The sequence below is a fragment of the Thermobia domestica genome, chromosome 13 (genome assembly GCF_964235325.1).
Source record: "Thermobia domestica chromosome 13, izTheDome1.hap1.1, whole genome shotgun sequence".
Lineage (NCBI taxonomy): Eukaryota > Metazoa > Arthropoda > Insecta > Zygentoma > Lepismatidae > Thermobia > Thermobia domestica.
This window is the reverse complement of record NC_137466.1, coordinates 98959144-99031232: the sequence shown is the minus strand read 5'-3', so window position 1 is coordinate 99031232 and position 72089 is coordinate 98959144. Positions and strand designations below refer to the sequence as shown.

Sequence of the window (72089 nt, the reverse complement as noted above, 5' to 3'; positions counted from 1 at the left end):
AGGCCGGATTCCGTCCGAATTATAGCATTAATGATCAACTCCTCCGCCTGACCACGTACATCACTGCCCAGTTTAATCAATCTAAGCCTTCCTGTCTTGTCCTTTTCGATTTAGAAAAGGCTTTCGATAAAGTTTGGCATCTTGGCCTTCTCTATAAACTATTTTCTTTTCGACTGCCAATGTGTTATATTCGCTTCATTTACCATTTTCTCTCAAGTCGCCTCACCTACGTTTCCATTAATAATGTTCACTCTCACCCTGTATTTATCCATTCTGGTGTTCCTCAAGGCTCGGCTCTGTCCCCGCTTCTTTACTTACTCTATGTAGCTGACTTCCCTACTCTCCATCCAAATGTCAGCCTTTTTCAATATGCGGATGATACGGCTTTTCTGGCAACGGCAAATACCATTCAACGCATCAACCACATTCTTCAAACTGCCATTGATGCTTTCCTTCAGTGGTGTGATACGTGGCGTCTCAAGCTTAACGCCAATAAAACTCAAGCCATCATCTTTCTACCACCAGGCAAACGCAGTCGGGTCCATCGCAATCCCTCTAACCTCAGCATTGAGATTGCAGGTACACCACTTGCTGCTAGTCCCACAGTCACGTACCTGGGCATCATCTTCGATTCACATCTGAAATGGTCTGCTCATCTGAAAAGTCTTGCTCTAAAAGCGACCAACCGACTAAACTTACTTCGCCGCCTAACTGGGACTACCTGGGGACTGAAACCTAAAATCCTACTTAACACCTACAAGGCATTTTTACGTCCTGTTTTGACTTATGGCTTTACAGCCTGGCTTTCCGCACCCGAGGCATATTACCGCCGACTCCAAATTCTTGAGCGCCACGCCCTACGCCTTGCCTTCCGAATTAAATTACCCAGCCCTACCCGGGACTTATATGACAGAACACCTTTTCCACACATTCTCTATCACCTAGAAGACCTCAGACTCAGGTACATTACGAAGCGATTCCAGACTCACCATCCATTGCTCTTTGATGCTATGCACCACGAAGCCACTCTCCGCAAACCATCCACAATTCTCCGGCATTCTCCACTCTCTCTGCTGTTTACTCTGTTCCACTACGTACTCCCACCAAATAGTCCAGATTTTCAACTTCTTGAAGACTTCCTCATTGCACTCCCCCCACCCTTCATCACTCCATCTCATGTTGCACAGTGACTTCCCCGCACTAACAGGGCTCCCTTCGTCTCCATTACGTCCAGAGCAGCCCCTGGACAGAAGATAACACTCATTCGTCTCTCTAACCCTCTTCTCTGTATTGTGTTGTGATGTCAAGCGCACCTCATTGTTTCATTTTCATTTTCACTGATGCTCTACTCTCTCCACTCTCATATTGAATTGCTCGCCAGTGTACATTTCCTTTTCCAGACCTGATGATTATGGTTAAAGGCCATAATGTCCTCTAATGATAATGAAGTTCAAATATAATAAAGTTAATAAAACCTCCTTTGCCTGACGAAAATAGCCTCACACCTAAAGTTCCTGTCAACTCCGCATCCCAAATAAAGGGCGTAACCCTTTGGGTGGGTGCTAGCTGCGGCTAGCAAAAAAAAAAAAAAAAAAAGTAAACTAAAATTCTGGTCACAAAAAAAAAGTATTGCCTTCTACGGTCCTCCCATCCATTGGATGGGAATAAAACTCTTAATAAATATTAAAAATGAACTACATTAAAGTTTATATTTTGTGTATTTGTTCACATGACAATGCTAGGTTGCAATGTTCACATGCTTCTGCATTTCCACAACCAACGCATATATGTGGTATCTCTCTTTCATGCCAAAATAAAATAATTCATTGTGTGTCTGTATTAACGCATAATATGTACACCTATATCTTAATAAAACAAATCTAGTTAGTATATAATGCAAGTCTGACATTCGTGTGGTATCATCTCGTTCTCATAACATTTTATGTAGTTATAACAAATGTTACAAATGTGTAATTCATCATCTCCTGCCTCTATCGAGTACAGTCATAATTGTGTTTTCCAATTTATACAATAGATGGCTCCACATATTTTCACGCAATCTGTTATTGCTACCGCATTCACCGTAAATAATTATAATATTGTATATGGTAGTTCCTAAATAAATTAAAATCAATTCAAAATTCTCTTGTAACTATACAATAGTATTTAAATAAGTGGCAAAAAAAATGTTCTGTCTACCAAATTTTCGCATATAAGTTCCCATCGCCACTGAGTGACCAGTGACGATTTTTGAGAAAATCCTTCCTTTTCCTGCTCCTGAGCTCTTTCTCTGTCTCTTTCGTGGCGAACCGTCTGTCAGACTGATCTAGCCAAGGACAGCCGGTTCTACAGATCGAGATAGGGGACTTGCTCCCCCTGGACAACTATCCGAACGGGTTGTCCCACCTTTAATCAATACACTTCATTGACACTCTCATTACATCGGTTTGAGGGCAGAACACAGTAGGCTTGTTTCAGCAATTGGCTTTTACGATGACCGACCCAGGCTCAGTCAGTGGATTACCTCTGGAATGCAGGCATGGAGGATTACCCCCAGTCTTCGCTAGCCCATCTGCTCCCTCCACGAAGGTGGAGAAGCGGAAGGACTATGTTGAAAGACAACGACGAGCTTCAGAACGCTCGAATGCCTCCAGTGTGTCAACTGCTTCTAATAGATCTCGATCCAGATCTCCACGGAGCCAAACAAAATACTCTGATAGGGTCAAGAACTCGCCTCCAGCCAAGAAACAACATATAGATAACGCTTCAGCTTCATCAGACATGGAAGCCGATGTTACACCAACTGCACGCCGACCATCCTCATCTCATCCTAGTTCATCACTTCATTGCTTCTTACTGCAAAATTTTGACGCCAAGTTCACAAACGAGAAGTTTATCATTCTGCAACTTCGTAAATACCTTCCCAGTATTCCCATTACCGAAGTCGTCAAGACACGCAATGGCTTCATTTTCAAATCTACTGATGAAAATTTCTTAACTACCGTCCGAAATAAGGCCTCCTTTGAGATATTCGGCAAAAACTCCACACTGGTTTCTCTCAACACCGCTCGCCGTAAGCAACCTCCTCCACCCAAACGTTCTCCGCTGCTCTCTGTGGTATCCGAGGAATCGATCCCTCCTATTCTGATGAAGAAATACTCGAGGAATTGAAGCAGGAAGGGCACACCATAGACAGAGTAATTCGCATACGCAACAATACCGGCCCCACTTATATGGTACGAGTGCTGACTATGTCTCAAGATACGATCGATTTCCTGCTCACTAATGGTGCATTAATTTACAAGAGAAAACATCGAGTTGAGCCTTCTCGCTCTTCTCCGCCTCTACCCCTCCGTTGCGAAAAGTGCCAGACCTATAACAATCATGCAACTATTAATTGCACAAACCCTACAGTTTGTGGGTACTGCTCTGGATCACATCTCACTAGAGTTTGTCCAAACATGCAGCTTCCACCCCAATGCTCCACCTGCGCAGAACGCCATCCTGCCTACAGTTATAAATGTAAACGCAAACCTTCACCGGACGAAACACACCCAGAACTAGTGGTTCCGTTACGAACACAGTCTACTTCCACAAACACGGAGACTACTATCAATGACCCAGTTACCATTGGTAAATTGCTAGAATTTCTCACCCTTGCACTTCAAAACATTCATCCTTTTCATCGTCCGCACATCCTTCAACAGCTCACTCTAGCCGCCAAATCGACTTTTAATGTCGCTCTTTATGCCACATATTCTAACAATTATGTTCACATTCATACTACTCCACTTGAAACATCAGTGTAACCTTCTGCTAATCATGGATTTAGGTTTTCTGTTCTTGAATATCCGTTCTCTTCCGAAAAACAAAGTCCTTTTCCAAGCACTTTTACTAGAAGAACACATCACCGCATTTCTCTTGAACGAAACTTTCCTCACTCCGTCCACACAGTGCAGAATTCCAAATTTCACTTTACTCCGACATGATAACCTTTTACCTACGTTACGGGCAAACGGCGGAGCTGCCATAGGTTTCCAGCATCATCTTCCTTTCAGACAGCATACTAGCCCTGTACTAAACATACCAGAATATGTTATTACTACTCTTTACTTTAAATCCATTGCTATCACTCTTGCTACTATTTATATCCGGCCCGGCGTACCCATCCCATACGATTTCTTCTCTCACATCTCCAACACCTATAAGCATTTCATTATTCTCGCAGATATTAATATGCATAGTCGCACTGATCAGGAACGTACACACTTCAAAGATTTCATACTGACCAACACTACTGGTGTTCTACTTGACTTACCTTCACCAACTCGCCCAGCTTCTAATACCACACCCGATGTAGCAATTACTTCAAATACAATAGTTACGCATTGCATAGTTACAGTCCTGGATTTGCTTGGCAGTGATCACGCCCCAATTAAACTTACTTACCATACTGGTCTTGCTCACTCGCCATCCGCACGATCACCTCGTTTTTCTCCACGCTATGATAAAGCAAACTGGGATAATTATCGCTCTTACCTTTCTTCCGCCATCGAACCATATCATTCACCTACCACTTCCGATGAACTTACTACCCAAGTTGATGCTCTAACCACCGCTATTCAACAGGCCTCCACACTCTACATTCCACAAACTGAGTCCATACCTTTTCGGCCTAAATTACCACCTCAATACCTTGCTATGGTACGTCGTTCACGTCAATGCTATCGGGAATATCTGCAAACTAGAAATCCTGCTACTTTACGTCTTCACCACCAACTCCAACGGACCGTTCGCAACTACATTACTGCCTACAAGCAACGTCAATGGATAAAGACATGCAATCACCTTGCAGACACAGCACATCCCACGTTATACTGGAAACGTTTTAATGCTCTATGTGGCAAATTCACTAAGACACCTTATCCAATTCTTATCAATAATACGCCTGCCCATTCTGATCAAGACAAAGCCAACGCTTTCGCTTCTCACCTTCAATTTATCTTTACTCCACCTGCACCAGATCCTACTACTCGCACTCATCCCGCCAATACAGTTAATACTCAGTCTCCACATCTCCAACCAGCTGATACTCATATACTACCTACCCACGCACTCACCAATCCCATTACAGTGGAGGAGATTACTTCTGTCGTTCGGCGAAAACGTAATACCGCTCCAGGTTTTGATGGTATAACTTATCGCCATGTAAAAGAAAGTCCCCATTCATTCCTCACTCTTCTTTCATTAATCTACACCTTCATACTCCGCACTGGCTTTTACCCATTGGACTGGAAAGTCTCCAAAACTCTTATGTTTCCCAAGCCGAATAAACCGCCATCTGATATTTCATCCTACAGACCAATCCAGTTAACATCCACCTTCAGCAAGATCTTTGAAAGGATTATTGTTAAACGCCTACACCCATACTTAGCCTCTCGAAACATAATCCCCACTCATCAGGCTGGATTCCGACCTTCGTATTCCATAAACGACCAATTACTTCGTCTTACTACACTCATTACCAACCACTATAACTCTGTTCACCCATCTTGTCTCATTCTCTTTGATCTAGAGAAAGCCTTTGATAAAATCTGGCATATAGCTCTCATCTACAAACTTACCAAGCTGAAACTTCCTGTTACATATATCCGTCTCATCTACCATTTTCTCACCTGCCGTCTGTCATATGTAGCAATCAATGATTCACTCTCGCACCCTGTTTTCCTCATGTGTGGTGTACCACAAGGGTCAGCATTATCGCCTCTACTGTATATTCTTTTTGTGGCCGATTTTCCAGACTTGCCTCCGAATATTCACCTGTTTCAGTATGCAGACGATACAGCTTTTCTCGCTCTCTGCCGAACCATCCAACAGATCAATATCTCTCTTCAGGAAGCCATTAATCGCTTCACACGCTGGTGTCGCAAGTGGAATCTCTCAATCAATGCAGGCAAAACTCAAAGCATAATTTTCATCCCGCCTCGACAACGATCCAAAGTTCATCGCAATCCATCTTTGCTTTCATTAACAGTTAACGATATCCCCATTCGGCCTTCTAAAACTGTCACGTACCTTGGAATAGTTTTTGATCATCATCTTACTTGGGCACCTCATCTCAAATCTCTCAAGACCAAAGTCACAAATAGACTCAATCTGCTGAAACGACTAACCGGCACTACCTGGGGACTATCTTCACATCTCGTCCTGAATACTTACAAAGCGTTCCTCCGACCAGTCCTCACCTATGGCTTTCCTGCGTGGATCTCCGCTCCACTCTCCTACTATAAAAAACTGGACATTTTCGAACGACATGCTTTCCGTATGGCTTTTCGCATTTCTCTCCCTAGCCCTACTCGTGATCTGTACACTCTTATCTCCTTCCCGACTCTCAAATTTCACCTTGAATCACTCCGCCTGAAGTTTATTACTGGACGTTATGTTAATCATCAGCCTCTTCTTCTTGAAACTATGCACTACCTCGCACTTCATCCATGCCGCTCTCGTTATTATCACACACCGTTACACCTCCTCTTTACGCTTTATTGTTACACACTTCCCCCTGATCATCCGGACCTTGCGCTGCTCGAGGACTATCATTTGCATGATCATCTTCCGCATCTTTTCCCATCATATAGCGCACAGTAACTACCTTTGTAATTAACAGGGCTCCCCATGTCTTCATCAGCCTAGCGTCGCCCCTAGGCAGAAGATAATCGCATTTGTCATACTAACTTCTCCTAAGTGTTGTGCCGTGCTTTGCACCTCACCTCATCCCTCATGCCCATTATCATTCAGTCTTTCTATTTCTCATTATACTTTCTTAACTCAGAACTTATACTTTCCCATCTCCATGCCTTTTCGTAATCGTTTATCTGCACTATTTAGTATTAGTAATGCTTGTTATAATATATATTATTTAATATCTGCTTTGTATGTTATATATGTTGTACTTTCGTCCCACCTTACAGAATGATTATGATCGCAAAGATCATAATGACCTTATGGAATAATGAATAATAAAGAATAAATAAATACTGAATAACCTAACCTCACTTAGACCATCCATGAATTTTCATTCCTCTCAGTCCTTCACTTCCTTTCCTGGAAGAGGGTGTACCCCTCTAAGAGGTGGCTAGCTTTCAGCTAGCCTTAAAAAAAAAAAAAAAAAAAAAAAAAAAACATGAATTGCATCGCATCCATCGCCAAGTCAAAGAGCACCCACCTCATAGGCTGGATGAAGGTTTATATTCTGTGTAACTTTTCAGATACTAATGGAAAATTGTAATGTACACACGTCTCTGTTTTTCCACAATCAACGCCAATATATGGGGTTTCTCTTTCATGCCTAAAATAAAATAAATCAATCTGTGTCTGTATTAATGCGTAATATGTACCTCTATATCTTAATAAAACATAAATCTAATTACTATATGATGCAAGTCTAACATTCACATGGTATCATGTCATTCTCATAACATTTTATATTGTCGCAAACGCAGATACTACGTAAATCCTTCAGCCCTATTTGTATCAATAGTTGATAACACAATACAATACATATATTCCAAATACTTGTACTACACCACACATATACATAAATTGCCCATTCAAAACTTTCAACAATTTCTAATTGTACAATTATTTTCGTGTAAGTGCGTTGAATAATGAAAATCAACAGTTTTCATAATTTCGTCTACGCAAATATATAATCTGCAAAGTTGTATACTAATCAATGTGTTCCGTATTAGTACATGATCTATACAAATATAAATATACCAATCCAGCACTAAAAGTACAATTCGTCTAAATTTTAAATAACTAGTCAATAACATTAAAATATATATATAATTATGTACATTGTAAAATAATTCAATCGATAATATTCTAATTTCATAAGTTGTATTTATAAATAAGTCCCTAAGTATAAAAAATACTATATTCCAATAATTCAAATCTATTCAAAACTGTTTTAACATAATGGCAGCAACATCCTCTCCGGTAAATGTAAAACAATAACACCAATAAATACAAGTCTTTGCCTATGTCTTATACCTTCAAAATTGTTGACTCATGCTTTCAATAATACACCAATACTAAAAAATGGGTTTCTCTTAAAAATATTACCCGTTGTATTCATTAATATATTATTTCCTAAAATAATAAAACTTTCCCAAACATTCCACATGTCATCTGCCATATGCATCATGCTGGTCTCATTCCATAATAATTTTGTTATCTCCTAAGCTCATTCTAAAATAGCTTAAAACCCTATCTGTAATTTTATACATTAGCAGTTAAAATTGCCTCATACTTTACAAACAAGAAATATTAAATATTTTTACATACATAAAGCAATTTTATACCCATTTCAATAGTTGCAAATACGTCAATTATCTGTCAGATGTATTTGCTGTTGCTTCAAATTAAATCAGTTCCACACCTAAAAATCAATCAGCATATAAAGCTTCCCAACTGTTATCAAATATTATAAGGAATATATATTCTTATAATTCAATACATGGTAAATAAAAACAATATAATTATCTCTGGTACTTGTTAATTCTATAATAAGTTACATATATATATATATATACTTTAGTTCGCAGTAAATACAATATACTTAAATATTATGCTCCATACCGTAATCCAATTTAAAATATTTTCAAGCTATTATTTATCTAATTCTTTCAAATGGCAATCGTAGTGCCAATTAGTATAAAGACAATCTTCAGCATTTCCTCAATATGTGCAATATTCATCAGTGCAAACCAATACTAAACAATTCCCAAGCGACGTATATACTCCGCCCATTCTAAATCCATCATGTGCCGATCCGCACATTCAAATACGCTAACGCAAACCAATACTAAAACTGCACCCGAATATAATCTTAAATACATCTATACAAATAAAATACACATTGTTCTATTTTATAGCAATTCAATATACTTCTACACACCATATTATTAAATAAAAATCCTAAATAAATAATAAACTACCCTACAGAATGCATACGTATCCAGTTAAACCTAATTTAATAACCTCATTACAAACTAATATATTACGCTTAAATGTTGCTTCAATTCAATAAACAATAATAGCTTTCTCTATTTATTTTATTCTGTTCTCTTCCTTGTACATCTAAATCTCATGTAATTCACCTTAAGTCTCCCTTTCATTTTGTATCAGTCTCCCATATAACGTGGCTGTTAAATGGAGTTGTAATTATTGCCAATAGATGGCAGCACAGTTGTACATATCGTAGTACTGTGGGGTTCCGCTTTCTTTATCAAAATGTCTCGTTATCTATTATTATTATTTCAATTTTATAATAATTAAGTACATGCTAAAACAAAAAAATAATATAAATTAATCATATAATGCAATAATATATTAAACTATGCAACTTCCCCTAAACGCGTGCATTCGCATTTCAGACTCCTTCTATGGAGGAACCTCTGTTCAACGACATACTTTCCCAGAGCTTGCTCTGAAGCGCCACTGAGAGAACAGTGACGACTTTTGCAAATAACCTTCCTTTTCCTGATCCTGAGCTTTTTCCTTGTCTCTTTTGCGCGAACCGTCTGTCAGACTGATCAAGCCAAGGGCAGCCGGTTCTACAAATCGAGGCAGGGGACCTGCTCCCCCTGGACAACTATCCGAACGGGTTGTCCCACCTACTCATCAACACATATCATCATCCATCTTCTCGAATAAAGTTCAGCTTTCGTGAGAATAAATCGTTATTTGCGATGGCAGACCCAGGCTCAGGCAGTGGAGCATCTTCAGAAAGTCGACATGGAGGCTTACCACCAGTCTTCGTTAGCCCACCTGCTATCTCCACGAAGGTGGAGAAGCGGAAGGACTATGCCGAGAGACAAAGACGAGCTTCTGAACGCTCAACCGCCTCCACTACATCAGCCTGTTCTAGATCTCGATCTCGATCTCCACGGAGCCAACCCAGTTACTCTGATAGGGTCAAACATTCGCCTCCTGCTAAGAAACACCATATCGATGTTTCAGAATCGTCTGACATGGAAGCCGACGTTTCACCGACAGCACGCCGATCATCAACATCTGTTCATCCTGTTCCTTCTTCACCTCACTGCTTTTTGCTCCAAAACTTCGACGCTAAATTCACCAATGAAAAATTCATCATCCTTCAACTTCGAAAATACCTGCCAAGCATTCCACTCACTGAAGTTGTTAAAACCCGCAATGGCTTTATTTTCAAATCATCTGATGCTAACTTCCTATCTACAGTCCGTAATAAAGCCTCGTTTGAGATTTTCGGAAAAAATGCTACACTTGTCTCCTTGAACGCTACTCGTCGTAAGATACCACCTCCTCCAAAACGTTCTCCGATGTTATCTGTAGTTATCAGGGGAGTCGATCCATCATATTCTGATGATGAAATACACGAGGAATTGCGCAACGAGGGGCATACCATTGATAAAATTATTCGCATTCGTAATAACACTGGACCTACTTACATGGTGCGAGTCCTAACCATATCTCAAGAGACGATCGACCATCTGCTTACTCATGGTGCCTTCATTTACAAGCGCAAACATCGCGTTGAACCCTCTCGATCGTCTGCGCCATTGCCATTACGATGCGAAAAATGTCAAACGTACAACAATCATGCAACAGCGCATTGTACAAACCCCACTGTATGTGGGTATTGCTCTGGCCCCCATTTAACTCGTGTTTGCCCTAATATGAACCTTCCACCTCAATGTTCTGCGTGCGCGGAGCGCCACCCTACCTATAGTTATAAATGTAAACGCAAACCATCCCCAGACCAAACACATCCCGAATTAGTAGTACCATTACGTACTCAGTCTACCTCCACCAACACAGAAGCTTCAGTAAATGATCCAGTCACCGTTGGTAAACTCTTAGAATTTCTCACATTAACACTGCAGAATATTCATCCTTTCCATCGTCCCCACATCCTTCAGCAACTCACTCTTGCCGCTAAAGCCACTTTTCATGTAGCCCTGTATGCAACTTACTCTAACAATTACGTTCATTTCCATACTACACCGCTCGAAACATCTGTTTAATATCTTGGTCGTCATGGATATCAGCTTTCTGTTTCTCAATATTCGATCAATCACCAAGAATAAAACTCTTTTCCAAGCACTCCTACAAGAAGAACACATCACTGCTTTTCTTCTCAATGAAACTTTTTTGACTCAGTCCATGCAGTGCAGATTTCCCAACTACACGTTGCTTCGCCATGATAACATGACACCAGCGTTAAGAGCAAACGGTGGAGTTGCTATGGGCTTTCGTCATAATCTACCATTCAGACAACATAGCTGCCCTGCACTAGCCTTACCGGAGCACATCGTAGCTACTTTGTATTTTAAATCCATCGCTATTACTTTCGCTACCATCTACGTCAGACCCGGCACTCCAATTCCGTTAGATTTTTTCTCTTACATTTCCAATAACTTCAAACATTTTCTCATCCTCGCAGACGTAAATTTTCATAGTCGCTCTGCTCATGAACGCACCCAATTTCAAGATCATATAGCATCTCACACTGCAGGAATTCTTCTCAACCTTCCTTCGCCCACACGTCCAGTTTCCAATACCACACCCGATATTGCAATTACCTCCAATACAATAGTTACACGTTGTACTGTGGCAGTCTTAGACTTACTAGGTAGTGATCACGCTCCCATTAAAATCACATATCATACTGGTCTCGTCCCTTCACAAGCAGCATCATCGCCTCATCTCACACCACGCTATGATAAAGCAGATTGGGTCAATTATCGCACTTACATCTCTTCTACCATCGACCATTCTCATTCACCTACCACTCCTGACGAGCTTTCGACGCAAGTCACCACTATAACCACTGCCATTCAGCAAGCTTCAGCCCTATACATTCCACAAACTGAATCAGTACCTTATCGACCTAAACTACCTCCTCACTACCTCGCTATGATCCGTCGTTCTCGTCAATGTTATCGCGAATATCTGCACACTCGAAACCCTGATATCTTACGCCTTCACCATCAACTCCAGAGAACTGTCCGCAACTATATTACCGCTTATAAGCAACGCCAATGGATCAAAACATGTAATCATCTTGCTGAAACATCGCATCCCACGCTATACTGGAAACGCTTTAATGCACTCTGTGGAAAACTCACTAAGACTCCCTACCCCCTTCTTTTAGATAATACAGCCATTCATTCCGACCAGGATAAAGCGAACGCTTTCGCCAATCATCTTCAAGCTATCTTTACACCATCTCCACCTGATCATATGTTCCACCCTCATCCTGCTGAGGCAGTAAATACCCAATCTAAATCCCTCCAACCTGCTGTGACTCATAGACTTCCTGAACATGTTCTTACTGCTCCGATTACAGTCGAAGAAATTAATTCTGTTGTCCAGCGAAAACGCAATACGGCTCCAGGATTCGATCGTATCACCTATCGCCATATTAAAGAAAGCCCCATCACACTACTCATGCTTCTATCACTGATATACACCTTTATACTTCGCACTGGCTTTTTCCCGATAGATTGGAAGGTATCAAAAACCCTAATGTTTCCAAAACCGAATAAACCACCATCCGAAACTTCATCCTACAGACCGATTCAGTTAACCTCCACTTTCAGCAAGATTTTCGAACGCATTCTCGTCAAACGCTTACATCCATATCTAGCAGATCGAAACATTATTCCCTCTCATCAGGCTGGTTTTCGACCTTCCTATTCAATAAATGACCAATTACTCCGCCTTTCTACACTTATTACCAATCATTATAACTCCGTACAACCGTCATGTCTGGTTCTCTTTGATCTTGAAAAAGCCTTTGATAAAGTTTGGCATTTGGCACTTATCTATAAACTCATTAAACTCAAACTTCCTATCACAATCATCCGCCTCATCTATCATTTTCTCGTCTGCCGTTTGTCTTATGTTGCTATCAATGACGCACTCTCTCATCCTTTTTTTCTACTGTGCGGTGTGCCACAAGGATCTGCTTTATCACCTTTATTGTATGTCCTCTTTGTCGCAGACTTTCCCGAGCTACCTCCCAATGTTCACCTGTTACAATACGCCGATGACACAGCTTTTCTGGCACTCTGCCGAACTATCCAACAAATCAATGCCTGTCTTCAGGAAGCTATTAATCGCTTCATAGCCTGGTGTCGCAAATGGAATTTGACAATAAATGCTGCCAAAACCCAAACTATAGTATTTATTCCGCCACGCAAACGCACCAAAGTTCATCGCAACCCTTCTTTACTTTCTCTTACAGTTAACCAGGTTCCCCTCCGGCCTTCAAAAACAGTAACCTATCTTGGGATAGTTTTTGACCACCGTCTGACTTGGACCCCACATCTCAAATCAGTGACAACCAAAGTACGAAACAGACTTAATTTATTGAAACGTCTCACCGGCACTACCTGGGGCCTATCTCCAAGTATAGTCCTTAATACTTACAAAGTTTTCCTCCGACCAGTCATCACATATGGTTTTCCAGCTTGGATCTCCGCTCCGTTATCCTATTATAAGCAACTTGATATTTTCGAACGGCATGCCTTCCGCCTTGCCTTTCGCATATTTCTACCTAGTCCTACTCGTGACCTGTATTCACTCATCACATTTCCTATTCTCAAATTTCACCTGGAGACACTCCGTCAAAGATTTATCACCACACGTTACACTCAACACCATCCTCTTCTTTTCGCCACTATGCACTATCTTGCACTCCACCCCACCCGACCCCGATATTATTACACACCGTTACACTTACTTTATACTCTTTATTGCTACTCGCTTCTCCCTGATCACCTAGACCTCACACTTCTGGAAGATTATCGTTTGCATGCTCATCTACCTCATGTTTTTCCTTCATATAGTGCACAGTAAATCCTCTTGTAACTAACAGGGCTCCTCCTGTCCTCATTAGCCTAGCGTCGCCCCTAGGCAGAAGATAACTGCATTCGTCTTCCTAACATCTCCCTTGTGTTGTCCTGTGCTTGCACCTCATCCCATCTTTCACGCTCATCCTTTTATCACGATTTAACATAATATCATTGAAGCTTACATACGGTCCTTTCTCTGCCACTATATCAATTCGTCACTCATGATCTATGCCTGCATCTCCATCCCGATATCTTCATATTTTCCATTTTCTATTATTATCTACATGTATATTTGTTCCTATCATTCATTTTTTGTTTTGTAATTTTGTACTATGTAATTTCTGTGTTTGTTAAGTTATATATATATGCGCAGTTTTCCTCCTCACATCCTAATGATTATGATCGCAAAGATCATAATGGCTTACACACTGATATAATAAAGTTAATAAAGTAAATAAATAAATAAATTCCCTTCACTTAGACCAGCCATCCTTAACTAAATCCTACTTTTCCATCAAATCTTCTCCTGAAAGAGGGTGTAGCCCTCTCAGAGGTTGCTAGCCTCGTGCTAGCATTAAAAAAAAAAAAAAAAAAAAAAAAAAAACTCTGTTCAACAATCACGCAACGCCGCCATATTGGAAAAACAAATCCGTCCATCAAAAACCACAATTGGCAAAGCTCAATTCTTCATACGTAAGTATATACATATAATAAGTATTATAGGTTAATTAATATTGCTCATTTCCAATTATATAAATAAAAGAATGTGCAAGGTAAATTCATAATTAATCTAGTAGAAATTAAAGTATAATTCATAATTAGGGCTTGGTCTCATTACGTAAAAATTATATTATAGGTAACTATACGTAGTCTAATCACTGTAGAGCTCCTCCCTGGCTAATCGGTTAGCGTACGCAACTTTGGCGTAATCAACCCGGGTTCTATTCCCGGCGGAAGCTCATGTGGTTCGGATTCCACGTTAATCAGTAGGTCCACGTCTCATATAGCATCGTTGCTGAAAGGGACGCTAAACTAAACTCAACAACAATCTAATCACTGTACATAAAAGGAAACACTCAATAGCTTACATACAAATTATCGAAAATCTAATTACTTTTCGCTGCAACACTACAAAACATCCCTAAAAAGAAAAATTTACCTATTTAGGGGCAAAATCACTGTAATTATTCTCGTTACAAACAACACTAGGATATGGACATAAATTATATACAACTGCAACAACAAACAACCAGGAAATAGCCAGCAAAATAGCGGGCGTGTCATCAAAGGTAAGTAACTTTCTCTTCTTAGTTAGGTCACAATATTAAATAAATATCCAAAGTGTGCCGGTATCTATAAATGAAAATCCCATTAGCGTCCACGGCTACCAAGCGGCAAATATACAAAGCGAGTGTGCAAAACTCGCAACAGTAATGGCGCCAGCGCAAAGGTTACACATATGTAATAAAATATACAGAGCAAGCGGTAAAAGTATAAAGGGAACTCGCACTACGGTCAGACAGTAAGGGCGCCAGCGGAAAAATCACACATACGTAATAAGCTATACAAAACAAGCGGTAAAAGTATAAAAGGAACGTCGCAATTAATTCCAACAATAATGGCTACAGCGAAAAATCACACATACGTAATAAAATATATAAAGCAGGCGGTAAAAGTATAAAGGGAACTCGCACTACGGTCAGACAGTAATGGCGCCAGCGCAAAAGATCACAGAAACACGAAATAAAATATACACAGCGGCGGCAAGTCCTTTGCTGTGTAGATGTTTGTCGGCACCTACTTACTTAAGGCTCTTAAGAAATTAAATAAATTTTCCTCTATCTCATATAAAACATTGTTTATTAATACCTAAAAGAACCCATAAGTATGTTAATTTCCCAACAACCTCAAGTGTCGTTTCGGTTCCATATCACTATGCAATATGAGTGATACCACCGACGTTGGGTACGGCCTGTAGTATTCCTCACATCACAGCATAAGGATTAATAGAATAAGAAATGTTAAAAAGGGCGATAACGAAAGTAATACTATGTGTACGCGATATCTGTCTTACTACTACAGGATGTGATTTTTTATTTGCAAAGAAATGTTTTTTCTACGTTTATCTAACATTTTTAATGAGGAATAGCACGAAGAACGTAATTACATACATGGCAAATAATTTTTTTTTTTTTTTTTTAATGGACACAGACTAAAATGACTTTTACAAACTATTAACAATTAGTATTTTATTGGCGCCTTCTCTAACTTTTAATACAACAATTTTCCTCTAAATTTTCAAATATATTCATTTTATTAACCAAGTACGAATAAACTATGAGGGAACCTCATTTGTTGTTTCCAACCTTCGCGACAGATACTTTCTTCCGTTTCCTTTTTTCTTTTACACATTTCACAACACTATACACTGTGATATGTTTCGAACATAGTATTCTCCGATTTTGGTGACGTTTTATCAACTATTAGTACCCCACTGTAAAGATGATAAAAGTGAGTCCTTCCATGAACAATACATAAATTTGTGACGCACTTGTTGGTTAATGACGGCTAAGAAAGTAATTCTCCAAGCAGTTGATACCAATGCCTGTGTGTAGGTACGATGAACATTTTCCCTAATTACGCTAAGTTTAGGCAGCCATTCGAATTAATACAACACTTACGGGTTTTGAATTGATGTTAGAACAACAACAACAAAATGTAGTCGATATTAACAACTTTTCAACAAATTACGAAACGTATGTTGACCTCACCGTTCCTTCATCACCATTTACTTTAATGATTCTCTCCTTTATCCTGAAGGACATAATCGTGGGACTTTAAACTGAAAACTTTTTATTTTTATTTATTCCATAAAAGTTTCGTTCTACGGAAGTTTGTGCAAAAAATACAGGCCTCTTCTTTTAGATTCCAAACTATGCTATGCATAAATATCGGAAATCTTATAGAGTGGCTATGTTACTTAGTATCTCCATCCGTCCGTCTGTCTATCAACAGGTGTTAGAGATAAAACAGTAGGTTCAAGCTCCCAAGTTCATATAATTTCAGGTGCGTGTATACCTACCTTAATATGTTAAATGTTTCACATATTATCTTGCTTAAGGTGGCAAGGGTTCAAGCCCCGAAACCCCCACATTGAGGACGCCACTGGTTTAAAAAAAATATAGAGACGTGCTTTTTATTAGAATCGGTTCAGCTTCCCATAGGTTTCATCTCCTCCGTTAACTTTCTATTCAAACCGGAAGTGGTAGAAATCAACCATTTCCTGTTTTGAGCAACAGAACAAAATTGGTACTAGCGTCAAGGGTGTTCTAGATTCGATTCAGAGTATCAGTTCAGTGTTATCAACCTACTAAACCCGGAAAAGGTATAAATACATTACCACTTCCGGTTGATCTACGTAGAACAAAAACAGATCGAGAAGCGGTTTCCTGGAATCAATTCAGTGTCCCAAGAATAGGTTCTATCTTTTTTCCGAATTGAATGGAAGGTTAAGGAAGGAATAAAAACCAACCTTTTCCTGTTTTAACGTTCATCGCCACAGAGAAAAATCGGTAATACATAACGAGGCGTGGTTTTCTGCAATCGATTCGGCTTCCTAAAGACAGATTTAGTCTCTACTCTTATTTCACTACTAAGACAGCAAGCTGAGGAATACAGAATCCACCAGAAAAATGTATACCCTATTTCTCATCCTGTATCAGGATACTGGCATTGACAATTGTTATGAATTTTAAGTAGGCCTATGTTATAGTATGGTTTTCGCCCAACAGATGTCGGAATTGTGAATTGTTTTCAGTTAAAATTATGTTGTAGTATGGTTTTTCGCCCAACAGATGTCGGTACTGTCAGGCAGGATTTGCTGCTGAAGGCGTTCTTCCCGACCTGTGAATATCCCAAAGCTTCAACAATGCGTTTGATTGTTAAGCGGGTTGGTGATTTAGTACTAAACTCCCCTCTCCACTGACGCTGCACTTTGATGGCATTCCCAAACCTGATAAAACACTTCAAAGCGTACTTATGCTGTTCGAAAGTCAAGCGTGCTCCTGCTACTTTCTTATCTCACTATTATAACTGTACTGCTGAGTGAAAAACCGTACTACAGCATAATTTTAACTTAAAACAATTGACAATGCCGACATCTATTGGGCGAGAAACCATACTACAATGTACTTAAATTTCAGAACAATTGTCAATGCCAGTATCATGATGCAGGAAGACAGAGTATATACATATTTTTCTGGTGGACTCTGTATATCACTTCAGGTTTTAATATTAATTTTTATACTAATACACAATAACACACTGAGCAAGGCTATCTGACAATATGTAAAAAAAAAAAAAAAAAAAAAAAAAAAAAAAAAAAAACGGTATCACGTAACAGTTTCAACACAATAACTGTGTCTTCATCAGACTTCCACTCCTTCTGGCTGCTTGGGAGATCGTCATTACTTATATAGTCTCCGGAGATCAACTTTTAATTAGGCTCCGCCCCTTCATTAAAAAGTAACACTTGTGTGGCTTTCACTTTCACTTTTTAGCTGCACACGTGTCCAATTAAAAGGTTACTTTTTTCGTTGGATACATTCTGTCCTTTAATTATCCTTATTTTCCTTATTAATTTTTCCTCTTTCTTTCTTCCTTTCCATTTCTTCTTCTTTAAGCAGAATCTTCTCCCACTCTTTATTTATCGAGAGTACTGCATTCCAATTGATCACCTTGTCTCCTGCCCTCATAATCTCCCTAGTTTCCTTCCATTTTCTCACCAAAGTTATGTTCTCTACTTCTATGACCTCTGCTCCTTCCCACCCTATCCTGTGGTTTGTCTCTTTGTGATACTTGTATATCGCATTGTTGTCCCTTTTCAATATTACATCATCCTGGTGCTGTTTAATCCTTTCTTGCATTTTCTTTTTTGTTTCTTCTATGTAAATTTTGTTACACTCTGCGTATCTTACTCTATATATTACTCCCCTTTGATCTTTGTCCGCTACTGCTGTTCTCTTGGTTCTTCTTACTAATCCAATTATTCTCCTTCCTCCTTTCCTGTATGTCCTAATTCCTGCTTTCCGAATTCATAAGGGATGTGGAAGATGAAAAGAATGGGATTACATTAGAAAATGAAATAGAAGTAGACAAGGAGATAAACTATTTAGATATGAAAATTAAGAAGTCGGAAGAAGGAGAGTTTATTACATACTGGTACCAAAAAGAGTGTGCATGGGGAGTGTATTGCCACAAACGAAGTGATGTGGATGAGGGGACAAAGAAGAATTTCATAAAAAAAAAACATGGAAGAAAGAATAGGAGACCTAAACACTAATGAAGAACAGAGGAAAACCGATTTAAAGAAGTTCTGGGCACAGCTAAGGATAAATGGATACAACGAAGAGGATAAGATCACAAAGGGACATAGCAAGAGAGGGAAAGAAAGAGGAAGAAGACAAGAACAAAAATGGTTTGGAATAGAAAGCCTAGGCAAAGAAACAGAGAAGATAAAAAGAATGCTTCGGAAAGCAGGAATTAGGACGTACAGGAAAGGAGGAAGCAGAATAATTGAATTAGTAAGAAGAACCAAGAGAACAGCAGTAGCGGACAAAGATCAAAGGGCAGTAATATATAGAGTAAGATGCGCGGAGTGTAACAAAATTTACATAGGAGAAACAAAAAAGAAAATGCAAGAAAGGATTAAACAGCACCAGGATGATGTAGTATTGAAAAGGGACAACAATGCGATATACAAGTATCACAAAGGGACAAACCACAGGTTAGGGTAGGAAGGAGCAAAGGTCATAGAAGTAGAGAACAGAACTTTGGTGAGAAAATGGAAGGAAGCTAGGGAGATTATGAGGACAGGAGACAAGGTGATCAATTGGAATGCAGCACTCTCGATAAATAAAGAGTGGGAGAAGATTCTGCTTAAAGAAGAAGAAATGAAAGGGAAGAAAGAAAGAGGAACAATTAATAAGGAAAATAAGGATAATTAAAGGACAGAATGTATCCAACGAAAAAAGTAACCTTTTAATTGGACACGTGTGCAGCTAAAAAGTGAAAGTGAAAGCCACACGAGTGCTACTTTTTAATGAAGGGGCGGAGCCTAATTAAAAGTTGATCTCCGGAGACTATATAAGTGATGACCAACTCTCAAGCAGCCAGAAGGAGTGGAAGTCTGATGAAGACACAGTTATTGTGTTGAAACTGTTACATGATACCGTTTTTTACATATTATCAGATAGCCTTGCTCAGTGTGTTATTGTGTATTAGTACAAAATGGAAACAAGGCCTGATAGAATTTTTACAGAGCAGAAACGGTAAAAGAAAGCAATAATTGACATGGAGTCAAAGTTCCCTGGGCTTGTGTTTCACGCCTACAATAAAATCCTTCTCTCTTATCCCTCTGTCACAACTGGAAGTTATGGGCCTATTATTTCCGATCTCCACAACGGTTTCCCATAGTTTGAAAGCATACCATAGCTTTATAATGTGAAATGAAACTCACTTGCCATTATAGCTAATGTTTATACGTAAACGTAAAACATAAATAACCATTGCAAATCCTATATGTAGCACATTGCTTTGGAACCACCACCAGAAACAAATTGTGTTGAAATTACATCCCTGCTCGACGCATCTATTATGGGTCTCATTTTAGTTCTTTACTTCAACAACTTCCCCCAGTGGAGATTCGGGGTTAACAACGACATACCTACACATTCTCAGACGTAATAAAGGTAATTTCTATCTCTTGACGTTACTGTGATTGAGGATATAGCTTGGAGACTGCTAACATTTTTTTCCGAAAACCATTAACTTTTTTTATTGCTCCATATTTAAAGAGAAAGTGCTTATAACGTGGCTCTCATATATCGCAGTTAAGTAAATTTTTCAAGCCACGAGTTGTAAGGGTGGAGGCCTCCAATAAGACTTTATTTGGTTGGTGCTGCCTATGGCTTAACGTGAGATCCGAACCACATGAGTTTCGGGAATTGAACCAGTCTCTCCTGTGTCGAAAACATGTAGACTAACTACATAGTCATAAGCGTGCTCAAGACCTTATGTGTTTGGATATACGTATATTCCTTATAAAGTGTTTTTTCACGTTTCATTGCTGCGATGCAAGTAAGGGTGAACCTCATCTTTTCCTCTTGTACGCGTGTTTATGTATGTAAAGTTAATCCAGAATACGCACAGCGTAGCAATGTTGTAGATGTAACTTACAGAGTGCTACTGGTTTACAGGGATGAGCTAATGGAAGTTATAGACTTAGCCGTGGCCCTATATAGCTTGCTTATGCGACAGACTTCAATAAGGTACTGGTTCTTCATCTTACAAGGGACATCACCCAATTGTCCGACTTCGATTTCAATTTTTTTTTTCTCTGATAGAGGACATGTATTCATTACTTGTGATGACAGAAATTTTTGCCATGGTGTATGTTTTCTATTTTTTAAATAATTTTTAAAGGTTGTGATGTGGTTAAGAGAGATTACTGCAGAAGTCCCTTACTACCTTTTGTAAACGGAGTGTTAATGAAAGAACAACCATGTAGATACGTATAAGGCCTAGGAGGAAGTCGTATGGTAGGTATGACCTTGACCGCAGCCATCTTGAAATCCGCCATTCTGAATTATTGTCAAGTGTTTTTTTTTAAATGGGAATAGGGTAATATGATACATAATTTCGGGCTAGAATTTAATCAGGAAGACAATGGTGAAGTTAGTTTTAAGATACGCCATTTTAGGGAAAAGTTACAGGCATATTAATTTTTTATACTTAATATGTGCGTAAGTCCCTTACCTCCGCTTCTAACCCGCGTACTAATGATAATAAGTGGATAAAGGTTTCGGTAATACATATTATGCCTAGAGGGAAGTGATACGATAAGGGTATCCTTGACGGCAGCCATCTTGAAATCCACAATTTTGAATTAAAGTGAAGTTTTGAAAAATAAAAACCATAGTATGTGACACCTCATTTTAATAGTAAATTTTCCCCAAAAGCCAATGGTATGCTTATTTTTGTTCTATAGTTGACCAGTATGAATTTAAGACTGCTTCTAATATGCACCAAACGTCCATTATTCGATCTTTCAAATTGGGAACGCTAATTGGCTTTCAATTCACGAACTGACAAATCGCTAGTTTTTAAAAAAAAATGTAATAAATTTAGTGAACATGAACCATGGCAACAATTGCAAAGTGCCAGTTGCAATCTTAAAGCATGCGGTGAAATTTAGGAATGTTGCCAATTTGAAAGATCGAATAATGGACGTTTGGTGCATATTAGAAGCAGTCTTAAATTCATACTGGTTAACTATAGAACAAAATAAGCATACCATTGGCTTTTGGGGAAAATTTACTATTAAAATAAGGTGTCACATACTATGGTTTTAATTTTTCAAACTTCACTTTAATTCGAAATTGTGGATTTCAAGATGGCTGCCGTCAAGGATACCCTTATCGTATCACTTCCCTCTAGGCATAATATGTATTACCGAAACCTTTATCCACTTATTATCATTAGTACGCGGGTTAGAAGCGGAGGTAAGGGACTTACGCACATATTAAGTATAAACAATTAATATGCCTGTAACTTTTCCCCAAATGGGCGTATCTTAAAACTAACTTCACCATTGTCTTCCTGATTAAATTCTAGCCCGAAATTATGTATCATATTACCCTATTCCCATTTTAAAAAAACACTTGACAATAATTCAGAATGGCGGATTTCAAGATGGCTGCGGTCAAGGTCATACCTACCATAGGACTTCCCCTAAGTCTTATATGTATCTACATGGTTGTTCTTTCATTAACAATCCGTTTACAAAGGGTAGTAAGGGACTTCTACAGTAATCTCTATTAACCACATCACAACTCTTAAAAAATTATAGAAAAATAGAAAACATGCACCACGGCAAAAATTTCTTCATCACAAGTAATGAATACATGTCCTCTATCAGAAATAATAATAATAATAATAATAATAATAATAATAATAATAATAATAATAATAATAATAATAATAATAATAATAATAATAATAATAATAATAATTATAATTGAAATCGGAGCTGGACAATTGGGTGATGTCCCTTGTTAGATGTGTGAAAATTACGAGATAACCGTTTTGCAGAATTTGACTTGTTTACTTGAAGTATTTTGTCTATGTTTACAGCTTCAAAAGCTTTAATACCATCAAACTAAGAAGTGATTCAAGTTGTATGAATGTATTTTGATATACTATCAAAAAAAAAAAAAAAAAGAGGAAGCAAACACTGAGAATTATTTTTTTTTTTTTCGAAACAATATCTATTGATTCCACGATAAACTGCGAAAATTGTATCCAATTATAATGAAACTCTTATGTTTGTATTCTTTGAAGATATCCTAAAGGGCATAATCGTGGCCCGTTAAACTGATATTTTTTCTTTGAAGATACACTTGGTGTTGTTGCAATCGACAATAACAAGGAATAACGAAGCAACTTTTCCAACCTTCCGTGCATACACTTACTGTGAAAATTTTCTCATAGATATATTATTATATTCTCATAAGAAGACGTGAATTCATCCACCTAAAATAACGTAGGCCTATTAATGTTAAATGATAATTTTCTTTTAAGACCAGACTTTGATTGAAATGTAGCTATCATATTTGTGACTTTCACTAATGAAGCTTATTGCTTGGGTTTGAAATCAATCGAAGATAACGGATGTATGGATATTCATCTGAACTTGAATAATATATTTTATGCTAACGTTTCTTTCTTTTTCTTTTTTTTTTTCTTTTTTTTTTTTCAGGTTTCATAAATTATGACAGGTTTCCATTGAAGTTAAGGATTTCTCTGGGATTAAATTACGTCAAGGATTGGTCGGTTGATGAATACCCCGAAAAGGTTTCAGCTGTTCTTCCCGCTGAAACTGTGGAGACTGTGGCGCCGCCACTCAAGGAAGTTGAGTACTACGAACTACTAAAAGCAAGAACGAATCAAATCATTCAGAGTGCGTGAGTCTGACAGAATTAGCCAATGATACACTTAGCTACTGTCAGTAGCAGACGATGCAGTTAGTTACAACTCTAGCTGGAAGTGTCGCAGAGTCACTCTTGTTGCATTGTAGGAACAATTTGAATTTCCATTAGGAATATAGGGAGTGGTTCATCAGGGTATTCAGTGCTTAACTTTCTGCGGCACAGAGAAATACTTATCTTGTATCCCTATGTTGCACGTTATTATTATTTGTTAAAATTAACTGGATGAATTTGTAGACAGAAGCCAAACACGTGGATATATGAAGAATGTCTGAAAGTAGTTTGACATAACAACCAGGAACAAACACCTAAACTACATAGACTAAGATTCAAAATATGAATCACTGCCAAAGAACGGGCAGAGTGTCTACCACTGATGCAAAATTGCACCAACATGCAGAATCATCCTACAAAATAGTAATGCAAAAATGCATCACTACGCTGCAAAGAGTTAAAAGAAAATAACCTTGAAAACTCCTTTTGTGTATGGTATTACTACCAACAATAATAATAATAATAATAATAATAATAATTATTATTATTATTATTATTATTATTATTATTATTATTATTATTATTATTATTATTATTATTATTATTATTATTCAGAACGTACAATTCACCAAGGAGATTTGGCGCCGAAAATAATAATAATTTGAATGCAAAATACTGTGTATTTTGATTTTCACGTACACAAATTAAGTGGTGTTGAATAACTTGCATGTCACATTCTAAATCATCACAAGGAAGTTCAAAGAAAACCATAAAAAAATGAGAAATAAATTCATTATTATTATCACAAATATTTCAGTTCAAAGCGTATACAAATAGTTTTCATAATGTTATAATTGCAATACGATTAAAATATATATATATATATTTTTTGTATCGTATAACAAAAAGAAAAAGTAATTCACCAAGATACAAATAATGAAATTCTTGTACATATAGCGAATACATAGTTAACTGTGAACAGAAGATAATCACTTTTATCTTCAATATTAACAACTAGAACTCCTAAACGCTGACGAAGTAACATAGTGTATCAGTTTTACTAGTTATAGCTGGTAAATATAGCATTACAGTTTCGAAATACAAATACAGATGACTAGAGATTTAAAAAAAAAGAAAATGTAAAATATACATGACACATATTGGTAATAAATTGTATCTACATTAACAAAAAAATACATTAACTTAAATGCTCTTGTCACTGTTATCGCTGATTGGCAAATATCCGACTCATATGTTGATACTGCTCAATAGCATCAGTATAGTCTACACAGTACATAATTGCGTCTGTACAAGAACACTTTTCAGACTCGACGTCTACATTACAATTATTAGTAGGTTATTGAACAGAACACGATAGTTCCATACACATGTATGCGTTATAGCTACGTTATAGCACAAATTACAGTACTTAATGCTTCTATTCAATGTGATAACTACAAGTCTCTGGTATTTATTTCGATTTCTTATGTATACGTATTACTAGCAAAAATATGCCAGTAGATTCCAAGCAAAAGCAAGCAAGATTCCCTTGTACTTAATGGTGCAAATTTAACACAGTGCAATGCAAGTTTTATTATCATCTTTGGTTTCATTCTTTTTTTTTTTTTTTTTTTTTTTCGTTATAGAATTACAAATCATCAGACTCCGATTGTAAAGTATGAATACGCACAATAATTTCCAATCTTTTCTTACCACTAACATCAAGCTTAGAGTACCTGTTAAACAAATTTTCTTCAATTACAATACAAGATTTCTTTTCTCTAATTTGTGAGAAAGAATTGGAAGAAAGAGATAATACAGGGGAACATAAGTTAGCCCTGTTGTCAGAATTACTTCCTTGTAGTATAACCTCTAACATAAAACTCTTAGCGTCCTTATCATCACCGACTATCCACGCCCATACTAGTACTTGTTTAGATAACTTATCGTCAACAAACTTTACGAAGAAGGTTTTATTTTCAGTCGAAATTGAAGTAATAGTTGATTCGTTGTAGTGTAGTTCAGACGGTAAGTGAAGAGTAAATCTTGAAGAGAAATATTGTATGATTGGACCTTCGTGTTGAGTTTGGATATGCTTCATAACAACTGGGCATAAACCATTAACTTTCGAGCATTCATCTGAAATGGGACAATAATATTCTTCTTGTATATCAGAGGACACAAAATCTTTTTGACTGTTATTGTCGTCATCAGATAAGTTTTCTGGTGTGGATGGTGCAGAAAATCCAAAATTAACGTTTTTGATTTTTGGAGAACCAGTGATATCAGTTCCTCCGCTTTGGGATAATCTGGAACATCTTCCTGTGGTGACAGCTTCTACTTTTGAGAAAGTTCTTGGTCTAACATTTCCATTTGAAGTCGATGATGGTGATGATGAGGATTTCATGGACATAGTTTCTGGCTCCCTACCAATGACAGCTGTATTGATGTTTGTTGGAACTACCACCACTTGAACAGGAGTTGTGTTAGATGATTTCTTGCTGTTGTTACCGGTTGCCGTTCCATTTGCTGATGAAGATGACGACGAATTACTTGGAATCGAATGCCTTTTGAAGAAAAACAGTCGATGTTTCAATTTGGTTGGAGCAACAGGCGATTTAGTTTCATTTTTAAGAACCAGTCCAAAAGTATCTCGAATTGTTGCAATTACCTGGTCTGCGAAGAGACTTCGTGTTCGCGAAAAATGTACTCGGCATACGGGGCATCTATCGCTTTTGGACTGACATCGACGACATATTAGATGACCATTGCAACACTGATGTGCTGGAGGAGGGATAGTTTCAAGGCACACTGGACATTCCATGAGAAGCATCACAGATTGAAGGCACGAAGAAAATTTCAAAATGCTTGCCGGTGTTGGACTGGAGAAAACATCCTGAAAAACAAAATAGAGATAATGTAATTAAAACAATAAGGAAAAGCTTAATAATATGCATATTACAAATGCAGAATTTTCTATCGAAAGAGACTTACAATCGTAAACTTACATGGTCAAGCATTTAACAGACAAGCCTGTATATTACTATAAAATCAGTAAATATAAATCAGAAGCAAAAACTTTTTCATGTTTCAAGTACCGTACGCCATTTCCATCAATGACGCATAAACAGTGTTCAAAATGGATATTTATGGATATCCTATCAAATTCACATTATTTCACCTTCGACATGTCTGAACATTACATATTTCTAAAGAATACTCATGGGTTAAGTGAATGGAACACAAATTTGTTCTCAGCACTGAAGCTATATACATATAATGAGGTTTAACTAACGTGATCCGAACTACATGTGTATCCATCGTGCATCGAACTCATGATCACATGCAAAAGGCATGCGTACTAATTACTTGGAATATAAGTTTTTCATCGATAAGAAATATCTTTGAAAACTAACACTATATTGTGTTGTCCATAGTAGCAGCCAGTGGCGTATTTACGATTTTGTTTCGGGGAGGGGCGTTGCCTGAAAATGTGAAAATTCTGTAAGATATTTCATATAATTTACTATAGTAAGTAAGATTTCGGGGGGGGGGTCTTAAGCCCGGAATCCCTCCTAAATACGCCACTGGTAGCAGCTATTGAAATATTCTCGACACTAACATTTCTGCCATAAATGTTATAATCAGGGAATGAGCGGTGAGAAATTTCCCCTTATCTCCGTTCATGCTCAATCCAGGTACTCTAGTACTGTCACAATATTATTTTCATTCCCCCCCCCCCCCATCACCGTATTCAAAGTCCTCCCTGCCGGGGGAAAACCTTCTAGAATTGCTAAGTTACAAGTTTAATTCATATTCATTAAGAACTGTTCAAGTTTGTGAACCATATTCATACATTATCAATTCGTTTCAGAATGTTTATCAGTATGTTTCTACATAATTTCCTCTATCTTTTTCTTAAAGAGGAAGTACTATTTTTTTCTTCTTTAAGGAGCAAAGAATAATCAACTCAAAAAACAAATTACACTGATAAAAGCACAAGAAGGGTAAACGACTGTTTCTCTACTGCCTGTGTTTAACGTAAAAACTTTAGAGAGATAGGGGCAAAGGAACTCAGAACAGGTTGGTTATCTACTTCACTGATTATTCATATATATTTTCTCTTATTCAAGGTATGCATAACAAAGTGGTATTTCAAGAAAGCAAATTATAACATTCTATGCTTTGTATCAACTAATTACTTAACAGTAATCATATTCTTATCTTCGTTGCTTTTTCTTTTTTTTACTTGTATTTTGTGTGGCACGTAGTTATTTTGTGTATTAAACTCGTAGTTTTTTTTTTTTTTTTAAAGAAAATTTAGATTTAGAAATTCGTAATCAACGTGGGAGTCAAATATTATATATTTCTAACGCTGAATATATCACCATGAGCAAATTGCCACCTAATGTATTGGATATTGTCGGACCATAATTGGTTCGCAATCATTAATTCGGCCCATTATCAAGCCGAAGACAGATTTGCTTATGGGGGTTTTTACCTTGAGAATCTGTATCTGGGCATGTGTTAATAGATTAATAGCAAACCTAGGAGCGACACTGAATATATGACGTCATACGAAATTCAATATGGCGAACGGTAAATGACATTATTATCAAAAGAATGTTTTCACATAAATCTATTTATTTATGTATTCAAGGATTGTTAAAAAGGAGCACTAACCACCAACAGATGGCAGCACGTATTCCCTATTTTCCCAGTGTATTTTGAACAAAGGGATAGTATTGAAAATAATTTTATCAGCTTTAGGAGATGAATATTCAAATTTTGGCTAAAGACACGTTGAACCAATAATTAAAGAATAATCCGTGCACTTCTTATATATTCTTATATAAGTGTAAGAGTTGACCCCTATGCTACACTCCTGACCTATTTCTAGTTTAGGAAGGATATGTATTTGTTTTGTGCGTTATTAATGAGTGATATGTCTGTCGTAGCCAGCGTACAAAACCCATACGTCTCAATCTCATGTTTGCGGCTTCTCAAAAAGTGACTGAAGGACCAAAAGGAGCTCTAGAGCAGCAACATTGAACGTGTATAACAAGGAGTCATGCCTAAGCGATCTTCGATTATTAGTTTATTTCAAATCAACAGGAATTTAATTGGTTTAAGTGGTTTCTTCTGTAAGCCTGTTGAAATATCCCTTTTTTTCTCGATGACCGGGCAGTGTTATTAGTGAGGACAGTAGGTGTGAATGTGAAATAAAAGCAGGGATTTAATTTGATTTGATTTTGAGTTTAGCATTCCTTTGAGCGCGAGGCTACATGAGACGTGGACCTATACCTTAACTTGGATCCGAAACACGTGAGCTCCCACCGGGAATCGAACCCGGGTCCTCCACGCCAAAGGAGCGTGGGATGATCAAAAAACTTTTAGAAGGAAGAAAAAATATTTTGTGGGTCTTGGAAACAAAAATTAAGAAAAGACTCATAAGTACTTCCTGTGGAGTATGGGGCAAAAAAACAGACATTAAGCAAAAGCGATAAAAAGAGAATCGAAGGCTTTTGAACTGTGAATGTGGAGAAGAATGAAGAGATTTAGCTGGATCGAACGTAAGTTGAATAAGAAACTGTTCCAAAAAGCGGGGATGAAAAAGATCAATTTTAGATATTATTGAGAATAGGAAGAGAAACTGGTTAGGGCATTGGCTGTGAAGAAACTGTATCATAAGGAACGTGCCAGATGTGTTGGAAAGAAAGAGGGATTGAAAGAGACAGAGTTCAAGGGCGGTATCAAAACAGAAAATTCTTTCGTAAAGACTGAAGTATGGAAGCTTCTCAGTTTGTGGCAATTGACCTCCCAATAATGACAGAATACATATGATGATGATGATTGTACTTCTTTGTAAAAATGAAGTCATATTTTATATAGATATAATATTACTTAAATTTAAGTTACAAATATTACAGCTGTAGAATACTAAGTTTAACTTTCAAAAAGCTAAAAAAAATTAAATAGGTTTGATAAAGAAACCACTGAAATCAAACCCTTCAAAAATCTTCGTTCAAGAATTCCGGACTAGAAGAGCAAAAATAACAGTACCGGTAGTTGGGACCAATATCAGAACATCACCAAACTAAACGTTCTCCATAAGTTATTATGAACTGTAACACCAAGAAAATTCCAGTTTAATTTACTTCTTAGTTTCATCTATACCTATTGTGTCACTAAAATCAATGCTAAAAACGATCAGTTTCGTATAGCAACATGTATCGGAACACATGTACCATTTTTCTCTCTTAATTCATTGACGAATAATCAACTCAACGGTAATTTTTAGGCTCTCACAATATATTGTCATTAATGAATACCAAATATTGAGCAAATATAACACTTACAATGATAAGATATCTTCTTTTTCAAAATCTTTTCAAAAATCTTATCTTTTTATTGTGTGTATATCTTGCACATTTTTCATGCATTTGAAAAGCTGTCACATACACCTTTTGTACCACAAAACAACAGATATTATAGGCCTACGAGAGTTTTCACACAATTACGCCTTCTTTTTTATTATTTTTTATTTATCTTCCTTTTTTTATTATTATGACATATTGGCTATTACGAAACTCCGTTCTAATTATACTAACAAACATAAAAACATAAACAATGACTTCGCAATATATAATGAATGACATTTGTGAGTACACTGTACTTGTCGCCAAGTTCCCACCACTGTTTTGTAATAGTAATTTGTTTATAATTGTTAACTGCATTAACTCTGGAACGAAGAAAGCGTAATTATTGGATTAGGAATAGCAAAAGCAGTTATAGCTATTAGCTGGTATTGGAAGTTTTATTCGTAGGATTTAATAAAAATGTTCAACTGCGGTGTATGTTTCTGCAGTGTTCAACTTCAGAGTAAGATCGTTGCCGGGCCCGTTTAGTTAGCGAAATGCACTTAGTTACTCGAGTATCCAGTTCTATAGTGATCGCAACGACTCATGAAGCCTGGGTTGTACACCAACCATTGAACTGATTTGCATCAGGTGTGATACATAGGAAGACATTAGTACAATTCAGAGCTGGCTTCCGAACACATATACTTGAGAAAACGTCGAACTACACAAATGCACAACCAATGTTGTCAAACTTTGAAGATATAATAAACAAGCGACAAGGAAACAGCACTTAAAGAACAATAGCACGAACGGCAGAAATTATTCGAATTAAATCGCAACAATAATAACAGTAAAAATATAACACAACGATAAAAACAATAGAACCAAAAGTTGCTAAACAAAACTTAGCAGCATTTCAAGAACACTACATTAGGTGATGTTCTCCATATAGCACGACACGACACACGTAAAATTTCCAGGATGGGGTTCACGACCAGAACACACCCTCGCGTTCTATTGGATGTTGAAATCGATAGATCCAAGTCAAAGCTTCAGGACTCGTTGCGATCACTATACTATATTTCAATCCCCTGCATATTTTAAACCCCCCAGATCTCATATAATACGAATTTTAAGGTGAAAAAGAAGACAATATAAAAAATGATGGGGAATATCGGGAATGATAATTTACAGTACAAATTCCCTAGGCTAATGACTGAACCAAAGCATTGATTATGAGAAAGCACACATAACCCGAGAAAACCCGACAGAGCAATTATGTGTATGCTATCTAACATTCAGACTGAGGTTACAGTTGTTAACGCAATACGGTTTTGCAATTCATAACAAACGGGTATTTCGGAAATACACCGACACACTTCGCATACGTGTTCAAGACCTCGATACAAAAATAAAATAAAATAAAATAAAAATAAGAGCCAGACATACTAAAAATAATACTAAATTTACCAGTTTTCTTTTGCATGTTTTTCATAAATGAAAGGAGATAATAAAATGCAACTTACCACAATCATAGATAACATTATTCTACAACAGAAAATACGAACCTAAAAAATTTTCAGTGTTGCCAAAATAACATTTTCCCCAAACTCTAAGTTAAGGCAGCGACTAGAAGAACGAACTCAACTGCATTTGATTACTATCATGTTGTTTAGAAATCTTGTGAACTATTTTTTAAGTAATAGTTGTATTTAGTTTATAAAAAACAAAATAGTTTAAACATACAGTGATTGTAATAATGTTATTTAAAAACTAGTTCACAGGATTCGAAAACAACATGATACGTAATCAAATGCAGTTGTGTTCGTTCCTCTAGTTGCTGCCTTAACTTAGATTTTGGGGAAATGTTATTCTGGCAACACTGTAACTTCTATGGCTGGCAACACTGAAAATTCTTTAGGTTCATATTTTCTGTTGTAGAACAACATTAGCTATGATTGTGGTAAGTTGTATTTCATTATCTCCTTTCACTTACGAGAAACAAGCAACAGAAAAATGGGAAATTTTGTATTAGTTTTAGTATGTCAGGCTCTTACTCTACAATTTCGGTCGGAATCGCATAATTACGGACATTGGGCCAATTTAAGATAACCATCGTACGACTATATTCCATTAATTGTCTTAAATTGTCCCCAGTCTCTGTATGAGGAGTTGTTAATAAAGTCGCAGACTTATTTCTTACATTGAGGGCCTAGATACGTATGCGAAGTTTGTCGGTGTATTCCCAAAAAATCCTGGATGCTAAAAATTGCAAAACCGTATTCACGAAATGTTTAAATTGGTCTACACATTCAATTGCAATGCAGAATTCACTATGATAAATCATGGGGTATTTTCAGTGCCATCTAGCGGGAAAATTATTGATTCACGAACAATATTGATGAGCGTCACTGTGCACCAAGTGTATCACAAATAATGCAAATAAGCTATCCTACTCTTCCATTCCTTTTGTCTTTTTTCTCCAGCGGGAAGGGGTCATGGTGGCTCAGTAGTGGAGCGCTTACCTCTGATGCGTGGGGTTCTTCGTTCGATTCCCAGCCAAAAGAGTTTGTAATGGACAAAATCGTGTCCGTGGATTTTCTCGGGGTATTCTCGTTTTCTCCCAGTTTCTCATTCCACCAATTCTTCATCCTCATTCATTTGCTTTATCATTGTCCCCTTTAGACTAAAAGGGTATACTCCTGGGACGTTTAACAGAAATATTCCATTTTTTTTCTTTCCTAGTGGGTCGCAACTACGGTTTTCTGTTTAAATTACTGTAAGAATTGACATGTTGCTTTTTTTTTTTTTTTTTTTTTTTTACGGAATATATTACTTTATGTAATACTGGCTCACATTCAAAAGTTTGTTATATTATTTGTTATTTTTTCGTTATTGGGCCAAAAGATCTAATGCATTTCAATCGAAAATTTTCTTGTTGGCCTTCTATTTGGAGAACTACATATAGTGTAGCCAAACCTAAACTATCATTTAACTCAGTATGATGTGGTTACTCCGTAGAAAATAACAAAACTCAATTTAGGGGCCTTTCAAAAAATTTGTGGCCTCTGATCTAAAAACTAATTATTGGCCAAGATCGCAATCTTTTGATACTTTTTGAATCATTTCTAAAATTCTTGGCCAAGATTTAATCTTTTGATACTTTTTTGTATCATTTCTAAAATTCTTGGCCAAGATTGCAATCTTTTGATACTTTTTTGGATCATTTCTAAAATTCTTGGCCAAGATCACAATCTTTTGACACTTTTTTGGATCATTTCTAAAATTCTTGGCCAAGATTGTAATCTTTTGATACGTTTTTGGATCATTCCTAAAATTCTTGACCAAGATTGCAATCTTTTGATACTTTTTTGGATCATTTCTAAAATTCTTGGCCAAGATTGCAATTTTTCGATCCTTTTTTTAAAAAATCATTTCTAAGATTCTTGTTTAACAGAAAGAATGAGAAACATTGATGGAAAGCATAGTGTGAAGACCTTTGGAAAGAAAGTATGTTTTGGTAGGTAAATGTCCTCTTAGCAGTTACTAACTTACACACACTCTCGCACTGACGAGTTCAACTTCACAAGCATGTGCTCATATGTTATACATAGAATTTTATTTGTTATTCGGAACTTAATTCCCACCAACGTTTTTTTTTTCTTTTTTTTTTTTTTTTTCTTACTTAATTTACGTTCCATTGAATAAAGAAAATGAACGAAAACATTTAAAGAAAGAACTTTCGTTGTCCTTGATTAAAAGAAGTTAATTTCTGCACGAATAAGAAAGAAATGTTATTGCCTACATCCGTTGTAAATCTGAAACTACGTGCTATACAAGTATTCTTTGAAAGTTTAATTCGCTCCAATGCTGAACAAAGAAAACACGACTGGATGGTATTGTACGGTGAAGTCTCTCATGGATATTGTTAAGTTCTGTTCTGCATATGGAAAATAGTTGTCCACCCACGAACCGGAAATGAGTCATAGATTTTATTGTGCTGAAGACATTGTCACTGAATATTTATTATTTTTTTCCGGGGTTCAATAAGCTAATTTAAAACAAAGGCAGAAGAAATAATATAAGTATACACACTTTTTACTTTATGTTAATGACTGCTAAAAATGACAAGATAGTTTTGAAGAAGCTTCGAAAACAAATGATAAACTACATAAGAATTTTCACAGAACAGCCCAGTTAGGCGACACAAATGGCATAATGTAGGCCTATACGTTTTCTAATAAGAAGGTCCTGTGTTCAATTTCGAGACGAAATCTTTACGAAAAATAACACAATCCAATTCATAATAGTAGTAATCCGTGTTTCTTGAATTGAGTTTAACGTCCCGTTCAGCAGCGAGGCTATATGAGACGGGGACATACTGATTAACGTGGAATCCATAAACATTAGCTCCCGTCGGCAATCGAACCCGGGCCTCCCACGCCAACGACATGTACGCTAACCGCCTAGCCACGAAGGAGCTCATAATCTACCCTATGTTTCTATCAACAAGAAAAAGTAAGGAAAATATATAAGCTATCGATATCCTGCAAATTAAAAAAGAAACGAAAGAAAGAACGGAAAGCAATTGGTTCTGAAACGTCAATCCTCGTTTCTTTACTCATGTAATGTCGACTGACTATAAGTATTTAGCCTATTAAAATGGTTCATAAGTATTCTGGTTCAATTTTATCCTCAAACCATACAGCTTCAATTTTAACTCATTTCCCGGCGTCATAGAATTAAATTTTGCATTGCGGCGTGCGTAAGTCACTTGATACTTCATACTTCATAAAGTAATACAATACTTCATAGTTACTTATATTCGTATATAATGTGTATTCGTATTATTACTGCCTCCACTAACTGTATATTCTAGTTGGTTATGCAACCAGAAATGCTATGGAATTGGCATGTACAGTATAATATATAGGAGATCTTCGTAAATTTGTACTTCAAATTTCAAAAATTGATTGAATGTAAAAACATCTTGAAGTAAAACTTTTTTTTTTTTTTAAGAAATATGATTTCTTTAGAAAATAATACAATTCGTACTAAAAAAAAGCAAAAAAATAAAATAAATATTTTTTTTTTCGAAAGTATGCTTTCCTTTATTAACAAATCGTTGTTAATAAATACAATAAAATATTGTTTTTATTTTCTTTCTCTTGATAGTCAACAAATGTTGGTAGAAACAGTAGCTAATGTTCCTGCAAAATATGTTTAGCATCTAGATGTGCAGCGGTGACTTACACTTTAATATCAGATCTAAACTAGCTTTGTTAAGTGTCAAAAAAGTGTTTGTATACAGTAGCAACGTTTGTTGTCTCAGCTACGTAGAACTGAAAATACCTAACTAAGAGTCGCTCAATATTGTAGGAGGTTGAAGAATTTATCTACAAAGACTCCTGATTAGTGCTTTGGAGTTCAACGTGGACATCAACTGCGCTTCAAGCATTATTAAAGTTTGAACAATTTCCCATTCAAATAATGAATCATTATTATTATTATTATTATTATTATTATTATTATAACTAACTAACTAACTCTATGGCCTATGGAACCCGGAGGTTCAGTGCCGCGTTCACAAAAGCTCTCCACTGACTTCTATCCTTAGCTAATTGCATCCAGTTTCTACTTTGTATTCCTATCTCTGCGAGATCCATCTTAATATTGTCCTCCCATCTGCGCCTAGGTCTTCCTAATGGTCGTTTTCCTATGGGTCTACCAGTCAAGACTTTGAAAGCGTTTCTACTTTCTTCCATTCTAACTACATGACCTGCCCACCTAAGCCTCCTAGACTTGACGACCCTAACAATGTTGGGTAAACCGTATAAACTATGTAGTTCCTCGTTATGAAGCTTCCGCCATTCTCCATTCTCGTTCCTCTTGGGTCCGAATATTCTTCTCAGGATCCTGTTCTCAAATACTTTCAGTCTATGTTCTTCCCTCAGAGTAAGCGACCATGTTTCACAACCATACAGAACAACAGGCATGATTATCGTTTTATATATTTTAAGCTTCAAATTCCTCGACAGAATTCGCGACGACAAGAGATTTTGAACCGAATAGTAACACGAATTCCCTGCTTTTAGTCGACATTTAATTTCTTCGTGAATATGATTTTCGTCTGTTAATCTTGATCCTAAATATTTGAAAGTATCTACTTTATCAAAAGCATTATTTAATATTTTAACGCCTCCACAATTTGCCGTATTACGGTCCCGACGCACTTCCATGTATTTAGTTTTCTCTGCATTTACTTCTAAACCCATGTCCCTGCAAGCGTTTAATAAGATCTCTGCATTTATTTCTACTGTTCTCCTATCATCCCCTATTAAATTTACATCATCAGCATATGCCATAACCTGGTGAATGCCGTTCAACTCTAGGCCCTGGTTGCTATCTTTGATTTTCATTATTATTATTATTATTATTATTATTATTATTATTATTATTATTATTGGTAGGTGGTAGTAGTAGTAGCAATAGTAATACTTGGAACATTTTATTCTAATAATGAACAATTGGAGGGTGTTATGCAAAAATAAACAAACTCATAAAATGTTCAAAAAAATATGGAAGATATTAGACTTAGATGATTGTTGAAAGAAGTGACCATGTCTGAAGTCATACTAAAACTAAACCAAGCACCATGGCAAAAATCGTCAAATTTGACGAAAGGTCGTATCTCAAAATTTCACTTTTTCAGACATAAAGAAAGAAATATAATTCCACACAGGAGGAAAAAGTTAAATATGCAATAATTGATCAATAATTCCACATAATTATTGTCTGGAATAGGTGACGAGTTATTACGTATTCAACTGTTTTCCTCTCTACGTAATTATTATTTCTTTCTTTATGTCTGAAAAAGTGAGATTTTGAGATACGACCCTTCGACAAATTTTTGACGAAATAACACACTGTATCAATATGGAAGATAATTTTGTCACACCCTGTATGTCTCCGACTTAACAACGCAAAGAGACTATATACAGTATAATAGAAACTTAGCGTGCGTATGTGTGTGTATCTGCACTGTTTTTGACCTCGACGATCGTGTTTGCTTGTTTTGATAAGAGACAGATTGCCTTTCCTACGAAGAGGCAAACAGTATATGCAAAAGCCCTGCCCCTTGTTTATATTCCGTGCCAGTTACTTCCCTTTCGTCTCTGCGTCCTTTTCTCCTTAAAAATGCACTTCTATTTTAGAACACGAACACACATACACAAACATAGGTATTCCTCATGAACTTTGTTTCAGCAAACACAAAGTCACACTAATTCAAAAACAGATAATATTGTTGATGAAGGAAGTTATCTTCAAACGTAAAGTGGAACAAAATATTTGCCTATAAGTTGACCTTGTTTGAAAAATTCCATGAACTCAGGAAAAGTTAACTACGCCCTCTTAAAATAACTACTATACTTACACTCAAGATTCTATCAAAGAGAGAGAGAGAGAGAGAGAGAGAGGAAGAAGTTAACAACTACGTAGCTGCTGACGTTACGTTTCAAAGCAAAGAAAGAAAACAATCTGCACAATAATTACGCGAGATATTTGCTAATTTGTGTATGAGGAGCAAACAGATTGAATTCGTGTTTACTTTGCTTGAATTTCGCAAAGTATCGACCTTAATTAAACTCGCTCTCTTTTTAATCTCGCTTTTCATTATATGTTTCTTGTAAAAAAAAAAAAAAAAAAAAAAAATACAGGGACCTGGGAACATTGGCATAACTAGACAGAGGCTCTTTCCCCCATAGAATACAGTTGGACCACAATTAAGGTTCTTTCAATTTTCAGAAGTAAGTTCATATCTCCCTCTAGCAAAATATTATAGTTACACCAATGCCTGAGACTTGGACCGGATGAGATTTGCGGAACACTCAATATTTTTGTTTATGATCTCTACGGAACTTGCCTCCCTCCACTTGGCAACCAAAGTGTAGACAGGCCTACGTGAAGTTGGTCGGAGTTAAGGTCTGATCTCTTGAATTTAACATCTTTGAACCGAATCGACTATTTTCGTGGATATTTCTACAAATTGTTAGAGGTATAGAAAATTTCCTCTTTCTCGATCCTTACGGTAGTTACTACACGAAGCTGAATTGCGTGCTATTACACCAAACTGACCCAAAAAGCCTTTCTTATATATATTTTTTTAAACTAGAAAAATAAAATTTGTTGTATAATTGCAGTATTCCGGGTAGTAACGACGAACTCAACAGAAGTTACGTGCAAGCTGAACGCTCGGGAGGAGTACGAGAGATAATACTGAACTGCTCTGTGGTAGCAAGATCTCATATGCCTGTGTGTTTAGTTTGTAGCAATTTCTCTTTCCCTCAGAAAACGCAGTTTAAAAATGTACGATTATTTTGAACCTTTAGTGTGTGTGTTTTCAGAGTTCGTTCTTACTACTCAGAACGCCTCATTCTTTATGTGAATATTTCTCTTCATTCTTCCCCCTCCCCCGAAAACTCTTTAATATGCTGAGCTCCTTCATGGCTAAGTGGTTAGAGTATGTACGTGCCTTTGGCATGGGAGACCTGGGCTCGATTCCCGGCGGGACCTCATGTGGTTCGGATTCCACATTAATTAGTAGGTCCACGTCTCATATAGCCTCGCTGCTAAACGGGACGTTAAACTCAAAATCAACTCAACTCAATTCTTTGACATGCTTCATACTCCCCTTTCTCTAGGCTCTCTGAATAAATTCATGTATAAATATACTGCTTTCCATTTCCATATAAAGTAAGGGACACTATTTAATCTTCCATAACTGTATTAGTAGTAATAGTAATAATAATAATAATAATAATAATAATAATAATAATAATAATAATAATAATAATAATAATAATACTAAAGCAGTGTCTAAGAAAATAGCCGTGTCATTGTACAGTAAGTTTTTACGTACAAACTCTTTATCTATTTCAATCTCTCTTACTATATTCTCATCTTTAATAACCTTGATGGGACCCTCCCCCCCCCCCAAAAAAAAAGTTCAATAAAACGAAAAAGAATGACAATGTAATTATTACCCACCGTGATTATTAACATTAATTGTAGTCTTAAAAAAACAAATAACAACTTGGTACAATGACCTCACCAAGAAAAACTGAATATCCTTCAGAATTCAAGATGTGGCCTTGATGCAAAATAGTGTTAATTCGATTGCCGAACTCTCATTCAATTTCTTCTTTAAGAAGCTAATTTTTATCTCTTACTTCCGTGTAACGCACAGAATACTAAATATTTCATAAAGACAAAAACACTGCCATATATATATATATATATATATATATATATATATATATATATATATTAACGGAACCTATTAACATAGTGATTTTTTCTCCTCATATTGAGTTTGTGTGTTTCAGTTAGTTATTCTGTTTTACACTTAATTCCGGTTAAGCCTGTGCAAAGGGTCGCAGTTGGAACACGCATATTAAATTATCAGCATATCACGCTTTAAGTAAGCACATGTCAAGCCAATTTCCGCACATATTGGTACTTTTCCAGTAACTCTCTGAAACAACAAACAAAGGAAAACGTAGAACCGTTATTTAGAGATAGAGCCAAAACTGTTGTCTTGAATACTTTCACCAGTGTTTCTTCCGCACCCTATTTCGGTTTTTATTATTATTATTATTATTATTATTTTTTTTTTTTTTTTTTTTTTTTTTTTTTTTTTTACTGGCCGTAGAACACAGTAGTAAGTGACAATAGAATGTGATGAAATGTGTAATTTTTGAGGGTTAAACCTTTTACTTTACGTAACTTCCTCCCTTCACTTTCTGCCAAAATTTTCTCCGAAAGAAAGTTTTTTTTTTTTTTAAATTTTAATTTAAAAACAGGCTTGGTGATTCAATGGTACCATTTTTACCTCTGGTTCGATTCCAGGATATGTGTTTGTGGAGGACTTCTCAACCTGTGGTACGCATGGTACTGGTGGTATGTACGAATTATGCTGATATTAAATATTATTATTATTATTAGTTATTATTTGGTGATACGCCAGTTCCCACACCCAACAGCAAAATGAAGTAGCCTAACATCTTCTGAGTCATAAGGGGAAGATTCCCGATTCAACTACCAAGGATGATCATTTTGAGTTACTTTCTTTGCTTTGAACAAAGTTCTCAGTAGAAGTACCAGGCATGTGTACCTCTTTTCTCGCGTTAAATTGTAGATTCATTTTTCACGTAACATGTAGATTAATTTTTCACATGTAGATTATTTTTTCTAAAATAAAGTTTACTTTCTAAAAATCATCTTCACTATGAAGAATGTTAGTTTGGAACCTAAGTTCCTTATTTATGGAAAGTGCTGGAAGCTCCGTTTTCAGTACTTATTCATCTAGGCTGCCTCAACGCTACAAAACGATAACAAAAATTCGTAGAGAGGAAATAAAGTTTTCGTATTCCCGCTAATAAATAAGACAAGATATTCTACTAATCCCTCCGTCCCCTCTTTGAACAAAATAAACATCTTTAAAATCAGCGCTTGAAATCAACGCACTAAAAAAAAATATTCCTAACATCTTTAGACCCTAGCATGGTTGGAATGGGATTGGACTCTGCAGACAGTTACGTTACGACTTTTGTGACTGTTACTGTTTTACCTGTGTTTAATTTGCATTTAAAGTGGAATAAGATTCGCTTGTATTGGAGCTTAACTTCCTTTACAACAGAAAATAAGACGAGAACTCCAATTTAAGGTAAGTTCCCAATCACATGTACTCCCGTAGAAGTCAAACCTGGTTTCACGCACTAACAGCGATAATACTAACCTTTAAATAACCAGTGACACGTATGAACATGTATGTTTGTTGGTAGAATAGTAGTTTAGCACTCCTTTCAGCACCTAGGCTATATGAGGCGTGAACCTACAGTTTAAGGTGGAATCCGAGCCACCGCGCAGTTCAAACTTCAAGGCTCTAATACCGTGAATCGAATCCAAGACCGCACGCACCACAGGCACGCATGCTAGCCACTAGACCAGGCGGTAAGGCAAATAGTATGTATACGTGTTCTTACTGAAAGAAAGCAGGTTCTAGTACGTTACCCTATCAAGCTAGACGGAGCTACTAGGCCAGAAGACCAGGGGCAGGGTAGCTAATTCGTTTTCCCTCGTCATTTTAACAACAGAAAATAAGAAGCTGGAGAAAACTTCGTAGTGGCATAGTCGGTTAAGATGTCTACACACTATCCAGACGATCTGAGCTCTATTCCCGTGGAGGCGAGATAGTGATTCAAGGGGTTCGCCTACCCTCTATCAAATGAATGAATACTCGCAGAAACCTGAAGTTAAGGGCAGCAGGAGCTCTGTAGCGCTCACCCTATTACCTGCTCTATCTACCAAGTTCATAGAAATGTGAATCCATACATAACCTTCAGATTCAGATCAGAACATCCGCAGGTCCTGTCCGGAATGTTGGATATAAATTTATATTTACCATCCTAAACTGAATTACATAATTGACTTCTTTCGCCTTATTTATTTCTACGTACCAATCTTCTTTTCGATTTCACATGAACTCCAGAAATCAACAGCTAAAAACTAGGAAGTACTATTTATTATAGAAATTCTACGAGGACAGTTGCTCTAAACCTTTCCACTTGCAGAGCTGCTCATGATTTTAATTTAATAATTACTGGATTTCTTGCAACTTATCTAATGTCAAAGAATCTCTGTATCCTCTCGAGAATTCAACCTAGCTCAATACTATATAAACAAAAGCTATTAACTAAACATTTTAATGATTGGAGCGTGGGAAGAAAACACAGAGGAAAAGTGTATGTATAGGAAAAATACATACATAAAATGTAAAGTCAAGGTGAAGTTTGCTTACTTCGTATTACAGAAAGAGTGAAAAAGGATTATGTAATATACATACACTTTCCCGCTTATAATTTATCGCAAGCTTCTTAGTATATTACGTGGGTTATTCTGCTTGTCACGTATTTTCTATGTTAATAATGGGAAAACTTCACAAACCGGATTTTGTAGCTGCCAATTGTATACTCTACTGTTTTATCACACTTTAGTTTTCGAGTAAAATTTACATTTTCTTTTTGCAATACCATAGATAATATATTGCTAAACAGGCAATGTATACAAAAACAATAACAATAGTTCTATATAATTTAGAGCTGGGAAAATGGGTGTTTAAGGTTCAAAATTTGGATTTCTTAAGTTAAATGAGTCATTTCAGAAAACGTTTTAAAATTATATAAGATGAAGTTCGTTAATGGTCATTTAAAGTAGATAAATATTTGACTATTGTGTTTTCATTTTGTTACAAAATATTGGAGGAAGAGTATTATTTACACAGGAATTGTAAAAGAAAAAAAAAACTAGTTTCGAGTTTTAATATTCCCTTTAAAGTTGAGGTGAGTGTATAGGAACCGTGAATCTATTACAGCTTAACATAAGTCGAACCGCAAAAGCTCCTACCGGGAATCGAAACAGCGTCTTAAGCCCCACATGTGAGACAGCTAAGTATTTAAGTTTAGGAATTCCTATGATTTGATCAAATAAACACTCATTAATGATAATCTTGTGAAAAAATATAAGCCCTCTAATAATGTAGGCATAAATAGGGTTCTCACAATGCTGACGGAGGAGGGTAAAACAAATAAAAGTTGTCCAGAGAACAATCTATATTGTCTTATTTAGGATTACTATAGGCCATTGCATATTAGCAGACAAATCTCTTAACATTCTGAGAATTTTTTATTGCCTCAAAAAGAGGAAGTACCCACATAAAATAGTAGGTTTTCTGCTAACCCTATGTATATACGTAGATATGGAATTAGGAACCATTTATGGAACTTCTTTAATGTACATCTTTTCGTGGCCAAGTAGCCAAAGAACGTACGTTTCGTCGCATTCTTCAGCTGAATTCTCAGTTGGTGCTTTCTTCGAATAGAGACCTGAATAATGGCTTGGATCAGAGTTACATTTAACATTCCTGCCGCCCCCTCAACATCAATAAATACCGGAGTCGAAAATTTGAGACCTTGAAGTGAATAATCAATATATAGAGATTAAGTACAATAATATATAACTTTTAGTCTCAGCTAGTAAAAGTATGATTAATTTGAATTTTGTCAATATGAATTCAGTGCTGAAGAGAAATGTAAAAACGAAAACGATCTGAGAAAATTTTCCGCCCCTCCTCTTCCTCCCGCTCTCAAAACGTGCAGCCCCGAGCCGTGACCCACGCGTAAACATGGTTCTGGCTTGGATTCTACTTCAACCGAAGCCTCAGTCTCATATAGCCGTGTACTAAACACGAGTGATTAAAACCCAACCAATTAATTAAAAACAAAGTTCTAAAGGAAAAGAAGTCTAGTAGACATGAACAATTCTGATAATTTCCGCTAGTAAGACAATTCTTAATTTTATTATTATTATTATTATTATTATTATTATTATTATTATTATTATTATTATTATTATTATTATTATTATTATTATTATTATTAAGAAAGTTTATTACAATTCTAATACGCTCAGATGCATTACACAAAGTCAAGGTGAGTAGAGAAAAAAAAAGCGAGAATTGGATCGAGTGTAATTTTTACTTTCCGCCAGCTGTAAACACATAAAATTACTAATCCTTAAAAACTAATTTCGTCCATACTTGGTTGAGACTTATTTCCATCAGACGCTGCTATACTTCTTTTAATTTTTTTTTTTTTTTTTTTTACAAAAGAAGAAAAAAAAAGACTCCCTGGCGCCATAATACAACCCACCAAGATTTATCGTTGACTAGGTGGCAAATACAGTAACTGTCTGATGCGTGATCGACTCCCAACATCATTATTTCCGCTATCTACACCACTGCTCGTTACCTCTTAAGGCTGTTCGCTAAAATTCATTCCCTTTTCTTTAAGTGAATAACTTTAACACTATGAAGAACATAAAAAATTAAGGAAGTGAGACATATATACAGGGTATTTCAAAACAACACCGACAACGTTTGGGAGGTGATTCCTGACAACAAGATAAGACGAAAAGTATAGACCAACCTGGGTGCACAAATGCTTCCTTTCGGAGTTATAGGCTGCCGGAAACATGAAAAAAAAAAATAACTTTAAAGATTCATTGTTCTAAAACTATGGGACCTACCGTAATCGGGTCAAGACTTAGGAACTAATATGTACGCTATCCAAAAATAGATGTTTCAGAATCATAAGGTACTCACACAACAATTTTTATAGAAGCAGTTCGGCTACGGGCCTATAATTTGAAGCATTCACCAACAACTTCTATAAAATTGTTGCGGAAGTGCCACAGGATTCTGAAACATGGATATTTGGATAGGACACATACTAGTTCCTAAGTAAAGTCTTAACCCGACTACGATAGGTTCCACAGTTTTGGAGCTATGGACTTTTAAAGTTCATTTTTTTTTTCATGTTTTCGGCACCCTATAACTCTGAAAGGAAGCATTTGTGCACCCAGAATGGTCTATACTTTTTGTCTTATCTTGGTGTCAGGAATCACCTTCCAAACGTTGTCGGTGTTGTTTTCAAACATCCTGTATAGTATTCCCCAAACGTTATTATATGAAATAATAATTGTTTTCTTCAGGATTCATATGTTGGGGAAGCGGTAATTCAGTGGTAGAGCGCTCACCTTTGGTGCATAGGGTCCTTGGTTCGATCCCAGTGAACTTTGTGGTGAACAAACCCGTGTGCGTATGTTTTCTCAAAGTTTTCCAATTTCCTCCCACTTTATTCATTCCACCATTTCATTCATTTCTTATATCATCACCGTCTCCTTTAGCCTAGCCGGCATAATCGTGGGACGTAAAAATTAAAAATTTCATTTATATATATGTATATATATATAGTGTATAATTTTAGGTGACCAACAAAAGCTGTACATCCAAATTTGTGATCTGTAAGGTAAGGTTTGGAAACAGATACTATTTTCTTTTAATAGCATTTTGTAGATCCTACCTGGCTCACTTCCTATATTTTCGATAGTAGGGAGGGGGGCTTAGCAAAAAGACTTAATATAAGCAGCTCCTTAGTTGCCAAATGATGTTAGAGTGACACCTCCAACAGAAATGCAATAAGGGACCATGCACATATCAAGATACGCATGCAAACTATTTAACTACTTTGATATTTCAAAGTATGTTGTCTATGGTTCTGAATAAAATGAAGCTAAAACAAAGAATGCTTTCCTCTTTTCTTTTCTCAAAAATACAGTACAAATAAATCCTCGGTTCTAATCTATTTATCAAACGATGTGCCATGACAGTTGAACAAATACTTTTTCTTTTTCAAAATCCAAAATCTAGTAACAAAATAAGGAAATGAACAATGGAAAATCTCGTATTTTGATTAAATAAAGGAAAGATAAAGAGAATAACAGAGATGAAACATTGCTCTAAAAAATAAAACTACGTATAAACACTTTCACGCCATCTCAAATTCAAATCTCTGTATACGAGCTGTATCTCGTAGCTTCAACTGTCTCTTGTATTGAAAGTTATCCAAATGAAGTATTGTATATAAACACACGAAAATTAAGAAGAATACATAATTTGCTCTAGGACTTCACTAAGCTGAATCCTTTTCTTTTTTTCGAGGGATATAAAAATAAATACATTACGTTGATTTAAATATAACTATGTTCCATAAAGTAACTAAAATATCATAGGAAAAGTTAATCGAAAATTTCAGTTTATGGATTCCTTTAACACGCAATTATTATTTTTAAATGAATCCCAGAGTTCTATTTTTAGTTATACATGAAACATTATATGGAGCTTATTTTTAAGTAAAAGCTTTTTTACATTAGTATACAGTACGTTAGAATAAAATGATTTTACTTTTAAGATCCCTATTTATATATTTATACTTGTTTCTTTAGGTTTATATAATAAAGAATTTTCGACTATCAATCATCCGCGGAAGGGCTAGTGCATTTAACTCTGTAAGAAGGCTATTCTCTCGCGGCATTTAAAAATTGGCCAATTACAATAAAATGTTCTATGAACCGTTACTTTTCCATCGTCTTTCGAAGATTCTCAAATAACGCCATTCCAAAGATTTATTCCATCCAGAAAGTACCATCGACATTCTTCTATAACCACGTTCCCAGCAATCCCTCCTTTCCCCCTCGCAAAAAAATCTTCGTCTGAAATGAAAAAATTTTAGTCAGGTAAATTCAAATGTCATTGAAAAATACCATCCGAATATTAGTTGCATCCTTAGTTGATGATATATACTATTTGTGTAATTTAACCTGTAAACATGTCTTCTAGGGTAGTAAATTCCCTTCCTCATTAGTCTATGAAGCAGCATCCGTAAATTCACCTGACGTGTTACCTAGAAAGAAGCATTTACCTACTTTAAGATTGGTGTTAATCAATTCACCCTCAGACCTGCTAGTGCCTTGATTTAAAAAGTATTGTGTAAATTATACACTTTTAGACTGATTTATCTTTCAGTTTCTGACTAGTTTCGACCCGCCTAACATTTTAATGATACACTCTACGTCGTGTGTCAATCCTGCGTCTCGAGTTTGGAATTGATTGTAAATATTTAGTCCTTAAAATTTTAATGTTGACGTAATTAACACGCAAACAGTGCTGGCTCTGGAGAGAAGTTAGATTGGTAAAGATGTAAATTTCATCGCTATGGGACTAAAGTTTCATACAGTTTAGAAATCTGTAATACAAGAATTAATACATTAACCAATTTTTCTTTCTTTAGCTTATACATAGAAATAATTTTTTTACCCTCAAAGGCCACCACTGGAACTGATATACGAACAATGTAATATATGTATTATAATCGGATATAATTCAAACATACATTCAAATTTTAAAGAAGATAGAACAAGTCAGAGGCGTCATTAAATAATGGCGACGAAAAGCATGACAACACATATCCGTAAAGAATCTTGCCCCTCCCCTGAAGCAAAATCTAAAATGATACTACAGGTAAAACTAGACAAAGAATAATCAGTTCTGTTGCTCAAAAACAATAACCGTAATTCTCTGTTTCCAGAAGAGAACAGAAATATATCTTGACATCATAATTTGCAAAACTCATGAGTTAAAGATCGTTATAAACCGCAAACGATATTGAACAACTGCTAAATGATAAGTCAAGGGTTTTATTACAACACAGTTACAACGGTTTTATTCAGTGATTTGGCTGGGAAAAGAATATTCAGCAGAATCACTTGAATGAACAGAACTAACGAGATAATTTGTTACTGAACTTCAGAACAGTGTTTCTTCCAGACACTGTGAGAGTGGCTCCCCTGAAGAAGACCAAAATAATACGTCTATAATATAATAATAAACAGAATAGTAACAGCAGTGCCCTCCGGGACCATCTGAAAGAAACTCTGCTTCAGAAAATCCAAGACAAATATTTTCTACAATGGTGTTCCAGTCCAACTAAAACACTAATTTTCTTACAAAATTTAATTTATTTTTCTTTCAATGTAATTTCGCTTCCACTTCAGTATCGGTTTCGGTTCCAAAAGAACCAGAATCGATTTTTTTTTTTGGGGGGGGAGAAAATGCAATTTTAGTTCCGGTGCCGAAACAGAGTTTCTCGAAAAAAAAAAATATTTAAATACAGGGTCGAAAACTGATTTTATCAACAAAAAACAGTTACGCGCCCCGGAATCGTTATTCTCGGGAAAATCAGTTCCGCTTCTAGAACTGCAATCTACCATTTACACCAATCGGTTTCGTTACTCAGCCATGCATTCTTGGATTATGTATAGGAAATGTTCATACCGTGGTATGGAATAAGTATTAAAAACTAAAGTATAATACTATGGCAATGAAGGTAAGTTGGATCTATTAATAGGGTTGCCATATATTTATTTTAATCCAAAATACGGGCAAGCTTTAAAATGACGACCCATCCAAGATACGGTGCCCAGGCACAGAATAAATATTTTGAAATTTCTTACCTAAAAATCACCTGTTTAGGTTATCACACAATTGCTTACTGTAATACTTAAAACCCTATTGGAAACTAACATGTTTTATATTTTTTCATTAACACAAATATAATAAAACATGCCATTAGATTAACTATATTAAATCTAACCAAAACAACCCTAGAATGGAAAAATGAAACACTTTTTAAAAAAATAACCTACTTTATTAATAGCAACTAACATATAAGTTATATGATGAATAACAATTCCTTTTGCCCGAGATATTAGCGATTCCCGACTCGGAAATTTTCGGGCAACTCCAAAAACTGTCAAATATGCACATTTTCCTATTTCATGTTTTGTACGATACGGACACGGACTCAAAAATACAAACAGTCCATACAAAATACGGACATATGGCAACCCTGTCTATTGCAAAAACTATATGCCTAATAAAATGAATATATATATGTATATGATTAACCTCTAGGAAATCCAAAGCAATTCTCTAATTTTTTTAAAGGACAAATGCTTTAGTTAGTTAACAGAAGCTATCAATACAAAGAGTTTACGCATAATGAACGCACATATTCTTTGTTTAACCCGTAACTGCTGTTCTGGGTCTCACAGACCCGTGAAGAAAATTTTACGTTGCATAGTACTACTTTCTAACAGGTGAGCGCTGTAGTCTTCCGAGTAGCTGCATATCAGTGTGAACTGAGACTGGTCTCTGAACAGTTGTGATTATTCTACGCTTCCAGTTAGATCTACACGTTGTGGATGGGTCTGTGTGACCCACAACAGTGGCAGCGTAACTTTTTTCATTTTGCTGTGCAATCTATTTTAGGGATATTATTTGCTGTTTATGCAATGGAGAGTGAAGCAAACGCACGAAGTATTTCAGTGACAGATCCACGATTTCAATCGTACATTCAATCTGTTATAGACGAAGTTAGTGATGGTGATATTTCTGATAATGATCCAGATTAACTCACATGTCGAAAAGAAAGGTAAAGCAGTAATTTTGGTATCATCCATGCACCATACCATGGGGAATGTGGACGAACTAGCAGAAATAATAAGTTATTACAACATGACGAAAGGTGGAGTGGAATCTTTAGATGAAGAATGCAGTGTTTATTCAACTAGTCGTCGAACATAAAGATGGACCATGGCTATATTTTTTCGCATCCTGGATATTGCAGGGGTGAATGCTTTTATTTTGTTCTCTGCATTCCCACAAACTAAGACACTTTCCAGATTAGACTTTATAAAAGCTGTTGATCGTGAACTTGTCCAATTCAACATCAAAAACAGACTGTGAAACCCTCACATGAGCTTGGAGTTACGAACATCCATGTCGAGAGTTCTTGGTATTACCGAACAAGAATCACACCAACAAGCCAGGGAGGGAAGCAGATTGGGAAAAAGGAAGAGATGTCAATTTTGTGGCTCAGCAAAAGACAGGAAAACACAATACTAGTGTGTGTCATGTTTCAGACCTCTTTGCTTAGAATGCGCCAATACAATGTGCGCTCCATGTCTGAATCTTGTGAAAAAATGAACAAAAAAGTGCAGACATGTTTACTTCCTCAATTTTAGTTATTAGGGAGTGAATTGTGTACGTATTGCAATATTTCTTTTTTTGAACACTATTCCGACAAAACAATACGATTGTTGTGTCACAACCAGCATTGTTATGCACAGGAAAAAAAATGTAATTTTTCGACTACTTTATTACAAACGAAAAAAGAGCCATTTAATTTAATTTAATTTTTCACAACAATTTCCTTTTCTTTTTGGTATTTGCTAATGTGAAATATTCCGAGGACTGAAAAATGTCAGAAAATACAGATATTTGTATTATTGAATCAAGCTAGTATCATTTATAAACATAAAATAGTGCTGGGTCTAACAGACCCAACAACAGTGTTAGTGTAACACAATTTGACAACAGTAGTTAAGGGTTAAGGATTTGCGTAAATGAAAAGCGTAACAAAAATACTGTAGTATGCATTGAAAACAAAACCATGAAAGTAAATTGAATTCGCAAGGGCACATCCATTAATGGTGTGATATACACGTAATTAACCAAGCTAATGGTTCGAGCATTTCTATATCGCCACTACATGCTTTTACTTTTCAATGTTATCAACAGAATGTAATATACCTTTAGCTAACGCATTCGCTTACGACCGGATGGATACAGGATAAGGCGAGAAAATGTTGCCTCATGCACTTTTTTTTTTTCAACGAACTTAAAAAGTTCGTTACTGAACTTTCTATGTCTGTGTGCGTGTGTGTTTGTTATTTACGACTTTTTTTAAAATTTTGAGCCCTCCATTCGACAGAGCATCAAAAACTATCTGAGAAAGTGATCGAATTTTTCTTCGCATCACTCTTACCGTTCCCGAGATATTGGCCAAACAGTTCCGATTTCGGGAGATTTAAGGAGCCATATCTCGGGAACCGTAAGTCATAGAGAGATGATATTTTGCGAATTTTTCAATTTTGAGCTCTCCGTTTTGAGCATGTGTCTTCGTAAAACAACATATCGTAGAACGTTTCAACAAAACTCTTAAAACACGTGGAAAAAATTTAGTAATCAAGGAAATTATAAATGGATAGATACGGTATATTACAAGAATTGTTTAATGAGTATAATAATAAAGTACATAGAGCAATTGGTATAAAGCCTGTAGAAGTCAATAAGAAAAAAAAAAATAATTCTTTCTAACTTTGTTCTGGCAATGCTCTTGGAGCATTCTAAACTGGTTTAAACTGAAATTATAATTCTCCGGTTGTTTGTTTACTTTTATATTACTAAATTCTAAATATACATCAAGAATATGAAAGATACACATAAGAGCGTGTTATATAGATTCAGTACTTTATTTTCCCTCGGCCGTCTGTGAATTATACATGTGATAGCTTTTTGCCGTTAAGCCGTTATTATATATATAGTACTTGCCTTCTGAACCAATGGCTTCGGATTCGACACCAGGCATTAATTGATATTCGATAACGTAATTAGGTAATTAGGTTCTCCTCCAGGGACTTTCATCTACTCGCATTTACTATCGTATTAATTCTAAAATATTATCAGTGTGTATTATCGGAAAACATTTTGTCCAAAGACGAGACATACACGCCAACCGATAAGCCTTATTGAGCTGAACAGAATGACGTGTCGGTATAAAAGCCCATGTGTAGTTTCCGAGCAAAATAATAATAATAATAATAATAATAATAATAATAATAATAATAATAATAATAATAATAATAATAATAATAATAATAATAATAATTTGTAAACCTAAATATTGACGCTGTACGAGCACTATCCCATTTGCTAAGGTGAAACTGATATTCAAATATATTCTCATCAAGCTCTTTACTATGGCAAGTAACACAGAACGAAAGATGGTTAATTAAAATATATATCAGACGATAGATCACATTGAACTCAACAAGATAGTATGTTTGTGGGTAAATTCTCATGCGTAGTTTTCGAGAGATTCTAAAAAAACGAATTTCACAGTACTAAAAAGTATGTCGCTCATTGCCAATAATAAATTGATAGTTTTTATTTCCGGTGTAACCAATTGTTTATATATTCGTGTATTGTATATTATATGGTATATGTAAAAATTACATGATATTTACACATGCACTCGTAACAGTTTCATACAAGTTCGTAACAGTTACGCAAATACTTCTTGTAATCATATTACTTAACATAAATATTTATAAATTTATTTCGTAAAGAAATTATGTGCAGCCAGACCACGGCTCAGTGGAGTAATTTGGGAAGGGGAGAAGAGAACAATTGTCCCCCCCCTACCCGTGAGTTTGAGAAACATATGCTTTGGCTTTAAAAATGTTTTAAGATAGCTTTCGTAAAAAATAATTAAGATTTTCATAGTATATCTGAACTGGACGTGGACATCTCATGGCTTTGTCTTTGAAGAGAGATCGATGACACAGAGAATTGTTCCGTATTTCTTGAACAAGAACTTGACCTTGGACCGTTGATGCTCGCTGAGGTTTTCTATTCCTAATCAATTCTCTGTCTCTTTCTCCTCCGCGTGACATCCAGCTGCTTCCTCACACTTCTAAGATCATAAACTCTAGCAATGTCAAAACTTATCACTATTAGTAACACGATCAATAATATCACCTTTTTGAGCGACAGTCAAATCTAAAGAGAAGAAGATGACCAGACGTCCTATTTCAACTGCTATACTTTTCTTTATTCTCAAACGGGCGCCTAAATACCCCGTTTTAAGCAAAAATGAACATAGTGTCCCGTAAATGTTATTTAAAATGTAAATAATGAGAGCAATTCTGCACTCTCTGGTTAAAATGACTGTGTATAGAGATACTTTTCGTAATAATACTCATTGGGAATATTTAAGCTATGTAGCTCTCCCTGCTGGTCTAGCGCTTATGAGTTTAATGCACGTAGTCCGAGGTTCGATTCCCGTAGAATCACACTAAAAGTTAATTTTACAATCACTCACTGTCATTAATCATTCGTCTCATTTCGTCTAAATTAAATTAAAATGTTTCATTTCATTTCATTTTAGACCATGTCTGGAACTTTTAAATGCTCTTGAGTGCTTGGAACTTTTTAATGTGTTACTTATGTATTTTGTAACTCAAAGACATTGCTGATACCCAATGCAACCTGGAAATGAGAGGTTGATGAACCCCCTTTCCCCGATTTCCATGTGTCCCTTTTGCAAGTTAAAATTCTGTTCACTTTAAAAGATCCTCTAGTTTTAGGTACCTTTGCTGGCACCAACTAAACCACAACGAAATACCCTACTGAATGAATGAATGAATGAATATGAGGATCGAATTATGCTTCATTGTTGTCGGTGCTGTCAGTTTTATTTTTTATAAAGAAATAAGATTACTGTTCATATATACAAATATAATTATACGTTTACCTTTTCTGAAAATATCTGACAAGTGTGGATTTCTTAGGTGTAGTAACAAACGACCACTTATTCAGCGAGTCACCAATAAACGCTACAGAGCGAGACAGCAAAGCAACGTTACCTTAGGCTTTTTTTTTGAAATGTCTGTATTATCTCTGTCTTCTTCCTTCTTAACAGCAATTTGATTAATGAAATACTGGTTTGTATGTGAAAACAAAGAGAAAAGGAAACAAAAAAATATTAGTATATTCTAAGCATTCAGTATGTTGAAAAAAGAAATCATGTCCACTATCTAATCAGAATATGATTAATAAACTAGTGTTCTTATATAGTGCAAAGACACTATGTATCCTGGAATTTCATCCTATTCTATTTGGGAGATGAAATTGAAAAGAAACGTAATATTTTATGGAATCAATCCTACCAGGAGATTGATTTCTGATGGAAGCTCATTTGATTTGGGATCCCAAGTTAAGCTGTAGGTTCATGTCTCATATAGCCTCAGTGCTGAAAGAGACACTACAATCCTAAATAACTAATCCCTCAGTCTTAAAAGTTTATAAGCTTCAGGGAAGATGATTGATTTGTGATTCGTGAAGTGTCGCAATTAATCTAAAAACTATACATGGAGAAATTTCCACGTAAACCTAAAAATAGATCAAAGTCACAAATCTTGGTATAAAAGTTGATCACTCGCTGAACCACTGTGACCCATAAGCTTAGGATTTTTAGCTTCCAAAAACTATGCTTCTAGGTTCCTAATATTAGCTTAAAAGCCCCTTAAATATATTCTAAATAAAATAGAATACACAATTCCTTTTAAAATATTGGCCGGGAAAATCCCTAAAATGCAGACACGAACTAGTTGAAATTCCTGTTCTTGCACAAGAAGAATAAGTTTATGGAAATGTTATTTGCGAAACATTTAAGCCCCTTTCCCCATTGGAATTGCATTTCAATCAAAGTTCCAAGTAAATCTAACTGGTAACTATATTCAATATTCATTTAAATAGTTAAAACGTTTCCTCGCTTTGGCCAGTATATGAATACAAAATGGTAAATTAAGATATTGTAGACATTGCTTCCAATAATGAAAGATGATTAACGAAAGTAAATGCTAGTTAAAAGTAAAATTTTAATGATCTCTTGATGAGAATCGAACACGCAACTACATGCATCAAAGGCGCATGCCTAGCCACTAGACAAACAGGAACGGTTAGAACTATATTAATAGTGTCATAGAAATTCTTCATGTGTATGACGATGTTTCCACCGATATGTATGTCCTTAGTTTGCAACACTGCATGAACAAATTAGGTATTGTATGTTTTACTTTTATATGTAGATTTGAAATATGTAAAACTTTGACGTACTGCCATTTGAAAAAATACAACTTTAAGTTGAGTTGGCAACATTGTTAACCTTGTGGTACCAGCCAGTACATCAAACAATGTCCCTCTGTCGATAGTTGGATGGTACAAAATTTCAGCGTTTTTTATCCATTAGTTTAGAGGTTACAAGGGCGCATCAAGATAAATTATTCACCCCGTATATTGGATTGAAAATCTCCTTTACGTGATGTCAGTCTAAAATTTATGGGATGACAAGACGAAAAAATAATTTCTCTTCTCATGGGAAGCACCAAGAAGAATAGTTGTATATAAATTGATTTGTTAAAAAATAAAGATAGCGCCACGTACGCACCACTTTTAAGCTGAAACTTAGCCTAGACAACCGAATTATGTCTTATTAATATAATACGATATTGATTAGTTTATTAAAAAAAAAAAAACCCTGGAATGAAAGACTTATTTGGACTATAATTTGATTTCTGAATTTATAGTGGCTACCGAGGTTGCATGCAATTGGCTTACTCTTTAACTACAATTATGCCTTATTTTATAATGCTAAAAGAAATTCTTGTTCCCTGGTTTTATCACCCAATTGGTGCCACTGTTTTTACTTATTTATATTTTATTTACTTTTCTTTCAATTTAGTTTAAACTTTAAACTCTAGAAAGTGCATTTATGTACTGTCGTTTCTGCCACTAGATTAATTTATCTTCAAATTTATCACAGTAAACAGAACACGTGTTTGTCACTCGTTGCCAGATTACAAAACACTGTTCTGGTGCCTTGATTGATAGTCAATGAACTTAAAAGACAGAAAACTCAATAACAAGTACTTTTTTCTCTCTGTCGTAAGAAACTTAAAAACTCGGTAGATGTGTAAATAACATTCTCGAGAATTTTCTTTTTAAGTAAGTTTTCGTAACATCTCTATGAACTTGTTTTCTTATTATTAAGCACTGTAAACTAGTTGACGTACCATAGTAAAAATATTCAAAATTCATTTCTGTATTATTATGTTCAAGAACGGGGAAATTTCAAAAGATTTGATAATTAATATCTAATCCGAAATTTTATCGTTGCTAAGGTGTGCATTTTTCTCCCACTCCATCATCAACTTCAAGTGTATCTGGTAAGATCTTACTAAACAATGTCTTCGTGATTAAGCTAGGCCTGTATTATAGTTTGTTGCTAGGCAATTGCACTTCGGCTTAGTAAGATATCCAAAGATATTTTGTAAACAGGTTTTGGTAGAGTCTTTAGCAATAGTACATACCTCGCTCTTATATTCTTTCTAGGGAAGGAGGGACGGTACATGACGCTGTTGCACGGAACGATAAATGACGCTATTGCACGGGACGGTAAATTACCTAGCACTGGGCCTAATAATACTAATAACTTGAGAGACATTCTTTCCAAAATTATTGGCAAGAAATGTTATAATAAAAATCACCATTTTAAGTACATCATCATACCATAGTTTTAGTAACGTTGATGAAAACTGTTTTCATTCGTTCGATACAATGTGAATTAACGAAAAGATACCCTGAAGTCAGATTCTAACAAAGAATGTAGGCTATATGTATATTTTAAATAATGAACTTTTACTATATTTCAATTGTGTATACTTTATTGCACTTTTTTTTTTCGGCCGCAAACTTGTTTTCCCGTGGAAATATACATGTTTTACATACAGTAGACTAGGTCCTGAAGACAATCTCAGCCAATGTCCCAATCAATTTATCTTCCTCTTTTCAATCACAACTAAAATTGTTCTTTTCTCTCTCATTATTTCTAACACCTCATTCCGTATTCCGTTCGACTTTCCATTTTTCTCCACATCTACATCTCGAAAATTACCAGTCTTTTTCATCGCATAAGTTCCCTGGTGGTATGTGATTGGCTTACACACCTTCGGCACAAGAGACTCGAGTTCGTTTCCCGACGGGAGCTCATGTGGTTCGGATTCCACATTAAGCTGTACGTCCACGTTTCATAGGCCTACCTAGCCTCACTGCTGAAAGGGACGGTAAACTGCAATACAAGCAATCATATTTTTTCATCGTTTTTACATAATGTCTCTGTTTCTGCCCCATATAAGTAGTACAATATTTCACATGAAAAGATACAAGTTACGTGTAAACAATTAGAAGTGTTAATTAAGCATCATTTTAACCTATGTTATGTGTAGCGAGTCAAAGGTTTGTGGAGAACAACTATTGTCAATAGCGCAAATTTTTACTGTTATAATACTTCCATATATTATGATATTTCAATGTAACATATTATTTATCTTAAAAAAAAAAAGTTTAACTCTTCCCAAGCAGAATTACTTTCTTTAAGATGAAATTAAAATTTACCTTTTATACTAAAAATTGTATTTCTTGTTACATGGTCAAGAGTATATTTTAAGAGAGAAGAAAATAGATGTAAAATGTTATAAATATTGTGTAGACCACTTCTAAACGGTCTTGTTTAATTACTGGTGTCAAATCCTTCAGTTAACTTTTTTTTGAGTTCCTTTTCTGATGTATATACATTCTTGCCTAGCAAAGAGGGTATGAAGGATAGGATCAACTATTAACCTGGGCTCCAAACCACGACGTTGACTTCAATCCAGCACATTAACACGTGCACAGACCATCACACAAAATTCAACTCAGAGTATAAACCGTTTCCCATTATATTATCTAAAGAGAGCTGCATTATAGCACCACGCCTCTGGTCTCGTCCTCCACAGTTAACTTTTTATAGCTTGTTGGTTGCGTAGTATTCCCTGACGTCGCACTTTCGCGAACGTTGGGATATAGGAATATCGAAAAAATAATTCAAGAATATCACCCTCTAGTAAAAACAATGGATACTATATTTGAACATAGGATATTCGAATTAACTCTAGACAGTATATGTGGGGGTAAATATCTGTTGCATCTAAAATAGTCTTCTCACATTACACATATCGCCATAATACTAAATATATATATATATATATATATATATATATATATATATATATATATATATATATATATATATATATATAAATATTATATAAATTTGTTCAATTACGAAACATTGTAAGCATATAAATATTACGTACTGTATATTATGCTCTTGTAAACAGTATCCTTAAATATGGTATATTAATTTGGGGTGCTGCTTACCGTACTCATTTAAAACATTTGAAGGTTCAGCAAAATAATATTGAAAGAATATGTTTTAAAAAAGGACTTAGCAGTAGACTAGATAGACTCCATGACCAATTTTCAGTGTTACCACTTTCAAAATTATATTTGCAGAAGGTATTAATATATGTTAAAAAGAATAGAAACAAATGGGACGAAATAAAACATATGTACATAACCAGAAATGTGACAAACAAATATTTAGAAATTAAAGCAACGAGTAAATCTATAACTCACTATCAAACATATTACAGAGCTCCGAAGATCTATAATGAACTCCAACTCCGAATCAAAGAGGAAAGTAATTTCAAAGTATATAAAAGGTTAATTTTACAGTGGTTAAATGAATCAAAAAGTATTTTAAAAACTATTGTTAACTAAAAGTAAGAATTATAAACCTTATATGGTACGGTAAGAAGAAAAATAAAATACGAGAATCAGACTTACACACAAGCTTTTGCTTATGTGAGCCATTTCCTATCTTTTCTTTGTTTGCATAACAAACAAAAATTTTCGCAATATAGAAATAAGTGTATTGAATTAGTCTGTCCGACACCGGAAGATAGACATGACTTCTGGAAGTCCGAAGTCCTGTCATCTCTGAATACCGGGTACGTTAAACTCTATTAATAAAGGGAATCTAGGAATTTCCTTTGGAGAAGTAAGGAAATGTGACTTGTTAATTTCTGTAGCAGTTAACTTTTCCTTATTCTTTTATTTTATTCCATTAAAATTTTGTATATTGTTATTATATAATTTAGTATGTTCATTTATTTTTATGTATATGCTTTAATATATTGGATACACCCCCCCCCAAAAAAAAACAGTATTCACCGGGTCTGAGAGACCCCTACTTATTTCTATGATATTCGATAGATTGTGAATTGAAATTATTCTCTTCGCTGTTCTTACGTTTATGCCATTTATAACATTTATTTTGATTTAATTTTTTGTTTTACATTTATAACAATAAGAATACATAAAACAATATTCGCTGTACATCGTCTTCTGATAAATTTCCTGTACGGGCACCTCAGTGTCTGACCCCAAACAATGCCACGTGGCTAAATGGAGAGAAAGATAAACCAGTATATTTGCCACCAGAAACAATACAGAGAGAAATGAGAAGACACGAGCGCATACCGTTTTACCTTCACGGGGGCGCCGTCTGTATAATTTTTTGCTTAGATCTTACAGACCCTACGTACTCTTTCTAGGGTTAACACTTGCACATGTAATAGTTATTCGCACGAGAAGGATTAAGAAAAATTACGGCACTTTAAAAAATGCTTTATTTATTGCTTTTCCCTTTCTATACATATTCGCCGGTTCACGTACGCGCCTTTGACGTTGGAGACCCAGGTTCGATTCCCGGCGGGAGCTCTTGAGGTTCAGATCCCACGTTAAACTGTAGGTCCACACAGGATCGACCATAGGCAATTTCCCGCCCCATGTAATGGCATTATTTGCTACCTCTCCTTCTTTCTCCAGAAGGAACAAATCTTAAAATCGACGATTTTAAGTATGCTATCACTTCATGAACAACGAAGGAGAGGGAAAGTGCGCTCGCACTCAGAAAACCTAAACACTACATATACAATCTCATTGTGTCTATTTTTTCTTTAAATAATAATCTATTATGTTAGTGAAAGATAAAGCAAATACACCTGCAGAAGAAAGATTGTAATCATATTTATAGAATTTCAATATCGAGCTTCAATCTCAATATATCCGTTTGCAATTTCAGTGTAACTAGTTCTTTTATCTTTATTTCTTGATTTTCCTTCTACATCTGTTATATTTTTTTAATTGTTTCCACCTTCAATGATAAGGAACTTGTTTGTGGCACAGCCAAGACTAGTTTTCATATCAAAACTGTGGTAAATAACTAAATGGAATATGTGTTCACTACTGTTCGAGAATTTAGTTTCTTGTATCTGATAACAATCACACGATTCATGCTTGAATTTGTTTTACCATTGGCTTTAGCACTGTCCATGTGAACTTAAACTAATGTGACCTAAACATGATTTATGAATGTAGTATTCAAATAGAAGGTGAATTTAGCAAATTTAACTACCAACATCATGAAGTCTGTTTCCAACAAGAAATATTTATTTTAAATAATATAGTTATGACAGATTTTGCCGCCCCGTGAAAATACACATGTTGCACATATGGTAGAGCTGGCCCTCGGTCAACGTCTTATACAACCTCACTGCTGAAAGGGACACTAAACTCAAAATCAATATAGGCCTATATATTCACGGATCAAGTTCAAAATGACGTGTCGAACGAAATTCAAACTTCAGTTTTATTTCTATGTATTCTGTCTATTTATTTTCACTGACATCACGCTGAGAACGCATAAAGTTGAAAGCAAACATAAAAGCTGCCAAGAATACATACAGCAAACAACTAGTCTAACTGTTGTGTACGATCACAGCAAAATAATCACACACATCACATGACATTGTCAGAAAGACACGTAGAACATAAGACGTAATACTTTTCTTTGTCCTTTGCTTTCGCTACAGGTACGAATACAAGACACGCTCTAGAAAAGCACAATGGACTAGACTCGGACATGTGTTGTTTTTATCTTACTTCGTTTCTGCGTCTTAACCGATAAGAAACCTTCCTAGGTGCATTGATTGATTTGAATTTCGTCTTACAGCACTACTGCGTAGAATTACTACAAATGGGGATTTTGTAATATTATGGAGAGGCGCTTTTCACGTCCGTTTTACTGCTACTTACATGGTCGCCGACTCCTGGGGTGCTCGAGCATTCCCACAATTTTACAAGGGTTCTCAGAACCAGGGGTGCACCCACGGCGGTTGCCAACTGGCCGGTTTTTGACCGGCCTGGCCGGAAATATTGCTGTTATTTTGATTAAAGCCGGTGACCGGACAAACTTCTTACCAGTTCCTTTATGGCCGGTTTTTTCAAATTTGTATCTAGTTCGAAGTATAGATTTAAGAAGTAACTTTTATTCCGTCAATTCAAACTGTCATCTTTCACCATCATCTGTTTAGATAATTGTAAAGAGATGACAGGGGCTGTATCAGGGAAAATTTGAAATTTATTTGTAAGGAATTTTACACATTTATCGAGAGCGGAAAAGGACTTCTTAAAGCATTTTCCTGTAGTTGAAGTACAAGTTTAAAGAATAAATTTCATTTTCCAAATCCAAATTGGCACGTAAAAATTAATATACTTTTGTCCATCTGTTTCGATAATTTTAAAGAAGTGGCAGTTACTGGTAAATATAATAAAATGATCAATCCCGATTCCTGTTTCTCATTTATAGCACAATGTGTCTATTAAGCTTATTAGTGAATGTACTAAAGATATGGAAGAATACAGGTACTCATACTTTTGCTCACAACAGTACATTTCCTTCCTATGGATGGGTCAGAACAGAGATACTTCACACTTAGGTCTATGTCATAGGGAATTTTGAGGGGATGCCGGTTTTTTTACTTTCCAGAGTTGGTAACCCTAGGGATCTATCAGGTACGAAATACCCTAATGCTTACTAACTCAACATGCATTTATACACTTTCTCAATAAAATTATATTTAACAGGGAACTAATTGATGTAGCATGAAAATTTGATCTTACACTTCATTTGCACTTACACTTCTTTCTCTTATCAAAACCGGGGCCGTGGTGACTCAGTGGTAGAGCGTTCACCTCTGGTGCATGGAGTCCCGAGTTCAAATTTTGCTTCCTGCCAAGTGAACTTTGTGGTGGACAAACACCGTGTGTGGGGGTTTCCTCGGGGTTCTCCCGTTTCCTCCCACTTTCTTCATTGCACATTTATTTGTCATCATAACAGTCTCCTTTAGCCTAGCCGCCATAACTGTGGGACGTAAACCTCAAAGATTTCAATTTTTTCTTATGAAAAAATCTAGTTCTATTTTTTTAAAATATAGGTGGAGATATTTTACAATGGCTTATATTATTTTCGGGTGCAGAATAATACAAGTTCAATACTGCATAAACGTAGTTGACCTCCTCCCTCAAAGCTCGGGCCCTTCCCAACAAAATTTTCTGGGTGCGCGCCTGCTCAACATTCACATAAAAGAGAAATAAATAAAGAGAAAAAAGAACGAAAAAGGAAAATTCTGAACTTTCGTCATATTTCCTTAACGATAGTAGGATTTTTTTTTTTCAGAGTGGACGGGGGAAGGATAGAGGACTTTATTTTTGAACTGGAGGCAAGCATTATCATTATACAAAATTCCGCGCATAAAATTTGTTTTCTTTAACATACGTTTTCTTTCATTTAAAATCTGGAAATCTAAAGATGAGTATTCAGAATGGCGTGACAGTTTAAAGATGGAAGATTAGAACCCTAGAAGCTCCCTTGTTACGCCGTTACTCTCTCATTCAAGATCTTTTTTTTTTTTTTTTTTTTTTTTTTTACTGGAAAAATAAAACTCCATTTTTATTCTAAAATTCTTAAAAGTACATTTTAAGGAGAGTCAATTTAAACAAACAAACAAAAAACGGAGGGAGTACTTCGCCCTGGGAGTACTCCCACAAACCAAGGTTATGCATTGTGAACTAGAGACTATTGATTTTCAAAATCTGGTGCTTATACATCTTTCCACTATGTATTATTTCTAAGATTTTACTTTCTTTGGAAATTAAAAATTATGGTGGGCAATGGCGTAGCAGAATTTCATCACAGGGATTCAAGCTTTCAAATTCATATTCTTTGGTTGGATTGGAGGTGAGCATCCCTTTCAGCAGCAGAACCATGTAAGTCTTAGAGCTACAGCTTAACGTGTGATCCGAACCACATAAGCTTCCACCAGGAATTGAGCCTTCGTCTTCTGCAACAAAGATGTGTATGCTAAACATGAGCCATGAGCTCTCCATCTGATCATTTAAGGATTTTTCGAATATATTTCTTAATATGGTAAACGTTTACTTCGTAATGATCTGGTTTTGACGTTGTTAAATGTTCCCGAGGGGTTAACATATGGAAACACACTTTGCTTGCACCAATATTAGTAGAGTTATCTAACAGCACTCTTCCTACAGCAGATACAAGAAAAAAAATATATAGTGTACCGGACTTATTTTTGGAGATACGAATACAATACATTAATGATTATGGGCAAGTTTGCTGAGCCATAATGAATAGGGGAGTGAAAAGTCGGTAGCAGAACTTCATCCAGAAAATTTTGACCGGAGACGGAGCAAAATCAAAGTACGAGAATTTACAGTAAGACATAGACATTGTTTGGTAGAGGACATACCCTGTACGAGATTTAAAAAAAAAAAAAAAAAAAAAGTTCAATGTCTCACGATTATGTTCTTTGGGCTAAAGGAAGTGGATCATTAATGAAAGTGAATGATTAAGAAATTAAATTTTTGTGTTCTGCCACCAGAAATCGAATCCGAGACCACGTGCACCGAAGGCACATGTGCTAGCCACTAGAGCAACACCGGGGGGGGGGGGGCTGCCCTATACAGAACTCTTGCAAAACGTGTGAGTTTATGGTGGACAATCATATGTCACGAAGTTCTGTTCCCTGTATTTTCTTCACTCCACTCACTATTTCACTATCACTCACTTCTATGTATTTATCTTCCGTCGCCTTCGACCTACTGAACATTGAATGTTGCATTTATTTCATTTATGCATATATACACAATAGGTAATATATTGTAGTTTTTCTTTGATGACTGTACAATAATAAATCTTCTGATCCAAAATGTAGCCTGTGTTACACGAACATTGAAGAAGTTCAATATAAAATGTGCACGAAACATGAAAATCAGAAAATTTGTTTTGAAATTCACCCATTAAAATCCATTATTCTGGGTAGTAGTGGCGTACAGAAAGGGGTTCCGGGCTTTTAAATCTCCTTGAGCAAAATATGGAAAAATAAAGCATTTACTATATTGCGATATATGTACAGAGTTCACATATGTCCTGAAATATAGAGATTCAGTGCTTGAACCATTCCTTTTTAATCAAATACTGCGTACACCACTGCTTCTGGCAGAGTAATGCATTTTATGTATCTGTATAGTGTATGTGTGTGTGTTAGCTTAAAATATTCTCAATTGTAAATGTGATAGGTCCCTAACGATAAACTGTTCCTCGGTAATAATTAATTTAATGTATTTAAAAATACTTTATTGTTAAATAAATAAAAATACTATATAACTATATAGAGTACATACGAAATATCAAACAGTGGATGGCTCAGTAATACAGCGCTCACCTCTGGTACTTGAGATCCCTAGTTTGAAGCCAGCTCGCGTCAGATGGGCTTTGTGGCTGACAAACGCCATGTGCGTGGGTTTTCTCGAGATTCACCCGTTTCCTCCCTCTTTCTTTATTTCACCATTTCGTTCAATACTACTTGTATCATCACCGTTTCTCTTAGTCTCTGAGCGTAACGTGGGATGTAAAAACAAATAAGAACGTAATTCAGTTTCTTACCTACTCCCCTTTATCAGTAGCAGTTATATTACTTAAAATAAGCATCTAGCTAGGTCCTTCCTCGACAATGCTTTTGAAATACGAAACTGTCCGATTTAGTAAATATTGATAGTTTCAATGGCACAGATGTTTAAAGAACCAACGAGGGCATGTACAGTATTCCTAATACAGGCTTTCATGTATAAGCAAATACTTTCATCCCCATTTAGTATACTTTACAGTTGTATCCATTATAATCATTATTAATTCCATAGGAAAACGACCATTAGGAAGACCTAGGCGCAGATGGGAGGACAATATTAAGATGGATCTCGCAGAGATAGGAATACAAAGTAGAAACTGGATGCAATTAGCTAAGGATAGAAGTCAGTGGAGAGCTTTTGTGAACGCGGCACTGAACCTCCGGGTTCCATAGGCCATAGAGTTAGTTAGTTAGTTATTAATTCCAAATATCATTTGACTTTTAATTTCATGTCGGTTTATTTCCATTCTTCGTTATTCGGCACACGCGATTAATATGAAAGCCTATGGCCACTTGACTCGTCCCACTCCAGCAAGAACAAAGCTCTGGCCGCATTATTAACATCTGTTAGATTGCAAAACGAGAAAAGTGTTTCAAAAAGTTTGCGCTTGATAAAAATAAAGGTCTATTGCCTTGAATCTATTTTATCTTGATGCGATACACTTCGGATCTATGACCTCAGCATATAAGTGTATTTGCACTTCGGCTTTAGAACTAATAAGCCACGGAAAATAAGCACTTGACGTATGAAAAATACAGGAAAAATAATCAAAATAGTTATATCGCTTTAAAATACAGTTAGATCGCTTTTATAATGTTGAAAAATTCTATCCAACAGAAAATATTGCCCTTAATATTAATTAAAGGTCTGGTTCCTATATATCCAAACAATAAACGTGCGTCTTCGGTTTGATTCTCGGAGCAGACATAGCAATGGTGCCCATCCTCACAATTTACCATTCGTCCTCCCCACCCCTTAAAAAATAGTTGTAGAGAATACTGGAGTTGATTGTGACAAAACCAAGATAACTTGCTTTATAGAGTAAATTTTATGCAATTTCGGAACTTTCTGCCTTAGCGTTCTTAAAAGTGTCATTATGGTATGACTAAAGTTTGGTTGTGTCATTTTCAATTAAAAATTATGTATCCCTCAAAAATCTCATGGGTGCAACTTGTGTTCTAAAACCCACTTGTGGACACCCTTGGACCACGTAATTGAACAGTTTCAATTAAGAAATCTGGCCTAGTAAGTCAGCAGTGATTACGTTAAAAGCCGTTGTTCTGACAACAAATCATTCAATGAATTGAACATGTGACAGTACACGATTGGCCATAATCTCTCATACATATAGGTTTTAATAATCCAGTAAAACAATTTCCAGTTTCAAATATTATGGTGCTAATGTTTTTAACGACACGTTCTTAATGAGCGAAAAAAAAAAGACCTAGTATGCGTCCCCTCCGAAATTTTCCCCCAGGGCCATATGGCCGATTGTGCTTAATGTGATTATTATCAGTATAGTTACCCTACTACTTTTCACCAACCCACTTCCACTTAATTGAAAGTACCCTCCGGGAAAAATCTGATATCACCACTGGTTCCTAATATTCTGTATCTATAAATTATGGGTAAGTTGACATAAAATACTTAAAATTCTGTATTATAAATAGGGCTTCCCACCAATTTTATGTGTGATGTGTCCTCCGTGGCCAACTAGTTAGGAGGCTAACGCGCATGCCTTCTGTGCTTCGAGACCCGGTGGAAGGATATGGATCAAATGGTGGTTTGGATCCAACTTGAAATAATAGATCTCCTTTCACACGTCGTTGGTGTTGAAAGGCGATATTCAACTCCAACCACTCAACCATTTTCATGCAAGCCACTGACCTAACGCGTTAAAATATAGCCTGTTTAGTCAGGCTTGGACTGGCCAGGGCAGAAAGGCAGGAATCCCTGCCTGATCTCTCTCTAAATATTATATATAGATGTACAGTGTATACAGGGTGTTTCAAAACAATACAAAACTATGGGACCTAGCGTAGTCGAGTCAAGACTTTATTTGGGAAGTAGTATGTGCCCTATCCAAATATCCATATTTCAGAATCCGGTGGTACTTCCGCTACAACTTTCGTGGAGGTAGTTGGTGAGTACTTCAATAGGCAAACTCCTTCTATAAAAATTGTTCCGTGAGTATCTCAGGATTCTGAAACTCGGATATTTGGATGGGACACATATTATCTAAAGTGAAGTCTTGACCCGACTACGGTAGGTCCCATAGTTTTGGAGCTACGGACCTTTAAACTTAATTTTTTTCATGTTTTCGGCAGCCTATAACTCCAAAAGGAAGCATTTGCGCACCCAGCTTGGTCTATACTTTCCATCTTATCTTGTGTCAGGAATCACCTCCCAAACGTTGTCGGAGTTGTTTTGAAACACACTGTATAATAATGAATATTGAATAACACGGAAAATAAGATAAAACATATCTGCTGTGTTGGAGCATAGTTATTCGTTGTAATTTGTTCATGAAACTAACAGTATTATCAAGTCCCGTTTGGTGTCTTTGCTTTTTTATGGCCTAGTAAGAATATACACCAACTTGTGAAGAATAGGGCCCCATGAATTCCGAAATGAGACTGATATCTATAAAGTCCTACTGAGGCACCCTGTTAGTCCTTTGACAAGTTATTGTAACACCATAGAGAAACAGAATATGTTCCCACCCTGCGGCACCATTACTACGCGTAAATGAAGCTAACAGCTTTATGAAGAACCCCCCATAGCAAAGGTTTTAAAAGACTGTAACTTAGTAAACTTTGTGAGGCTCCTGCATGCTACATGGGACGATGGAGCCCCGATTTGAGGCTCCTGTCGGGGCACTATACCCCCCAGCCCGAGACTGTGTTTAGTAAACCCCAGCTGGTTTTGCGAAGGTATACCTGTTTCTATGACAGACATAAGCTAATACACTTTTTTTTTTTTTTTTTTTTTAAGCAACGGATGATATAAATAAAAAATTTAATAGTGTTGTACGGGATTCTAATCGTGCACGTAAATAATATTCTTAAATGTATTACCAGTGGTCGAAGTGAGAAGGTATGCGTTTGGATGCCATACCGCCTCTGGTTTTTCAGATAATGAGGACATACCGTCTCTGGTTTTTCAGTGATCAAGACAATATTTAAATAGCCGGTACGTTGAGTCAAAATCATAATAAAACATACCGGTACCGCCTCTGCTCTTTTTCCACTTCAAACACTGTATTACTGAACAGCAAAAGAACGAAACGTAATAGGGCAAGATAGGAAAATAGGAAAAAAACGGCCTATTTAAAAGACATTAATAATAATAATAATAATAATAATAATGTTTTAGATGACAATCTATTTTAAATACAAGGGGAGCCTAACACTTAGGTAAGTAAATAAAAATTCGAATTCAATATTATTACGTTTAACGATTTTTTTTTTTAAGTACACAGATAAGACCTATACCAATCGATAGGTGTCATTCGTTGGACAAAATGATATGGGCGAATGTAAATCCTCATGCGTAACTCTCGAGAAAAACGAGTTTTTAACCTAAAACTTTATACTTCATGATTTATTTAAAGATAAAAGTGAGGTGAGGTGATTTTAAGTTTAACGTCCTGTTTACCAGTGAGGTTACATGAGACGTAGACCTATTGATTAATGTGGAATCCGAACCACATGAGCTTACACCGCGAATCGAACCCGGGTCTCCCACGCCAAAGGCGAGTACGCTAAGCGCTTAGCCACGAAGAAGCTCTTAAGAGATAAAAATATTCTTTATTCCATAGTAATACTGAAGTATATACTAGCCAAGTTTTTCGCTGACACGACAATGATACAATATGGTTAAATGAAATATAGCCCAAAATTGTGATTAACTCTTGGAACTATAATTTTTGTTTAATCGTAATATTGTTCCAAGGTAAGACATGTATCAGTCGATAAATCAGATCGAGATGAACAAATGTTATGTTTGAGGGCAAATACTTATGCGTAGTTTTCGAGAAAATCGATAAAAAAAATTAACTAAAAAAGTGTCATTTTTATTAAGTGTCATTCCTTGCCAATGAGTAAATAGTTGTTGTTCTACTAGAATAGATTATTTATTTACATAATGTAAGTGAAAAATATAGATTATTAAGTGCAGACTCTCTCTTATTGCTTGATTTCCCCTAAATGTAACGTCATATCACTACTACTACTACTACTATTATTATTATTATTATTAATTGTAATAATATATATATATATTGAAGAAACTGAGCATAAGATAAACTTACAGTACTGTTGGTTTGGTTGTTTTCTGGTCCAGGATTCCAAAGCAGAAGTCGAACACCGTCCCTCGCTGATTTCATACGAGTAGCCACCTGACTGATCTTCTCACCCAACACATCCTCGCCGTTGACCTCCAAAACACAGTCTCCTGGTTGAAGACCAGCCTCCTCGGCCGGTGATCCAGCTTCGACACCCGTCACCCATGGATATGGATCCCATTGAGTTCTACTTAAATGAAAACCATAACAATCTTTTTCTTCGGCACTGAGAACACATAAACGTAAGTGACAGTCTGAAGGGAGTTCTTCAGTGTTTTCCATAGCGACGGGAATCGAAGACACGTCTTCCTTCATCTGAGAGGCAAATTCACTGAGTTTGCTTTTTGCACTGGAGAAGAAATATCAACGTTGGCTAATATCTGCCACCAAACAAATAGACCTATTGACGTAATGTTGGTTCCTTATAAGTTTATTTTCGTCTTTCGAAATGTTACGTCGTTATAGTGAAAAAGCACTTCCTTGCGTATTTGCTGTAAAAGACATATGCACCTCACCACCTACACCTAACGATTAGCGTACAAGGACAAAATAAAACTGTATAATTCTTTCTTTCTGGCTTTACGATTCAAGTAATGCACGTTGTACGTACGCATGCGTTGAAACGATAAACAACATGTGTCGTCGTGACGCAGTGCATAGTCCTTTCTTTACTTCCTTGCCCCGCCCCCTTACTGTCTTCCGTACCTCGGGGAGGGGAAAAAGAAGGGGAGAAGTGATGATGGAGAGAAGATATACCTGTATTGCTCTGTTTTGTTACTCACACCCACCCGCATAATCCTATCAAGCCATACAGCTTCAACTAATGTGTCTTTTGAATTACACTAAAGTACTGTACAGTTCATATTATTGTTTCCGCTGTAAGCATCGTCCAAGTCACGTAACACACTCTTCGCTTCGTTAAAGTCATGATTGCGTTTTTTTTTTTTTTTTTTTTTTTTTTTTTTTTTTTTTTTTCAAGAACCGCAAACGACGTTTTAATCTCATAGGCTGCTTTGTTTCATCTCTGTTTTGCTTTGTTTTACTTCCAACACGTGTTTAATTTACATTGTTTTTTGTTAACATTTTCTGGAACGAAACGGCTACTTTTGTTTCTTTTTATTTTTTATGGAGTTTAGTTTACCAAAACTTCTTTATATATTTACTTTATCTGTGTCCGTCTGTTTCCTTTGATGGTTCAACCATCAACTTTGGCCACGATGTATGTTTGTACAGGAAATCTAAAGTTAGGAATCAAGTTTGTTAATGACGCCAGTCCATCGACCGGAAGTGGTATAAATCAACCGTTTCCGGTTTTAATGTTGGTCACTATAGGGAAGAAGCGGTAATAAACAGTGAGAACCGGTTTTCTGCAATCGAATAAGCATCCCATTAATACATTTCATCTCTATTCTTAAGGAAGTGATAGAAATCCACTGAAACTTGCACCCTTTTCAGTACTGATCTACGCAGAGCAAAAGCAATAAGTGACATCGAGAAAAGCAGTTTCTTGAAATCAATTTAGTGCTCTAAGAATATGTACCATCTTATATTTTAAAGCCTCTATTCAAACGGGAAGTAGAAATAATCTACCACTTGCGGTTTTAACGTTAATCGCCATAGAGTAAAACCGGTAATAGACAACTAGAAGCGGTTTTCTGCAGTCAAACTTTCCAGAATATACTCCATCTCTATTCTAAACTCAAACACCACCCTTACGAAGATAGCTATGTATCGGGTGAGGACCAGTGCTTAAAGTGAGCCGGTATGAGCCAGTTATGCATCCGAAAGTTAGAAAATCGGCCGGTATGGCATACCGGTAAAAATAACAAATTTAAATTGTAATTTGTAGTAGAAAGGAAAAAAAAAGATTTTACACATAGAAACAAGTACGACGTTAGCATTGAGTTAACAAATATGTTTGTATTATTAAAGATTTCGTTACTGCTGCTTCGAAATAAATAAGAGTTGCATATCACTCTGTTCAATAGTAGAATTTGTGGTCTTGATTTATTTCAACATTTGTGTGAGGAATTCCACTCCCTCAAAAAAATTCTAACTACTGTATCTCCCGCCTAAAATGTTTAACCTGGATCCGTCCCTGCCATTGACAGGAATCTTTTTTTTTTCTTTAATTCAAAATTATTCTTTTCACATTGTCTGAACTTCTGTGTTTACAATTATAACAAAATTAGTGTTGAACTACGAGACGAGACGAAAAGAAGCTTTTGAAAATGGAAATGAAATTGGAAAGAATTATTAAATCCTAGATACTAGAGACGAGACGAGAGTGCCTACAAAGCCTTGTAAACAAGACGAAAAAAAAAAGGGCATATATGCTATGTTTTTTTCTTATTTTCATCCACTTAAAGGCCGCGTTGGATCACTATATTATCGTAAATACGATGTTTAAGTAAAACGTACCATCTGTGTTCTTTCACAGCAAAATCATTTTATGAGTATTGATTTCTGATAGGATTGTGATAGTGGGGAGTAAAAATATTAGTCCTCTCTCTTTCTTTCTTTCTTTCTCTCTCTCTCTCTCCTTTAGGGCTCTGTCAAAATTACTGCTCTAACAAGGAAGGGTCACGCAGTGGCTCCGCTGAGATCCGAACGAGACAAATGTGTTTTCATTTGATATGTTATAACTAGATGGATCCCAAAGTTATACGTGCCACCTAGCGGAATATCGTGAGTTACAACATATTTTGTAATGTAAGAACTACAAAGCTGGCAGAATATTTTGACCGAATCATTTGTTCGGAAACGGTTGGGTAAATGGAAAACTCGGATAATATGTATCCCGTCATTTTCAAGAACACACTTTTTCGGATAAAAAAGTTTGCCCAGGATCCTCGCAGGGTCCCACATGGGGTCCAACTCAAAATTTTCAAATGACAAGAGGGATTAAGTAGCACATCGTTTGAAAGCTGTTGCAAAATGAAAGAAGATGCAGCAAGTCTCGACTCTCTACGACAACCCTGTGCAAAATGGCGGAGGGTCAAAATGTAAACAGAAACTTAATTGAAAAGTCAATGGTCACCCCTATAAATCGGAAACGGTGAGAAATGTGAAAATAGGAAAGGAAGTGTGGCATTATTTTCAAAGTACAACAATTTAAGGTAAAACGTCTTGTCCCAGGGTCCCCACATGGTCCCAGGTGGGGTCCAACTAAAAAGTTTCAAATGGCAAGAGGGGTTAAGTAGCTCATCGTTTGCAAGATCTTCTTAAATGAAAGTAGATGGAGCAAGTCTCTACTCTCTACGACAACTCTGTCCAAAATTGCGGCGGGTCAAAAAGTAATCAAAAGCTTATTTGATAAACTATGGCCACCTCGAATCCAAGATGGCCGGTTAAAACTTATGTCGTTCATAACAGTACAAATTTAAATCTCTATTTTTCTCTATTATATATTTAGAAACAATAGAAAGATTAAAGAACAACTGAATTTCGATTCACCTCAACTATAATTTCATTCGGTAACAACACATATATGTTTTGTTTGGTTCCCTCGCCATCATT

The 72089-nt window shown here is 36.0% G+C and overlaps 1 protein-coding gene across 1 annotated transcript; it reads right to left on the bottom strand.

The window, feature by feature from the left end:
* Nucleotides 1-25559: 25559 nt before the first annotated feature.
* LOC145668382 (uncharacterized) lies at nt 25560-69244 on the bottom strand. Its single transcript, XM_081736171.1, has 2 exons — nt 68538-69244; nt 25560-26843 (listed from the first exon to the last, which is right to left on the bottom strand). Exons 1-2 carry the CDS (start codon nt 68883-68885, stop codon nt 25596-25598), a joined length of 1596 nt encoding a protein of 531 aa, XP_081592297.1. The 5' UTR covers nt 68886-69244; the 3' UTR covers nt 25560-25595.
* Between the last annotated feature and the right edge of the window lie 2845 nt (nt 69245-72089).

Excerpts from the sequence above, each read along its gene's own strand:
- LOC145668382 (XM_081736171.1), bottom strand. The coding sequence starts at position 68,885 with ATGAAGGAAGACGTGTCTTCGATTCCCGTCGCTATGGAAAACACTGAA. Across the intron at positions 26,844-68,537 it reads ACAACCAAACCAACAGTACT|GATGTTTTCTCCAGTCCAAC; the intron begins GTAAGTTTATCT and ends TTTGTTTTTCAG.